At 43.7% G+C, this 59,015-nt stretch overlaps 1 protein-coding gene across 1 annotated transcript; it reads right to left on the minus strand.

Annotated features, from left to right (window-relative positions):
• Positions 1-7,122: 7,122 nt before the first annotated feature.
• On the minus strand, positions 7,123-51,930 carry METTL24 (methyltransferase like 24). The gene is made up of 5 exons (XM_056487489.1): positions 51,560-51,930; positions 32,065-32,163; positions 28,707-28,846; positions 22,768-22,996; positions 7,123-8,646 (listed from the first exon to the last, which is right to left on the minus strand). The coding sequence occupies exons 1-5, from the start codon at positions 51,857-51,859 to the stop codon at positions 8,332-8,334; spliced, it is 1,083 nt and encodes a 360-aa protein (XP_056343464.1). The 5' UTR covers positions 51,860-51,930; the 3' UTR covers positions 7,123-8,331.
• Between the last annotated feature and the right edge of the window lie 7,085 nt (positions 51,931-59,015).

The raw sequence follows: 59,015 nt of genomic DNA on the forward strand, positions 1-59,015 counted from the left end.
TGTTTGGCTGCAAGAAATTCTGGTCTTTCAAGAAGTGAGTTACACAAGTTAGTCACTTGTGAGTGAACAGGAAGCTTAAGCATTTTTAGGCCAACTCTAATGCTGAGCTAGAGAATCATTCCACTGTCAGTCCATGCTGTTGTGTAACTGCACTGAATTTACACGTTCCTGGTTACTTTCCCATCCCAGCAGCCTTGTGTGCCTGAAAAGCTCCATGCACTATTTTCACAAGCACCATCCTGGTGTTGACCAGCCTTGTTCCCATGCAAGATATAAAAAAACTGTTGAGCTTGGAGAGAGAGGAAAGAGCTAGTCCAGCATGTCCTGAGGACTGATCCTCTGTAGGGAGAGAAGAGGCTGTTCCTGCTTCTCTGCTCTTCAGGGTGTGGGTGGGAAAGAGCTGCTGCAGTCTTGCAGAGGATGAATTTCTGATGTACTTTTCACAAGGAAGGTTTGACTCCTGAGCTGGGAGTTGAGCTCTGGTGTGTTGTGTGCCAGGTGCTGCTTCAAGAGAAAGTGGGCTGGAGTAATTTGGAATGGATTTTCTCCTTCAAATTTCCCAGTGGATATGTGGCAGTGTGCCCTGACTGTTAACAGTTTATACGTAGAGTGAAATAAGGAAGAGAAGAGGAATAGAGCAAACAGAAAATCTTCCCACAGGAGCACACACAGGCTTTCACATCAGAAATGCTTTTCCCAAATGGCTTAAAACCATTTAAATCACAATACATAAAATGCTTGCCTCTGTTGTTGGTACTGCGTTTTTCCATGTGTCACCTACCAGACTGAAGTTTAGAGATATAGTTGTAAAATAGTATATGCAAAATATAAAAACAAGTGTATAAACTCTTGTAGTCATATACTGGGTGTTGTCTTTGGAGGCAAAAAAATAAGAAATGCTTCAATCAATTCTGCTGGAGTTGATGAACAGGGATTAAACGTTTTCAGCAAGCCCAGAATCAAAATTGCCCTAGAAACTTTCAGATAAAATCCTTTGTGCCTCACAGTTGGTCATCGCATTAATCTTTTGTGGAATTTCTCACATCTGCATTGAAGCCTGCAGGGGGAATGTTCACGAGGATAATTCCCTCTTGTTGCAAACTGCAAAGCTCACGTTGTCAGCTAGTTTGCTGTGCACAAGGATAGATACGTGTGTGAGTGAGGTGCTAGTCCAGACTTGTTTTTCCAGCAGCCACCTGGGAGATTTCTTTCTGGGCTAATCAACTCAAATCACATCCTTCTCTTCCCAATTTCATGTTTGACCAGAAATTGGTCTATTACAGATGTCGGTCAGAGCAAGTCTAGGCTGAGACCTCTTCGCTGAACTTGACCTGTGAGCAGACAGATCCAGGGAAAAGGCAGCATGGGGAGAAAAGGGAAGAGTGCATTTCGAGATCCCTGGTTAATTTTCCTCGGACACTAGTGGAGAATGCAGCATAGTGATTTAAGCTGAAAGGACATCTCAGGGCAGTGGGGCTGAAGGTGAGTGTGTTGCACTGCCAAGAAGGAGCACAGGCAAGCTGGACTGCAGGGCTGCCCTCACAGCATCATTATTTTGTTCCCCTTGATCGTGCATCTGTAACTTTCAGAAACGACATGCCAGTGTATTGCTGCTTTTATTGTTACTGATTGCTTTTATGGCAGAATTTTACAGGTCTGTCAACTACCTCCATCATTCTTGGAGTTCTATTTGGGAAAACTGATTATTCCTTTGACCTTTTGCCAGCTTTTTCTTGGACTTTTTTCATATGCAAGAGGGGGAAATAGCCCACATATCCTCGTGCATCTTGCTGGTAAAGGAGGCTGGCTGTCTTGAAGCAGATGGTCTTGGCATCTGTCTTGCTCAGAGTTTATAATTGTCCCCAGTAAGATGGGGCTGCTCAGTCTTTGCCCTCATTATGAAGAACAAACATCAAAATTACTGTACATCCTGAAAAGCCCAAGATTGTTTTGTAAAAATCCAATTTTTAGCAAGAGGCAGATGTTAGTGTGCTGTTTAACGCTGTAGTCTTTAACAGCTGATTTAAACAGGGAGCCTTGCAGCTCTGGCAGCCCAGTAACACAATGTACTTTCTTTCCTTCTTTCTACCAGCTGGTTATTACAAAATCCTGCTCCCTTTTGCTAGGAAGACTCCATATGACAAGCAGCCTGCAGCAGGGAGAACACGCGGAGAGCGGAGGAGGGAGGGGAAATCTGCTTGGAAGACTTTATAAACAGTATAACCTATACACCAGAAAAAATCAGTTGCCAGGGAGGTTGTTCTTCTGCAGACAAGGGACTTGTTACTGTAGGTTGACTTCACTAGCATACACTCAAAATTTTAAGCCTCATATTTGGCAGAAAAATACATCTTTTCTGCTAGGCTTGCTGATAAGCAGAACAGACACCACGGCTGTCTTGCAGCACTCAGAAAAACCTGCTTGTGCCAGGGTTATGTTTACAGAAGCTGCTTGCAGAATTTAAAGCTTTCAGAAACAAGCTGCAATAACTTTCAGTGGGCCATGGACCTGTAAATTCACCAGGCATACTGGAAGTTTATCCTCAGGCCCGTTTGTTATCTTGTATGACAGAATATTTAAAATGTGTTAAATGCACTGAGCCTTTCTGAGCCTCCTTTTGCCCTGCCAAGCTTCATGCCACTGGGGACTGCTCAAATGGAACATTGCTGTGTTGGTCAATAGAGTGAGAGGTTCTCATTAGGCCTTGGGGGTTTTTTGGTTAATCTGGAAGATGTCAAGGCTAACTGAGTCTACTTGTCTGGTTTGGGAAAGGAAGAGAGCAACACAAGTCCTCTGGGGAGACATTTCAGTAATAGGAACTTTATGGAGCTTCAAGACCACTGACAGTTACCCAGACATAGCTCTGGGAGCTGCAAATTGTTCCCATTCTCCCAGCATTATTGCCCTACAGTTGGTGCCTCGCTTCTATTCCCCAGCTAAACTTTTTAATTATGTAATAGGTCTTTCCTTGTTTTGGTGGAGTTTAACTCTTGCAAAATGATATTAAAAGAAAAAAAAAAAAAAAAAAAAAAAAAAAAAGAAAAATGCCCGGTTCTAGAAAAGTTGTAACAATTTCATCTCCCACCTTAGCTTGCTCCAGGCTGATTTCCCTAAGCACCCCCAGGCCTTTGCTCAGGGCTGTTGTTCACATTTTGCTTTGGTATCCCCATGCAGTTCTTTCAGCTCCTCCTCATGTATTCTCTCAAACAATAATCCCTTCCAATATTCCTTGGAGATAAAAAGGGAACTCAGATCCTGAAATAATTTGTCAGGCCAGACATCTACAGGAAAAGGAAAGAAGGTCCATTCCCTGGAGTTTCCAAAACCTTGCTGAGTTTTGTCAGAAGAGCTTCCCTGCAGCAAGCTCCTTTCTCTGCCCTGATGCTGATGCTTTGGGAGTACCTTGGGGCAGCAGAACAAGTGGGTTTTGTTTGCTTTTTGTCATTATTCCTCCAATATTAAATGAGTGGAATAACATTACAGAATATTTCTTCGGATCCTGGATTCTCCTGTTTCTTGGAGCAATTTTTCTTTCATAAAGAAGAAGTTGGAAGTAATTTCAGGGCCTGTCCTGCCTGGTAAGTCATTTTGAGAGGTCAGAATGGGGTGGTCTGGTAAAGTCCTAGTCCCTGTGTCTTGGTGCTCCTGGCTGACATCAGTGGAGAGACCCAGGTCCTCCTAGGGCACAGCTGCTGCTGCTGCCTCAGAGGTCTGGCACCAGTCAGGCTCCTGTCCCCACCTCCCTGCAGGGGCAGTGGCACCCTGGGCGGTGGCTCCACTCCAGATATCTGCAGGTGGATGCAAGGGTGGGATTTACATTGTTTGTGATTGATTCAGAAATGGAATTTCAAATATAGCGGGGGGAAATACCAGCTGAGACACTGAAGCACTGTCATTACTTGCAGAAGTTTTGTACTGTGTATACCACTGCACTTTCCTTCATTTGAGTCATCCCTTCTAGGCACTGCAGAGCAAGCTCCTGTTTTCCTGGTGCAAGGTGCTGCCTGTTGGGATAAGGAATGTAACATTGGCTGTCCCTGCAAAGGCCTCGTTCTGAACCAGGTAAAACTCTTTACATGAGGTCAAACTGCACCATGAGCAAGGACTTCTATTTAAGGGCAGAGATCCATTCAGTACTCCAGGTGGTTCCCTTCAAGAGCCCAGCTTGTTCTGCAGATGCTGCCCCTGAAAGCCAGTGGAGGGGGGCAGGTATAAATATGTCTCTGAATGTAGGTCAGCTCTGAACTTCCACTGCCACTAAACCAGGTCTCTACTGACTGCAATTAATTGTCACATTTGTTAACAAGCAGGAAAAAATCAAGGGTGATTTCCTACTGAATAACCCTGAGTATCCTTTCAAGGACAAGGGAGTGGCTAATGAAGCTCATGAAATCAAAGTTTTGTAATGAACCAGATGGTCTCAGCTGTTGAATTATTCACCAGAGAGAATGAGTTCCATTTTTTCAGGTGTGCTACTGGGTGATATGTCTTCTTTGCATCTGCCAAGAAAGGCCAGACATATGTTCCCTTTACACTTTCTTTGTTCTTTCACAGTTGAGAGGCGCTCGAAGAACAGCCCTTCACAAGTCACAATGGGATCAAAGCCTAGGGCCAGAAGCACATGCAATAAATGACAGGTTTTGGAGTGCAGCAGGAGGTCAGACCTTTATTTAGGCAAATTTTGGAAGCTCCAATGAAGCCAATGTGACATTCAGAAAGGTCCTGGTTTTCCTGGAGGAGTGTATTAGTGTTCTAACAAATTCCCTCTGTGCTGCCATGGGCTCGCCATGGAAAGCTCATGTTGCAGTATCAGCTGGGGTAGTTTGAGGGGATTCACACCTGTTGCTTCTCTTCATCTTCACCAGGTTATGCACAGCACCTGTAAGCTCTGATCCACAAATGTGTGTGATTTATAAATCACTGTGAGCCTGCCTGAAAGAGAAATGCCCTCACCCCCACAAAAGGACTTGTGCAAGTAGAATTGCCCCTACCCCTGGGTCATTTCTGCAAGGATCCACTTTGGACCAACCTGAAACACCTCCTGGTGAAGTTGTCCAACTGATGGCTCCACATCAGGAGCAAGACCTGTCATTATGTCTTTGTTAGGTGGGGCTGGCACTGGCTGTGGTCGCCATGAATGGCCTGAGGATTGGGCAGGAAGCTCCTGGGCTGGAGCAATGGACTGGCTGCTCTGGAGAGTGCATGTGCCTGCAGGGAGTGTGGGAGATACCCAGTGCACTGGGGACAGCAGGCCAGGAGAATGGGGGGACAGCAGAGCTGGGCAATACCTGTAAAGGTGGTGCTGAGCAGATCTGGAGCTGACTTCCTCCATGGCCATATGGTTCCCAGTCCCAAGCTGTGGCTACAAGGGCAGAATGCCCTGTCCACACTGGTTTTTTAATGGTGCTCTCTGTACCTAGCCCTTGAAGAGGGGGGAAGCTGTGGTGTTTTCTGTGCAGGTGTGGTCTGGGAAGAGTTGTGGAGTGCAACACTGGCATATGGTTCCTGCATGGAGATGGCAGTGGGGAGACACAGACCCCACACAACATCCCTCAGCAGCAGCCTGTCCACTGCAGCAGTCAGCCAGCACTGTCTTGTGTCCCTGGGCACGTACCTGGCAGCTCAGTCATTAGGAGACAGGAACTGAATTCATTTAGAGGTCTGTCCTTTAGGTAAAAGTGATCAATAAAAGAGAAGGAGTAAGGGCATAAAAGCAAGACCTCAGAAAGGATGGCTGTAACTCTGCTCTATGAGATGTGAAGTAGAAAAGCACAGAGAGTGCATTAAATAAGCACTGTTCATTTTTTCCTATAATATCACATAACTGCCTCCAGAATAAATGGCTTTTATCTACCCTGTATTAGAGATAAGGTTTTCTTTAAAATTACCATAGTTATTGGAATCTTTTTTTGCCAAAGATGTATTTGCTGTAGCCTGAAGTGTTCCTGACACTACCTGGCAATCCCAAGCAAGAGATTAGCTGAGGGTTTATTAAACTCCCTTGCTAACCAAAGAACCAGGATGGACCTTTACTCCACTTCTGTAATTTGCATATCACCATTTTTACTTCAGGGAAATAAATGATGGAAGATGTGCATCTGTTTTGAATTTTAACATCTGAAAGAGGTAATGTAATTTATTTTTTAACCTCTATCTATTGGTTTCCTAAATAAATTATAATACACTACTAGGCTACTTACTCTAAGACTAGTTAGGAGAAAAAATCTGTACAGTGCTAGAGCCCATATTTTTATACTTCATTAATAAATCAGGACTTGCAGCTGGACTTTTGCCACCCCATTATTTGAAAAATGGGAGTTAAGCCATTCTGTGGTGCAGTGAGCATGGCCATTCCAACACACCAGATATTAGTTTAGGAAACCCTGGCAGCCTCCTGCATTTTGATGAATGTCCTCATGGCTCTGCATTGTTAAACAACTTCAGTACTTAACATATGAGGGTTGTAGCAAGGCTGGCTGTCACCAAGAAGGCATTTCTTCCTCATTTTTCAGAGGCTGTGGTTCTTTTGTATTGTGCATTGCCTGGTTCAGGGATGGCAACTGGTAGCTCAGCCATAAGGAAAGTGCTTTGCCCAGCATCTTGGACATGGGGAATTCAACCTATCTGCATCAGGTCATCTTGATTTTGATGCAGAGCTGAGGACATGGTGGGAACCCACAGTGCCCTGCTCTGGGAGTCTGCAAAGCCCTGGTCCAGGTGGGATGGGAGGGAGCAGAGACAGGAGCTACTTTTATGGAATCACAGAACATCTCAAGTTGGAAGGCACCCAATAAGGATCATCAAGACCATCTTGTTGCTCCCTGAAGGACCTAAAACTAAACCAGGTTACTAAGATAGTCATGCAGAGATTCCCTGGACTCTGTCAGACTTGGTGCCATGACCACTTCCCTGGGAAGCCTGTTCCAGTGACCTGCCACCTTCTGGGTAAAGAACCTTTTCCTCATACTCCATCTGAACTTGCCCTGACAGTTTCATTCTATTTTTTCATGGTCACTGGAGAGAGGAGATCAGCATCTCCCCCTCCACCACCTCCCTTGAGGAACTGCAGACTTGTCAAAGTCAGAAACCAAAGGCAGTTAAAAAGTCCACACACCACAGACATGAAAGTGGTGACATCTTGTATTTTAATGCAAAGTTTAATGTCAAAATTCATCTAAAGATAACAAAAAATCCAACCTGCTATACATATTTATTTTAGCTCCTCCCATTCCTTAGCTCTTTGGGGAATGTCAGAGGCTCCCAGGGGCACTGCAGACAATCCACATTCCAGCCCCAGCACAGCTGCAGTCCAGGGTACTTGCCTGGGCCACCACCTCTACCAGCATCAGTGCAGATCCAGGGTCTGGCCTCCTTATGCCAGGGAGAGGCAAGGTGGTGAGGCACAGCACTGGAAAAGGCACCAGGAAATGTTCAACCAAACCCCAAAACAAACAAAAAAGACCAGGCTGCATTTTAGTATCTCACTAGATCAAAACCCACTTGCTGCAGCCACTGCATGTGTAATTTCAATCAAGCTGTCCTTTGAGCAGATGAACTAGGGAAGCCCTGTCTTCTGTGGCTGAAGGCTCTTGTGGATGAGGAAGGGGAGTGCTGGCAGCAGCTTATCCAGCAGCTGAGTGTCTCTGTCCCACCATCTCCTGTGTCAGAAGCACTGGAGTCACTTTCTGCAGCCAGACTAGCTTAAAAAACCTAAGTCAGGGCATTTGGAAGCTGCTCAAAGAAATAGGTAGGAATTCAGTTTGTTGGTGATTTCTGTCTCTGCCAAATGCAGCTGCCATTTGCCAGTGGGTTCAAGAACATACTGTTCTTGCCTAAAACTTGCTCCATAGGAAACAAGGCCAAAGTAAAAGAGGTGCAAATCAAAGATGATCACTGTACAGAGACATAACGCTTGACACTTTCTTAAAAACACACCTCATCACAAGCACCCTCCTGCCCAAGGGCAGGCTCAAGGGCTCAGCCAGCAGAGCTTCCCAGGGCAGCCCCAGAGGGATGCCCTGCTTGCTGGCACACTCAAGCATGGGCCAGCCTGGAAAAGCCATGCTCTCAGCTCCCCCAGACAGACCTTTACAGAAACCTCTGTCCTATGAGACAAAGTACCCACTGGCAAACATATTGCTATATAAATCTGCACCATGTATCTTCTCCTAGTGCCATTTCTTTTGACAACATATAAATATAAAAGACAGTTCATTTTGTTAACAGTCACTGCATGCATACTTTGCAACTTTAGCCAGTGACACCAAAATCCTCTTCAATAATGCTATGGGGCCAGATGGCTCACAATCACACATCACAAATTCCTCTCTGCTATTTCCATCTTGTATTTACCCAGCTCAGTGTGTAACAGCTACTGGCGTTGAAGGCCTCCTTTTTCAGAAACATCTGTGGTTTTGATAAGTCTTTGTAGGTATGGAAAAGCCTGAAGTCCTTCAGCTCCAGCTCTCGGAGCAGACTGTACCAGTACCGCACCACGGTGCTGTCATTGCCACTGACCTCAAACCCAGGCCAGTGGATGTGCACCTCAAAGACCAGCTGTCCTATCTGCTCAACAACATCTTCCAGGATCAGGTTCTCCAGAATTTTCCACTCGGCGCTCTCCACGTCTGCCTTGAGGACATCAATCTGCAACAAAACCACCGTTACTATGTGAAAAGGAGCAGCTTTGCAGTTATAGTAACTTCTGAGGCCAGGGCTGACCATTTGACAGTACACATAATTATTCATTTTGTATTAAAAATTAAATCAAAAAGTCTCAGAGGACTAACACAGGGAGTACTCAGTGTTTCACGTTTGACTGCTCACAGCCCTTTTCCTCCTGCCTCTGATCACAGTTGAAACGCTGCATTTTCCAAGCTCCTCCTATAACCAAAGCATGTTACTGGTTCCTTCACAATTCTTGGGTGTCATCACAGCTATGACAAAAAGAAACAGAACCAAAGCACAGACCCAAACCCACTAACAGTGATTGCCTGCACCACAGCTGAGTAGGGTGCTCGTGAGCCATATGCTACCTGCATCATACAAGTGCAAAACAAGACAAAGCAAAAATGAATGCTGTGGAGCAGCTCAGGTGATCAGCTGCCCTTGGCCAAGCTGCTGCTGAAGCTTTTGCAGGATCACTACAGATGCTGAGAGAGGATAACTATGCAGAGTCTTCAGGATTTTTAAGGGCAGCTCCTCCAAAGAAAAAGGCACAGCAGAAAAGAAGACATGGAGGTGTTTGAAGGGAATAATAGATCTAACAGAAAAGTGCTGTGTTCTAGTTTTAGACCACTACTTAATTTTGTAGTGAGATATTCAGCAACCCAACTTCTCACAGCCCAACACAACTGCAGGCTGACTTTGTTTGAAGATTAGATGAGGGAGGCAAGCTGAGCTTTAACATGAAATAAGCATTTCCTCACCATTTCACACCTGGTAGAAAACAATGACCACAGCAGTGATCACAAGCTGCAGAGCTCAGCTTTTCCAGAGCTCAGCAGGGGAAAGTCCTACACTGTGAGAATAGGGTTTGCCCGTGCCATTTCCACCTGAGCTGATGCTTCTGCCCATCTGCTCAGACTCAAGATGGGTTTGAAGTGAAAAACTGAAGACTTTATTTAATCAAGAATTCCTTTAAAATAAAAAACAAAGAAAAATCCCCCAAAACCCAAAACTCAAACCAAGAAAAATACCCCAAAACACCAAAAAAACCCAATAAAAACCAGAAATCAAAAAAACCCCCAGATTCTCTCTGGCAGTCTACCTTAACTATTTGTGGCAGTATCAAAAAAGGCGTCTGTGCAGGTGTAGGAGAGAAATTTGGGGAGGTAATGTAAACTAACTTCCAAGGCAACTGTTCTCCTAAAGCTGCCCCATCCCAGGGCACGAGGCTGGAGTCATGCATGCCATGCCCCATTTGTGGGGTTCACAGACCCCTCAGCCCTGGGCACAGGGCAGGGGTTGTGCTGTGAGCACATCTCCAGCACAACCAGAGCTGTGCTTTGCAGGGTCCATGGCCAAGAAGCCACAGGACCACAGCAAGGGGTGGCCACATCCACCTTCCCTTGTTCCATGGATGGCTGGCTGAAGATGCCAGGGGCTGAGGTGCAGAGCTCACAGCCATGTCAGCCCTCCTCAGGGGCTGTGCCCCAGCACTATGGATGGGCAGGAATCTGTAGGTGCTGGACACCTGCCCATCCTGGTCTCCATCTGTAAAACCAGCGTGTTAATCACTGAACGCCCTCTGCAGAGGGCAGGGCATGTGAAGGGCTGTGAGACTTGGGTGGAACAAGCTGGAAACAAAACACCACATTTTCAGAGAAGGACTTGAATGAGGCCCATGGTCACAGAGAGAATCATAATAAGCCAAGGCACTGCTTGTCTGCTCATTAAGGAGGCATTGTGCCTCCTTCACACTGTAGGAGGCAGGGGGCCAGTGGAAAATGACCGAGGGACTGGGGAATTAAAGCCCATATTGTGGTATGTCCACATGGGGAGCAGAAAGGAAGGTTGCACAGACAACCTTAGCTCTGGTATTTCCTAACTTGCCTCTCTAACAAAGAGCCTGTCAGTCTGTCCATCCACGGGTCAGTGGAACAGTTGAACACGGCGCTCCTTTGGGTTCAAGGGGAGGCTGAATGTAAATCATGCAGCTCATGACATTTCAGCTGAGAGCTACACCATGGGTGAGCTCACTTGTTTTCCTTCATACATTTAAATTGGTTATTTATTTTGCAAATACCAGCTCATATCTCTACCTGTAATGCAGTTTTGCAGGCAGTTGGTTCCACACGGGTGCAATTGCCACAGGACCACACTGCTGCACTTAAGAAACCACAGATTTTTATCTCAGGGAAACTTATGTAACTTTGAAAGCAGACAAATTATTCAAACCCTTTTTTTTTTTTTTTCCTTGGGGGGAAGGGGTGGATGGATAGGGGAAGAAATGTTTCTAGGCTTGTTTTCCCATGATCTTACTTTATGACACCAGTAGGACATCTTTTTCCCATGGTAATGCTTCCAGTCCTCAGGTTTGTTTATTTTTCTCTTGTGACATTAACTGCTGCTCTGGCTGCTCAGCAGGCACTCTGCATGCTCTGTGCTGTATTTGCAAAACTGATCTGAAAAGTGGCTGCTAACCAGTGTTTCAGTAGGAGAAAATGAGTTTCCACAATAACAGCTTGAACACATAATGAAATGACCAGGAAAGAAATACAAGGCTGGTGGAGATGTGCTGCATACCCAAACCAGAGGCTCTTTGCTGCTCTTAGTGCCCTGCACTGCTCAGAAACCTGGAGAGAGGAAGGCACCTGTCTCAACCCACCAACTTTTGTGACTGTCTTCCAGGCAAGGTGTCCCTCTCTGCCCAGAGTCTCCACTGCATGCCAGGGACAGTGTAAAATGAATGGCAGAACAGCTCTCTTTTGGCCTATCTGAGCAAATTGCAAGCATCCTGCTAACACCAAATGCAAGTTTTGTGGTGATTAGACAGCTCAGGAGACATTTACCATCGGTGATAAGCAGCACACTACTGATAAGAAATGCACTACCACCTTCCAGTTGCCTTGATCCAAAGTGCCAGTGAAAGGATTAGTGGACAAATCTATAAATTCAGAGCTCTAATTCACCCGGGAGCACAGCTGGAGTCTACTGCTGTGAATAAATCCTGGAGGGCAAAGATCTAGAGTGCCTGAAGGTAAAGTATGGCAGTGACTTTCAAGCACTCACAAAGGCTAGTTCCTCTTATCTTCCACAAACCCTCTTATCCTCCATGAACTAACTAGGTTATCACAGAAAAGTAAAAAATGTGGATTTTAGAATGTTTCACAGTTTACCTCCCTTGAAAAAGCACTGCAGCATTGTACCATTTACACTTGGAGAAAAAAAAAATTAAAAAGGGGGCCATGCTCATGCATAACCAAGCATATAAAACAGCTGAAAAAACTGTGTTTTACTTAATGAAGGTCAACACATACTGCATGAAGGCTCATTTCTTCTTTTTAGGGTAATGACTTGTTACAAGTGTGCATCATTTCCTAAAGCAGAGACCTGAGCTCTGTTCGCCTTGATCACATTTGAAATACCAGGGTTAACAGGGATTTCAGGCTCTGTGCTGCCCCGTGGGCACCATTTAAAGCTCCCCATGGAGAGGAGTCAATTGAGAGTGAGTAGCTGGAGGAAGCAATTTAGCTGTATTACTTCCAGCATGAGCTCAGCATGTGGAAGTGGAAGCCAGGAAAGGCAAAACCAGCAAATGCGGGTCAGGTACGGAGGATCCCTCCAGTTCTGCGGGAGCAGGTCTGCAGTGCAAGCTTGGGAGGAGGGAGAGGAGAGCTGGCTTTCCTCTTTGTAGGCTTTCCTGCAGTGTTCAGGGACAGAGCTCAGAACCACCCCAGCCTCCTGAACTGCAGAGCTGCTCGCACAGTTCAAGAAAAAAATATTTCTCTGCTCTGGCTCTCTGTGATACCAGGTTACCACTTTGACATCAGCTGTACAGCAGGAAAAAGTCTGCTGGCTTGTGCATCAGTTTTTCCCCTCTCTATACCTAAGTACTCTCAGAAAACAAAACTCTAAAAAAAGTTGTTCAATTTACATTTTGATAGCACGATAACAACAGGTTCTTGGGTGTGTTTTGACTAACTGTAACTTCCCTCTTATCCTTTTCCCACATGCAGATTTTCAGCATGATATTTTCCTCATTTTCTTTCTGCTAAAAATGCATCCACAGCCCATCCTCACCAGCAGGAGATGGCATGGATGTAAAGTCCTTTTCATTCCCTTTTATTCTGAGTGAAAGCTGTAATTGATGGCAGCCAGGATGCCACATAGCCTAATAGCAAATTAAGCTACTGAATGTCTCTTCCCATGCTCCCTGGCTCTCTCTGAGCCATCCTCTGGAGAGACCAGGACTGCTGGGGGCCTGGCCAGAGCAACACAGATGCTGAAATCAGGAGGAAAGTCAATCACCACTGATCAGTGATGTACAGCTCCAACCAGCAGCACTTCTCTTTCAAATTACTTCCCTTCCTTCCTGCCCACATTTACACCTCTCTGTGGTGGTCTCTACAGCCAGCTTCAAATTGGCTCTGGAACAAATGTGTCATTTGAGATTATTCACTCCCAGTGTGACAGATCGGGCACATCTTCAAGAATCTGCTTAAGGCATCAAAGTCACAAAGCTGATTTGTGCAGTTGGGTGCTTACAGGGTCTTTGGTCTTTTTTTTACAGTAAAGGGCAACTGTCCAGTTTAAGTTACTCACACAATATACACATCCCTGAAACAGAAAACCTGCAGTGAGTGCAGGCAAGCTTCATTCCTCTGCTCTCACCACCAACTCTCCACAGCCTCACAAGTGACAGTCTATTCTCCCAGCTCTGGTGAGGTACTTCCATGAACCCATTACACAGCAGGAGTAGGATATTAACACTATGTTTACCAGAGAAAATGTTTCAAAATCATATTTAAAAAAAAAAACTTATTTAACTTTCTCACAGCCAACTCTCAGTACAGCAAGAGCTCACCAGGTGCAGTAATGGCCCCAGACAAATGCACCATCCAAAGCCCACCCAGCTCATCAATCTCAGCTGTGTGCTCAGAAGCACTACTAGCACTTTGCCCATGCTCTCCCATGGGGGACTAATAGCACTGAGGTTCCTAGGAAGGATACATCCTGGCACCCCAAGTGTCTCCTTCCCACAGCCTCAGAGGTCTGGGGACAACCCAGTGCTTTCATTCCATAGCTCTTCCCTTGGTCTCTGATGCCCAGACATTTCCAATATACTCTCTCCATCTGGAAACAATTTCTCTCTGAGGACCTATTACAGAGTAAAAGATACATAGAGCCCCCCCAGTCCAGTTACCTGGACCAGTTAAGCAATTACTCTTATTCCAGTGGACAGGCAGAGAAGAAGAGGCCTCTTAGCTGGCAGAAAGCTCCTCTTAATGACAGTTTACCAATGGACAACATAATCTTTGGACAAACAGGTTATTTACAACATCAGCATGGCCTGAAATAATTTCTCCCTGGCTTCACTTGGTCAGGAGGTCACAGGTTTTCACCTGTAGCCTTCTTTCATCACAAACATTGTTCTTTGTCATGGGACCAGCTCTTGGCATCTTTCCTATTTTATGCTGGGCACTGGACTAGTCAGAGACAGCAGTCACTTGTTAATCATCTTCTGGTCATACAGTAATACAGGTGCCCAAGCCTGAATTGATTTTCAGACAGGTTTGATGGGTTTAGCTAGCTCTACTCGAAAATGACCTTAAAGCCAGACATCTTGTCTAGCTGGCTACCCAGCAAGACACCTGGGTCACCTGTACAGTGACCCAGAGAACAGGTTCTACAAACATTCTGTATGGAACAGGAACACACTGCACATGGACATGGCTGAAAGGACGACCTTCCCCTCACAAGAAAAACTGAGCATCACAGACCTTTGTTCTCCATTTCTTTAAACTGAGACAAGTCTCCAGGGCAGGCAACAGGAGCCTCACCACTAGCTGAAGACTCGAAGTGATGCATCCTCAGAGGAAATGGTGAAAAGTCACCGTGAGGACATAAGCCCTCAAACAGTGACCTCCTCATCTGCTCTGAGGGGCAGCAGCTCACAAGTGTGCACCTCTGCTCAGAAACACTGTGCCCCAGCTCCCATTTGCACCCTGTTACCTTTTCCAGTTTACATGGTTCTCCAGCTGTACACTAAAAGATGAAATCAATCCGGACCCCTCACCTGGTCCTTCAACCCAATGTCTAGATTGCCAAAGTAGGAAAAATCCTACAGAGTCTACAGAAACCCTGACTTTAAATTATTTAGCAGCCTGATCAGCTGCAAAAGCTCTGCTTGCCAATGCCCATGCTGCAAACAGACACTTTAAATACTGCACTGCTCCTCCAGCAGCTGAGCTGGGAGCACAGCCGCTCTGTGTGCAGCCCTGGCTGAGCACTGCTTTGCACAATACACATTCATCCATCCAGTCCTGCAGGAGATGTCCTGCTGCCCACTGCCCACAAAGGGGGAAACCCTTTCCTCTCTGCTCTTTTGATCTTCTCTGCCAGACGCTGCTGGATGCCTGTGGGAACGGATATTTACTCAAAAGAATAAATGGTGTATGCTAGACCCTCAAGCCTCTTCATTGGAGGGGAGCAAACATTTGCAGTCTGTTTGTGCTGCCCCAGCACCGAGTGTGGATGGTGGGACACAGTTCCATGCTTGCATAAAGCCATTTATCCTTGCTAAAAGTGAAAGCCAGCAGCAACAGGACAAGCACATTGCAGCAGGACAAGGGGGCTGTCAGTGCAGGAGGTTGCAATAGAAGGCAAATGGTGAAGGAAAAATTGATTCCAAAGCCCTGAGGAGCAAGGCCTGCAAGGGTGTGCATGCAATGCAAGAGACAGAGGGCTCATAGGGGCCTTCAAAATGTAAGTAATTAAATAAAGGAATCAGAGTCCCATCTTTGAAAAATGTCCACCACATCTTAAAGAACATCTCTTGCAGGATGAGAATCAAGAGCCCTGGTATATCCAAGCAGCTCCAGTTAAATCTGGTAGAGGACTTGGTTCCATTCTGTACTTGCCAGAGCAATAAAGTGCTTTGAGACTACACCCCTCCATGGGGATCTATTTGTTTCACTCCATTTCTGGTCCAAGGTGCCAACCTGCCTCCCTTCTGCTTCACTGTTTGTCCCCCCTGCCATTTGCTTGCAACCATGACAGGAAGAAAGCTGCATCTACATTCCTGAAAACATGAATGAAAACCACCATGAAATGCTTGCACAACTCAGATTTCACCTGGAACAGGCATTCAGGAGGGGCAGGAAGACCTGCTAAGCCTTTGACCTCTGGATTTCAAATTTTTGAGAATGGTACCTTAAACTACTGTCAGATGGAAATAGAGACCAGAAAGGATCCAGACACTAAGGTGAAAGTATTTAAATAAGATATGGCTGATTCCAATGACAAGAACTTGTAAACCATGATAGGAGGAGACATAAATGTGGGGAGAAAAAAAAACCAAACATTTTTTTAGAAATCTCCTAGAAGCTCTGGATAGGATATTTATCTGAAGTGCTTGTTAATGTCAACACCACTGGGAAGTTGTGAGAAGGATGGGTAGTGGAGAAAAACCAGGATGATCACAGAAAGGGGCTGCTCTCAATTCTTGCTGAACCCATGCCATGTCATGGTCAGATATTCAGTACCTGAATTAAAACGGCAAGATTCACGTTACTGTGTTTCATTACTGTGTTTAAGGCAGGGTTAGTGGCTTGAGGAGGAGCTGGGGAGTGTGCACACAGGTCTGAGCTCAGCAGGTGTCTGATACCATCTTGAGAAGCAGGGCAGGCTCCCCAGGCCCTTGCTGAGCTCCAGGTTTGGCAGGAGGAGGGAGCCAGGACTGACTGGAACAGCAGCAGCACAGCAATGCTGACTCCATGGTGCCTGCAGCAAGTGCCATGCTCCTCTGAACACAACTCTTAGGCACTGAAATAGTCAAATAGTGGGGTGGGATTGAACACAGCTTGCACAGCTCTCTAGCAAAGCTGGGGGAATGCAGATTTTTATTACTTGATTTTTTTTTAATTTTTCTGAAGGGTCTTAACAACCACAAAAAAGGCAACAACAACAAAAAAAAGGAAAATAAAACCCTGAAATAATTGTCCTTCCCTTCTAACTTTTAAAAACAATAACATGCTTTGAAAGAGCCTTTATTTCTTTTTTTGAAAGATGACCTGAATAAGTTTTGCATCAACAGCACAATACTTCAACACTTCCATTACAATTCAGGCATTGCACTAGGCCTTTTCCTAGGGGAAGAAAAGGCTATGGATTGCACCATATCCAGCCAATAGTATCATTAAAAAGATCTTTCCTTCATGCCTGACAATTGCATACTAAACACCTTCAGGTTGCTCTCTAGAAATACCAGTGTTCTTAACAATGTCTTGAGAAGTGCTCCTGCTGGAGAGAATTTAAATGAGGCAAAAGGAGATGTAAGGGACCAAGAGAAAACCCTGTAAAGGAAAGTGCATTAGACACTCTGTGCACACAACACTGAGAGCAAGAGGTGCTGAGCAGTAAATCACTAACCAAAGATCTTTGGTCCCAGAAACATGAGGTTGTCAAGCCCATTTTTAGTTGCAGCCAAACTTTTCAATCTACTTACAATTAAAATACCTTAGGCAGCAGCAGTCCCAGCTGACTAAGCAAATACAGAACTATCACCACCTTTCATTATCCCTAACATAAAAAAACACATACATGCAGGAAAGAAACACTTTGTGCCATGAACTTGTAGATTACTCAGGGGCAACTCTTACAAGCCTACAGAAGGCAGCATTTCCAACTGCAGATGGAAACATCTGCACCAACTTGACTTCTCTTTGCAGCAAGGGGAGTAAGATTTGCCAGCTCTCTGAGAGACTCCCAACAAAAGGTTCCATATGGCACCAGTTAGTGCTCAAACTGCAGCAATATCTGCCCTTGAATGAGACAAACTGCACCATAACAGTTTAGCTTGAGTCCATAAGATACAACAGCTCCTCAACAGCTATCTGAAATATAGAAATTTAAGTTAATGGAGGTGAGGTTCGTGCTCCTCCATCCTGTGGCAGGTCATTTATTTAGACTACAAGCTCTAAATGCTATGGCATTGCATCTGCCTGGTGCAAAAGGGTGCAGTACTAAAATGGGACTTCACCACACAGAGTTACTCCTTCTGCAAATAGGTCATGACCAGCCATTTACACTTTGAAAAAAATCAGTGTTCTGGGACAAAACTCTTTCTACTGTGCCATTCAGAAACTGACATAACAAAGAGACAGTCTGATGAGTCACAAAAAAGCAAATAAGATGATAAGCAGTAACTGTGCAGACATTTCCAGGGAATGACATTTCCAGGAAGAAGGCAGTCACAGCCTGAGCCTTAGCAGAGACACCATTGGGACTTCTGAATAGTACTGATTGCTGATGCTCCAGCTGCAGGAGGGGCAGCACAACACAAATAAGATGTTACAGGAAATACAGGATCTCTCATGTGGGAGAAATCTTAGAAAGGCCAGTATGATAACCCTACAAAAGCAAAGGCTGTTCTTCACTGCTATATGTGGATGGTAAATAACAGCTGCAGAAAAAGGGGCACTTGAGCTTAAAGACTACTGATTGCACAAGAAAAACTGGATGTGAAAATAATGAGGCTAAAAATCAGATTAAGGGTGGGTTTTTTCCTTCTAGAATTGAGATTTTGGAAAAGCCCCAAATAAGCATAAAAAGCAAAGAAAAAATAAGCCCTTTCAAGAATTCAGAATTCCAAACATCTGCTTTAGGATCTGTGATGCAACAATTCAAAAGACCTGGTCTCATTTGCTCTTTTTGACACTAAGCCACACGCAGTAAAGCAGATCTGAACTTGTCCCCCCCTCCAGCAAGGTGATGGGGGCTGCTCCCCTGCTGCAGCAGCACCAGAGACAAGGACTCATGTCCCTGCTTCTGAGCCCCTGGCTTCTCATCTTGAGCTCAGGATTCCACATCAGGACCAGTCTGCAGGTGCTCATCAGGTACTGAGGTCCTGCTGTGAGTTCAGATGAGCTGATTGTGCAAACACTGGTGGCACCCACACACCAAACTAGGGCACAGCAGCCCCTCAGTGAACACAGCTCACACTAAGCAACCCCCAGGCTCCCTGGGCAATACCTAAGTCCAGCCTTGAAGGGATGACCAAAGTTACATGATTTTGTCTAGGCAGGGTCAAAAATTCAAAAGTCTGTTCTGGCCCCTACAGCCCTAAGGTATGCATAGTAAAGGATAATTTCATGGATTTCATTGCTACAAAACTTGAACATGGAGTTCCCCAACCTGAAGAGTCTATTTTTTGTTTTGTTAATAAAATCACCATGCACAACTAAGCTGTTACAGATTTTCTCTGGACTTTTATTTTATATCTATTTGTGTACTACCAACAAAGTTGATTTTAAGCAACAGTGGTTAATCTTTTCCTTAATACTTGTCCTTTCTCATCAGCCTTCACAAAACTTAAAGTGCAGCATGAAATAAATTCTATAGTATCTACCTGAGGAGCAGAGCAAGTGATAAATTACTTGCCTAGGAGGAGATGATGTTATTAATCAAAATTACTTCAGAGTACAGTGTTTTGAAGTTGTGTTGAGTATTAAATAACAGGTGAAGGAAAGGAGGTTTTTCCTTTTGAAAGCCTAAATTGAAGCCTATTCAATAAAATGAAGCAAAATTACCCAAGTTGTTACAGAAAAGAAATCTTCATGAAGACAGAGTGTAAATTAAGGCCTTCAAATCTAAATCAAGATGTAAAGATTGATTTGCATTTATTTTCATAACAAATAGTTTGGTCTCTTACACAATTTGTTTGAGATCACTTGAATGGCAGGAGTTGAATGCAGCTCCGCTGTCTCCTGAAAGTTACAGCTATGAGCACTTCATGATTAAATTAAGGTTTTACTCTGCATTCTCACATTCTCCTTTCCAGATTAATTTGTTTTACAAGAAACAATTTCATCCACTGGTGAGCCATACTGCCAAGGAATGCAAACTCATAGCACTTACTGAGGGCATGACAAGAGACTTGTCCTGCAGAGCTCCAGAGGGAAGAGAACTACTACTGAAACAAGAATTTGCATGTGTGAGCACACATGCCCATTTGGGACAGAATGAACTCTGGCTTTTTTTCTGCTGCTCAGGGCCTTTCTGTTGAAGGTTTTTCATTGTGCTTCACAGAACAATCTTTGGAATACAGAACACACTTAATAGCTTTGAGTAGGTTTGAATTTCTGGTGAAGGGTTAGCAGTGCATAGAAGTAGGACAAGAGCCAACAGGCATGAATGGAAATCAGGGATGTTCAGACTGGATATAATAAGAAGCGTTTTCATGAAGAGAACAGTCCAGCGGGACAACAGTTGACCCAGAGAAGCTGGGCAGTCTCTGTTCTGGAAAAAACTCAGTGTTTTTCAAGACCAGAGTAGATAAAGCCTTGAACAACCTGATCTGACTTCACAGCTGGCCTTGCCTTGAGCAGAGGACTGAACCACAAACCATTCAAGTTCCCTTCTGACTTAAATTATCCAACAACTCCCTAGGAAGGAACCTGTCCATGAATCTATCACTAATCCATGGGAAACAGCAGCACTGCAGCATCCTCACCCTGTAGGTAGCTACAGAATAGCAAAGTGAAAGCTTTCATAAAGGTGCCATAAGAACCATGGGTCCTCAGAGCCTTTCTCCCTTTTTCCCCACTGCTCATTGAGAATGCATGTTCAGCAAAAAAGTTGAGGGCAGAAGGGGAGGAGAAGGGAAGATGAGCAAGATCAATTTTTACATCTTTATGCTTTTCTGTGGCTGATGAAATATGGCTCTTCTCAGAAGATACACCAGTAAATTTTCAGTTTAGATCTGTATATCAGGAAGTAAGGCTCCCATGACATCTTTTGGAGATTATTCCAAGGCTTAAGAGATTTCACACTCTAAGAGTTCCCAAAATTACTCTGACTACATGTTTCTTTTGTGAGCCACATCCTAATACAGTACTAGATAAGTCCTCTGCCTCCAGGCTATTTACACTCCTCAGAGAACTGAGGACTGTTTTGCCACATAGGCAGGTAGAAAGATCAAGTTCTTCTAATCTTTTCTCACATCCACTCTGACTCCAAAAAAGCATTTGCATTTCTTGCCAAAATATCAGGATGGGTTTCCCTGGTATGGATGAGGTCCCACTATAGCCTGCAGAACAGCAGAATCTGAATCAGAGTGCAAATGAGCCCATCCAGGTTCTTTGATTCTCTTGCATACAAAACCCCCAAACTGGAAGTTTTCTTTCAAGACTACAACATCAAGAACTCCAGGAGATCTTGTCTGTGCAGTCTTCATCAGGCTGATTTTCTAACATCAGTGGAAATAGTTTCAGTCACTTGTAGGCTCTTGGATCAAGTCCCAAATCTTAGAGAATAAAAGCATGGATAAAATGAGGCATTAACTTCAAATGCAGCTGCCTGGAATTCCTGCCTTGAAGTGGGAACGGAACAACATTGAGGGTAGGCGGAAGGGTTTTTTAAATTAAAAATGGGATGAAGAGCATGTTTTAATTTGCTAATTGAAAAAAAATGTTTCGGAAAATATTCTGTGAAACTGTTTTGAATTAACTTATTTATTCAGTTGAGGGAACATTCCACTCACATTCACCACAAGAATGGTGTCTCTACGTAATATACAACTTCCCAGACTGCCTTCCTTCTAACTGAAAGAAAACCTAAACAGAAAAATATGAGGACAGTCAGCCCATTCAGGTACTTCACAAGTATAAAACACCAGCAAGTCTCAGAGTGTATAACAACTTTATCCCCACTGGGAGAAAGTCAGCCCCCAACTTCACTAAGCCATAGCTTCGCACAGAGGAGCTCCTCAAACACTACCAGAGCAAGAGGCTTTATACACTGTTCATAATGCACCAAAACACTTACCAAATCCTGTGTCATACATACACAGATAGAGGAAAGCCTGGTTGCATGTGTTATGTGTGCATTATGTTCCTTGGCTGTCATCCAGCCCGCTGTTTTCAGAAAGTTACACACATAGAATTCACCCCTACATCCTTCTTATTCAGGAGTTGTTACAACCACTCTGTTCTACCATGAAAACCTGTCACTGACCTCAGCAGGTCTGGTGTATCACAAAAGACTCGTACACTTTTTCTGGATTAGGTCAATGATTTTTGCTGTGTGACTAATTCTTCTAAAATCAAAACAATGCAAGGCACACATCAAAGAAAAGCCATCTCTCAGTCTCCCCAGATGTTTCACTAATGCACAGCCTAGTAAAGTTACAGTATGACTAGAAAGAAGGAAAAGGCTCCTTGCTTCTGCTCTTATCTTCAAAATGTTCCAATCAGTAGAGCTGAACCAAAAGAAAACATTTTAAAAAAGTAAAAAGTGAACTGAAAGAACATCTTGCATTTTTAAATAACAAACCAAATATTGCACTGCTTGTTTTGTAAATCTTACAGAAGAGCTCCTCCTTAGCCCAGGCTGCCTGTTTCTTAAAAAACAAAGACAAGCACTACTAACTGCAGGCTATGAAGTATATTAGCATTTGAATTCATATTTGTATATACCCTGAAGGAAAAACTCTCTTAAAAGCAACCTAAGAACTTCCTGAAATATATTATGGCAACATTTATTTGAGATTTGAAGATTCCTGATGTCTCTATAGTTCCTTAAAAACAAACTGGGAAATGCTAAAAAAATACCCCACAGATTGCTGCCAATTTCAAAACAGGATGTTTTTGTTTTTGAGGACTGTAATTAGGAACAGTGACCTTGAAAATGTAAGCAAACCATCCATTACCTCTTCTCTTCTAATTACTGCTGCAAATATTGTTTTCTCTTTATAAACTTGTCTGTGTGAGTAGTTTAGTTTTCGTGCTCAGGCAAAGAGCAGAACTTCCACAGGACTAAATGTGCTAGCACCCAATGTCAACAGATAGTTCAAGGGAAAAGGAAGTGAGAAGGAAAAAGAAAGTATTTGGTATATGGCATTGTGGCTGTTTTCAGCACTTAGAGGAAGCAAGATAGAAAGACACCCCTACAAGAAATGCCTTACAAGTACTGCTGAGGAAAAGCCCATTATCAGGAGAGGACCTTGGAAAGCGCAGGGTTCCCTCAGGCAGCAAGAAGGGAGCTCTGGAGCTTTCCAACACCTAACCCCGCATTCAGAAACCTGACACCCAAGTCCTTCCTTACCTTCTGGTGCCCAAATTCGTTCAGCACCGTGCCCAGCTTCTTGGTGGTGCCGTGCAGCCTGCGGGCGGCGATGGCGGGGTTGGGGTCCCTCCAGTCGATGGAGAGGCGGTGGTACCACAGGCGCGGCCCCTCCTGCACGTGCGCGGCGCGGGCGCTGGGGTCGAAGCGATGCACCTCGCACCCGCTCATGGCCATGCCCAGCTCAAACTGCCTGTCGTCGTTGCCCAGCCTGTGGAAAAAAAATAAAAAAAATTAACTATTACTGCAGCAAAAAGAACTACTAGTGAGTAGCATGTTCTGAGGGTGAGCTAACTTAACATGAAGAAAATTCAAGCTCAATGCAATATTAGAATTAATGGCTCCTCTCTAGGCAAGAACTAAACCACTTTAAGCCATGCTGATAACTTACCCAAAGAGCTTTTCCTTAATTCAGAAATTGAAAAAATTTATATGAAAGTAAATAAAACATTGGAATCTTTCTGCTGTCATTATTCATATTCTTTGTTTACATATATTTCACTACTTTCAATTTGCTTTTCTCTTTTACAGTTTACACTACTTTCCTTATTCTCTGTTTCACAAACTTCCAATGACCAAGCCATAAGCAGAAGAGAAAATACATTTTAAATTTATGCAATACTACTTTGTAAAGTAGTAGATGTAAAGTAGTAAATGTGGCACACTTCACACCACATCTGTCACCTGTTACAAACATGGCCCAAATTGCCCACCAGTACGGGTAAGACACAAGTGCAAAATGCCTCTCTTTCTCTGTGAACAGGAAGACACAGATTAAAAAAAGCATATTCAAAAATAAGCACTTTACAACAATAGCAGGGTTGTTGTATAAACTTGAGAGAAAGATTGCTGCTAATTTGGTGAAGGCCCCAAAGAAGAAGAAAAATTAATAGCCCCATTGTACAGCAGTATTGTCTCAGTGCCTGCCTCTGTGAGAAGATGTGTTTTAAGAGGCTGTGCACTGTTCCCACCTCCTACAGCCCAGTGGTTCACACAGGTGCACTAAAACAAAAAAATCTGGTATTTACCATTGCAATCACACATCTGAGCCACAGGCCTTTCCTACTCCATAAAACAGGATGTTCTCTTCATTCCTACTCCTCCAAGCTTATTCCAAATGTGATTCAAATCATGCACTTAACATTAAACTTAAACAAAATTAAGCTGTTTGCTACACACACGTGTAGCGCTGAGAAAAGAATTAAGATTTTTTTAAATCAGTTTACTGTAAAGTGTACAACTGAGATTATTCACTGTGTACTAACAGCACAGCTTTTATCTGGTGTGCACAGACCACAACAGGGCAGTACTCTTAGATGTACTAACAGAGCACCTGCTACACCACACCACAGTTATCCTAAGCAATGGTGTGGGTCTGAAATAATTTTGGCTATTTGCATCAATATGTGAAACGTGACACATTTTAAATCATGTCACACACTATGGTACAACCTTAGGCCAGCACTAAATGTTCTACATAGATGACACACAGGTAAGATAAAATGAATTCAACTCATGAACAATGTGTGGAAGAGCATTTGTTTTGGAAGTTACAGTATGGAATGCTGTAATAGTGGCTAAGCCCACTGTAACAATACCCTAGGAAGTTGTCTTCTCCTCAACCACCCTCCCTTTCCCTGGGAAAACAGGAGGAGATGGGGTGTGCAAAAATAGCCTAGTGTGCTTTTAAGAACAACCCTAATTCACAGGATTCCAACCCATACAGCTGTGTGGGAGGAAAAGAGAGGAGTTTTCTTTTAATACATTCAACACACATTAGGAAAAAAGTTCAGAAGTTAACCAAGTGAATCGACATGTTTGTTTGCATGTGGATTTCTACAGAAGGGACAGTGATGGACAAAGACCAGTGTAATCCCTCAGGAATGGGAGGCTGGGTAAAAATGAACAGCATGGGAATTGTTGGGGACAGTCACAGCATTAGTGATGAGCCCACCAGTGACCGACAGCCACATCTGTCCTGACACACTTCTGACCACTCCAGCTGCTACAATCCAGATGCTTCTGGGGCAGACAAACCTCAGCCTGCCTCCAAACAGACTGCTGCTCATGTGGACTGCAAAGGGAGCTTCACAGTGGTGGAGAACAGGAAATAAAATACAGATGAGGGTAAAGACAGGCATGATGTGTCTTCTGGCACTCTAGTTAACAGCTCAGATTTATGCCTGAGGAGAGATCCAGCCAACAACAAATATACAGGAGAGAAAAGGAGGTCTTCTCCAAAGGAACTGCTTTGAAAAATGCCTGGCCCACATGTGATCATGCAAAGGGATAATGCAGCATGAAAAAGATCAAAAAATTAGGTCTCCTAATAAAGATTTAGTTAATTAAAGAAAGGTGTGTTACTTAAAAAAGGATCATGATTTTAAAAGGAAGGTCATGAAAGACTGGCGAGGCCTTTCCTGACCATCAGGAGAGAGCAGCTGCTGCCTCCATCAACAGCAAAATAGAACATGCTGAAGAAGCTGACCTGTTTTTCCCGTGGGGGAGAAGGAAGCTTGGTGACAGAGTGTCCTGCAGTGGGGACAGAGCAGGGCACTGCCAGCAGCACATACAGAACAGACTGTCCCTGGCTGGGGAAGGGAAGGGAAGGGAAGGGAAGGGAAGGGAAGGGAAGGGAAGGGAAGGGAAGGGAAGGGAAGGGAAGGGAAGGGAAGGGAAGGGAAGGGAAGGGAAGGGAAGGGAAGGGAAGGGAAGGGAAGGGAAGGGAAGGGAAGGGAAGGGAAGGGAAGGGAAGGGAAGGGAAGGGAAGGGAAGGGAAGGGAAGGGAAGGGAAGGGAAGGGAAGGGAAGGGAAGGGAAGGGAAGGGAAGGGAAGGGAAGGGAAGGGAAGGGAAGGGAAGGGAAGGGAAGGGAAGGGAAGGGCTGGCACGGCTCCCTGCAGGCAGCAGGGCACTGATGCTGACCCGGGACACGGCACAGCACAGCAGGCAGCAGTGTCCCTTGGCTGTTCCCTGCTCCCAGGGTTCACAGAAGGTCACGGTGCACAGAGCCTTGTGCTCAGAATAGACACTGGGCTTTGGCTTGCACTGGATGAAGCATCATGCCCTGTATCACCCGGGAGCACAGGGAGTGCGAGTGGCACAAAAGCTGCTTTGTCTGCTCCAGCACAGCTCCAGTGGCCACCTGTAGCTGACCCAGCCTGAAAACTGCAGGTACTCCAGCTCCCACAGCAACCACAGCACAGAGATGTAAACACATGCAAGGTCCAGCTTTCCCTTTCTCTGCTCCCCCTCCTCCCCCTCTTTTTCAAAGGAAGATAACTGAGCTCAGCAGCTCAGGAAAAAACGAACGACCCCCCTGCCCGAATCCTAAAGGTCCTACATACACTTTAGGATGCACCTGAAATGAAATTTATACTGTATTGCAGCAAGACTCTTTAAACCTCTGCTGGTAAGTTTCTGAAATCCTATTCATTTATGTTATCCCAGCTTGAGTGCCTGCCTGTGGTGTTTGTAACTGACTTAGTTTAATCTAAGCAGATTTAGCACTAATAACTAGAGCTCACTAATGCATATTGCAATTATGTATCACACTGGGAAATCCTGTCCCCCAAGCAAAAACATTGCTGCCTCCCAGTAGTGGGAGCAACTAATACTAATCTAAAAAGATCCCCAGATGTTCCAGGCGCTGCTCGCTCCCATTCACAAGTAACCTCTTCTACAGCATTCAAGCAGGCAAAGCCTAAGCAGCATGTTTTATTCCACTTTTAATGATAGATGGATTTAATTCAGGATTCCCAGTAACACTCCCACTGAACTTTCACATTTGTCCTCCATCCATCCTCTCTGCAGAGAATGCTCTTCATTGGAAGCAGCTGCTCCCCATTTGCTCTTTATGAAACATATGAGATAACAAGAATGTTTAAAGAGGATTTTTGCCTCAGAACAAAATTATTTTTCTGTCTGTCATAAACTAAAGGAAGTGAGTCTGAGGGGAAGAATTATGCAGTAACGAGCTCCAAAGGTTGCAGAAGTAAACTGGTGGATTTAAGAGCGCTTCTTCATAACCTCAAGTATTTCCCTTTTATTTTTCAGCTGTTTCATGTGATGCATCCTGGTTGGTTACTTACTGCTTGTGTGTATCTGATGATTGATGGGAGAGCCGACATCAATTTCAATCTCTGCTAAGCCCTAGTGTTCCATCACTGCAGAAAATCTGGCACTCATGCTCCCTGGACCATACACAGAGCAGTAGCACATATAAAGTGATGGTATACACACATTAGCTCAGTTTTGCTCAAAACCATCAGCAAAATACCTCAGTGTTGGTCAACCTTCATGTTTAATTTGCACTTTCTAGCACAGATTAAATCAACTGTGCTGTGCCTACTGGACAATTCAACAAAAATACCATTCTCAACCCACACTTGATCCTTAACAACCGGGAAAAAGGACATCAACACAGGAGCTCAGGTCTAATATTAATGATCATGCAGCTTGAAGGGCAAGGTCTAGGTTAATTCCACTGAACTTTGAGTACTTTGCCAAGGCATCTAAAAATCAGCAGCCACCTTGTCCCAGACTTCCACTATAATCAAAGGAAAGCTATACCTACCTCCAGAATGCTATTTAGCTTAGCTGATTTTCCACCTGAATGTGCTTGTCTCTCCCTACTGGCTACTAGAATGGCCCTCAGGCAATAACCCAGTACTACAGTCAGACAGTAAAGTCTGCAACTGAGCAGACTAACTTCTACAGGAATATGAAAAGCTGAGAAGAAAAAAATTCATGTAAGCCTCTAATTTGCATTAATGTCAGGTAAGCATAATTTGAAATGTGCAAAGAACACTCAGGAAATAAGAAGCAACAGTGCCCAAGAGAAATCTCTCTGCATATGTGATTTGTCTCTAAGGGGCATGTTCTTGTTCTGCCACAGAACAGCATTGCTGAACAAAACCTGAGAGCACCTCCCTTTTAGAGGATCTGGGTCTTTACAGCTCAAATTAACTCAATCAAAATATAAACCCACCCAAAGTTACCAAAACCATCCCTTTGACTAGAGGGCACCCTGCCTCCCTGCCATGCTCACTGCAGGTGTTACCTGCCATGTCCTAATGGCTGAGGAATGCCACCCCAGCACGGTTCCCTGCTGCCCACCCTCTGTAAACCCACAGCAGCAAAATCACAGGAATGAACTGCGCTGGTTCAAGCAAGATGAAGCCTTTCAATGCCCCTCTAACCTAAAGCTGCCTCCCAGGACAGCAAGTATAGTTTTATTAGGCAGCTCTATGTGGTGATCTGTGTGAAACGAGCTCCAGATCTCAGCAACTGTTCTCCTGTGTGCTGATGGCCTGATGCACTCTGAGGACTGAGCTCCCTCATCCTCCTGGGAAACAGAATGTTTTATTAGCAGGCTGCATGTGTGGTTTTGCTACCTGTGAAAGCACTTGTTCTGTGAAGAATGAAAACTTCACTCTCAAGTGCTGTAAACATCATAAACACTGCAAATATTTCAAACTAAAGGCACAGCTGCCTTGATCACCATTACTTTGGCACATGTTACCCCTGAAGGTGTTCACCAGAGGTAGTTAATGAAGTTTTATAAGTAATGCTGCTGAAATCCCTGGCAGTTATGCAAGTCATTTCTGCTCAAGGAAGATGCTGTAGGTTTCTCAGCTAATCTTTTTGATTCCCTCTTCATCTACATGAACTACCACTCACAACTCACCATCAAGCAATTTGTTTTCATATCAATATTAGAAAGACAAAAAAAGACCCTCATGGAGAAAGGTTTTTTTCCCTAAAAATATAAGTTTATAGATGTTTATCATCAACACATGATAAACACACCTGAACAAAGTTTATATGTTAGAAGATAACCTTGCTGTGGCCTGTGTTGTATTTATAGGGCTTTTTGAAGCTACTTGCCATGAAACAATTATCTTTTGAAAAGAGCACTTACCCAAGTGAATAGAGTCTGCATTGCTTGCTTCTGATTCGATGGATGAGGCTAAACCTCTCATCAAGACAGACTGACCAGGGCTTTTTTGTGGTTTTGGAGTACCCTTTCAAGCTGTTCAGGTTCATGTGTTCACAGGAAATCTGTTGAAATCAAAGGATATTTCATTGTTAAGACAGGACCTTTAATTTGCTTTTAATTTGCCTTCTGGGGGAGAAGTGGAAAAAAGAAAAATGTTCATTGGTTTCATTTAAGTCTTATTGTCAATCTGATACACGGCTACAAAGATTTGATGATTTTTTTTCCTTGTTTGTCTGTTCCGCTTGGTGAAATTTAAGGCTTACATAATTCCCCAGAGAGCAAAGCAGTTTGAAAAGCAAATAATTAAGCATTAGTACTATACCAAATTTCTTTTTTTTTTTTTTCTACAAGGAAAAAATGTTTCAGCATTCACTTAAATTTTTTTTTCTTTTCAAACCTTGGGGTGGACTCTGCATCTGAATAATGTTAAAATCAAGACTGTAATTAAAAAGTTGCAGTGTCTCTGCAATATGTACCTTACTCAGAGTGTCCTGGATCTCAGCTCCAGAAGGGATTTAATCATTACCCAAACACATGCCCTCTCCAACAACAAAGCTATAGCTACTTCTGCCCAGGAAAGGCTGCACTGCCCTGCATCAGCACCAGCATCAGCATCCACGGTTTGCTCTTGAAGGGCTTCTCAAACCGTGCAGCCCAGACATCAAAGTCGGGGGTTGCAGGGCACAGGTTGCTACCATGCAGGTAAGAAAGGAAAGACTGAGAAGACCTGCAGGAACCCAGCTGAGCCATCATGATGAAAAGTTGTTCTTTGGGCCCAGTACCAGCCCCAGCTGCAGGAATGGGAGCTGACACTGTCAGAAAGGCAACAAATGAAATGGTGGAAAGGACAAAGCCAGGTTAAATATCAGTCCTGAAAAGACTGTTCTCATCTTGCTCCTTTCCTTCCTCTACAGCAGATTGCAGATGCTCAGTTCTCAGTCTTAAACTAAAAAGCACAGCTCTGGTCCACCTGGAACCACAGAAATGAAACCATTTTACACAGAGGTGAGAGTAAAACCTGGAACCCAGCCTTTAATGTGGCAGGCACACTCCACCATGTACCTCATAATAAGTAAATACAACTCTCATTCTCTAAGATGTGTATGCTCTGAAAGATCATTACCTGGAGCTTTACATTCAAAGAGCTGCACACTGCATGACCACCTCCCTGCTCCTGCTTGACTCATAATTCCCATGGAAAATTCTTAAAAGCAAATACAGCATCTCTTCATACTGTTTCCAGGATTCACTGAGTTTTAAGCAATGATTTTCACTGCACCCCACTACCCATTTCCCCTCAGTCACATAACAATCAAGGAATAAATGGCACTGCAATAATAAGCACTAATTTAAGACACAGAAGAATAATGTACTCTCTACAGAAAACTGAGATTCTGCAGTGCTGCCACTTAATTGAGTCATGGCATTATGAGCAATTACAACAGTCAGAGTTTGAAGCAATTTTAACAGCTCTTCTACTGAATAGCTCTTGCTATTAAAAAAACAAAAAAAAAAACACACACAAAAATTTCCCCAAACAACAACAACAACTGAAAATAATTTTAAAAAAACAAACGAAAGTCAAGCCCTGAACCTGCCTTTAGCACCATCATCAGTCTGTTGCATGGCTTACTGATGCACTGAACTCACATCTTGTTCTGGCCCACTCCTATCACACGAACAACAGAACAGTAAAGATGCTTCTCCTGATCGTGAAATACCAGCACTGAAAATGCTTTTTCTGGCCACACCTTGACCCTGCTGACATGGCTCCTTCCTGCTCCAGCAGTGTGAGCCTTCCTACACTCATGGCATGGGGCTGAACTTATACACAGTAATTAGTAGACACTTGCTCAGCAAACAATGAAAATTACATCCCATGCTTATCTACATAAGCAAGATGCCATTTTTGGAAGTGCTCATACCAGTCATGGTGTTATCCCATCAGATACTCATCTTGTAACATCTGCCAGGTCAGGAACAGGGATTCCTCTCATTTTTTGTTTTCACTTATGCTTATTCCTCAAACCAGGGTCAGTTACTCCGAGAATAAAACTTCTCGCTGAGTGTGTCAAATGCAATAAACTCTCTGTTAATTGATGTCCTTGTAGGCTTTGACCCAACTAGTGGAGTTTAGCAGCATCTGCCACTGTTTATTAAGTCACTGAGATGAAGGATGTTTTCAAACTTAATACGTCTGCCACAGTCTAAACTTCTGTACAACAAAACAACCAGCTCTACACACATCTCTTGCTGTCCCCACACACATCATCTTGCCTCCTGCCCTCTCAGTGCTGGCATGAGTAGCAGCAGAGATGTCATTTTGTTGAGAATTTATCCAGGGGTACCCACAAGCCAGAGGATACATGAACACCCTGCTATGCTCTTTTTTAGAGGTGTTTCAAATTAATCTCAGCCTTGAAAGCACTGCATTAACAAAGAATTTCATACGTGAATGACATTTCAGTGATGTTGGCACCTGGGGCTTTTTGCTGTTCCTCAGTGCAAGTAATGATGCTGTGATCTCTGTATTCAAGGGTCAATTGCTGACAGACATGGGAACCAAAAGCAGCTGCCCTGTTGGAATTGTGAGCATCCAGCACCTTCTCCATTTTTCATTACAGGAAATGCGCACGCAAATGCTGTTGAGCATAAGGGAAGCTCTGTTAAGACATGATGGCCCAGTTTCACCGTATGCTGAATGCTGGAAGTATCCATCAACACAATGTGGATTTGGAAATGCCATATTTTAAAAAGCACATAAACCCACTAATTTCCATGTCCATCATTTTTGTCCTGAAAATATTGAAATTCTGTTGGTATCATTGAAACAACTTGTCCAAGTTAGGGTCTGATGCCTTGTTCTTGTTTTACTGGGAACCTCAACTGCCTCCTTTTGAAGTAAAATGAGCCTGGTTATCATATTATTATTGAGAGGTGGAGTGGTTGAATACACTCTCTTAATACAAAGTGCTCTGTATTTTTCCATCTGAGAGGGAGAGAGGGCAGAGAGAGAGAAACCCGCATCTAGAATTTCAGTCATACCATACTCCTGTCAGGACACAAACCCATTTAGAAATAAATAACATAGAAATAATACAGTCTTTCTAACCTGTATTTTGACCTTTACATTCATGGTGACTATCAGTACTAGGTTAAGCAACTTTAGAAATAAATCAGTTTCAAAAAAGTTTGGTGTGAGGTTAATTCCTTAGATACGATGGAACAATCTGTGCCAGGCAAAGTGTTTTTTAAATGGAGACTGAAATGAAAAACCTACCTGAGAAGTGCTAATATACTTTAGGAACCTTGAGGCCTCATAGTTGAGGGAAGGGGTTGGACTTGCCCATGGCTGTAGTTCAATGTGCCATCTTACAGTCTGTAAAATAAAGCAAAACAAAAAATACCTTAAAGGCAGTGCAAGCACAAATTACAAGGGCTAATAAACTAAAGAGATTTAATTTCAAACTAAAAGAGTTTCCTGGGGGCTTGTCTACACATGAAAAACATTTCAGAATGAATCAGGGTTTCAACTACAGTGAAAAAGCATCTAACTATGATTTATAATGATCAGCTTTGAAAGCAGATGCAGGCAATTCAGAAATAAAGTGCTCCTCATCCAGGATAACCTATTATTTATTATTATATTTATTATTATATGTTATCCAGGTTAAGCCAACGTGTTAACCCATTTATTCTAGGACACCCAAGTAAGCTGTGAGAAATGCATGAAGAAAACCAAGATCTATATAACCAAATTCTACAGCAAAACATCTGAAAACAGTGAAATAATTTTAATTTCATGTCTATCAGGTGTCTCTGCTTGAACGTCCACTGAAACAAGAACTTGGATCACAAACACTATCACCAAAGGAAACCCCTGCAAGTAACCTGTTTCCTTTTTTAAGTTCTAGATATTATTTTAAAACAAGCTTCTTGTGGGCTTTGACAAAAATCCTCTTCCTCTCCCACACTTGCCTCACAGATATACCAGAATATTTGTTTCCCTGAAAAAATATAAGTGTGGCTGCCTGTAGCCCTACCACTTCTCATTTACATAGCCCCAAGGAAGTAGCTCTGGTGGGTGCTTTCTGTGCTCCCTCAGCTCTGAACCTCGGGGATCCTGCCAGCTTTTCCAGAAACACTTCCCACATAGAGTGGGACAGAAAAGGTCTTTCAGACACGTGCTTGCAGAGCAACAGGGCTCTGCTCTCCCGTCTGCGCCACCTTCTCCAATTCTGCCCGTCATCCCAGCAAGTTTAGACTTGTCATCTCTTGCCCTCAAGTAGATAAAAATACAAGCAGGGTGTTAAGCTGCACTAAATCAAGATTTATTCCTCGTGGCTTTTCATCTTCAGGTGCCATAACTCACTTCTACAGCTGGGCAGGTAGTATCAAGCTTCCCTTTAATCATCCTCAATTAACTGAGCTTCCATAATGGACAGGATGGGATTTCTCCCTCAAAGGCTCACGCTGGCATTCAGTAAAATACAATCAGAAACCCCACTTGGGATTCCCACAGGACTGTATTTCAGACAAAGCCCTGGAAAACATGTAGGAGATAGCAGGAGGCAGACAAGTGAGGTGAGGCACCGAGCCCCCAGACAGACTGGTCTGTGGCACCAGGAGAAGAGCCAGAACAGTGACAGCAAGGATCCTTGATGCCAGAGAGGAATGCAGGAAAGAGAAGGTAAAATAAGAAAAGGAAGACTATTAAAGAGGACCACCAGACCAGATGGCGTTTGCTTCAAGCTGGTATCATGAATTGATATTTTTGCAGCCTAAGTAAACATAGTCTACAGTGAATGTGAGCCAGAAGGTCTGTATGAGATTTATTGTTCCTTTAGGGGTTATTTTTCAGATTTGTTGTGGGTTTTGGGTTGGGGTTTTTTGGTTGGTTGGTTGTTTTTTATTGTTTTGTTGTTTTTTTTTAAAGAGATGCTGAAAAGGATATTGAGATTTTTTTTTTCTCCCCCAGAAACAGACAAAAGTAGCATTTCTCACCCTGAAACTTCCTGCCTGCAGTGAACTTGGACTCCTATACTGTGCACAGCATGAGTCTGGAAGCAAGCTAGCAAGCAGCTCTGCAGCAGCATGTCCCCCTGACCCCTGCTTGCAGCAGGCAGCCTGCAAACAGGGAACAGCAGGAGCATAGGTGCACACGGGGAGGGAAATGCGTGTAATCTTTCAGAATGAGTCACAGTTCACACGGCTGAATAACGTTTGCAATGACAGGAATGCCGCTGTTTCAACAGGCTTGAAAGCCGAAATGAAAATGAAGACTGACAACCGTTTTCAGGGGAAAAAAAAAAAAAAAAAGAAAAAAGAAAAAACCCCAAACAACAAAAAACCAACCGAACAAAAAAAACCCCAACCCAAACCAAAAAAAAACACCAACCACCCAGATATCTACACATCTCTGTTCAGTTATTCTGAAATCTATTTGTGTGAGAAGTAGCTCATTAAGTAGAGGAATTGCAGGGTGGCCATTGTGGACTATTCAGCAGGAATTCCTTCTGCACAGAGTTGACAGGGAAGAAAAGAAATCTCTATAATGAACCACATGAATGAGGTTCTTCTCCAGCAGAGTGCAATGTCCAAGAGCCACTGCAGCTTACACTCGGGTTCTTAAAATCTTAAAGATGATATACTGCCTGCCCACTGACTCCAAACTATTGATAAACACATGAAAATGAAATAAAAACCCCAGTGACTTACTAAAGCAGTTTCACTAAAAAATAGGGGGGGAAAAAGGAAAAAACAGAAAGAGATCAAGCTTTTGTATAGTTCTTTAAATTGAGGAGCACTACATAACTGCTATTTTTGTGACAGAGATCAGACCCAAGGCTCCTGTTTGAGGCAATGCTTTTGAACAGCTTCTCAAACCTCACACTTGGTCCCTGGCTCCTCAGGAAGCAGCAGCCTATTTCCATTCACTAAAGAACACACCACAGAATCCTGTTCCTAACACCTCCTAACACCCCTACAGGGTGTCTCAGGAGCTGCCTTACAACAAGATTCACAGACAATGGATGGGGGTGAAAATCCAACACATCTCTCAGACAGGTTGCACCCTCCCAAAGGGTAACTCACAAATGCTGGTGATGTATTTATATAATACAAAACACCCTCCTGAAGGAGCTGTTCCATAGGCACATTGGTAGCCTTGGTTTATAGTTTTCCAGGTAATTTTCAGCCTAGTTCAGAGTGTTTCCAGGTAAGCCTTCTCAAATAAACTCTACAGATGCTTTGTTTATCCCTGATAAAAAACAATCCTTATTTGGGGAGCTTTCCCCTCTCTTGACCTTGCAGTTTTATTCCCTGAGAGCAAACCTGACTGTGGCATCATGATTTGGATTTTCTCACCTGGATGATGGAAATCTCTAGAATGACCGAGAGCAGGTCCCTGTGGCTGCTGAACAAACAGGATGAGGAGCAGCTCCTTTCACAGAGGGCTTTACAGCAAGAGACCAGAGGAGCTATTACAGCCCAGGTTATACAGCTCTGGGTATGAAATTCAGACAGACCTCCCAAGGCTGCCCAGGAAGAGCCAGAAAATCAGTTCAGACAATCTGCATTTCTGCCTATCACCATGGGTGTGCTCTGTCCCTAGGGTAAGGACTCATCCAACCAGACACCATGGCTGTGCTTCCCAAACATCAACATATCCATATTTCACAATATAAAGAGATGTCAGTACCTGGAAAGTTACAATGCCACTTAAAAAATATCATACTTGATTTTTTTGAAGTATCCCTCTGTATAGATACATTAACTGAAATTAGCATTGTAAGAAAAATCAGTCTTCAGCAAGACTATCAGAAGCACTGGTGAGACACTGATTTCAGCCACTCCTGAAGGGTAATGGATATCCAGAAATAATGGAAAACGGATAATATCCAGAAAATGGATATTCAGAGTGCTGTCTAAATTTTCACCACATGAGATAACCACAGAGAAAAGAAAACCCTAAAGCAATACCACTGCTGTGTTAGGAAAACTAGGATGCATTTGAAGGTCTGATTTTTCTTCCAGGTGCTTCACACTTAAGGATAAGGACTGATGTTTCCTTCAGACCAAATTGATAGCAATTTGCAGAGACTTCTCTCTGGAGACCACTTTTTCCTAGATTTTTTTTTCCCCCTCATAGCCATCTGTGATAGTCATTTGATAATCCCTTAATAATACTGTAGTATATATGTGATATACTTTTAAAGGACTGTCATTTAAAATCTGTCCTAAAAATCTAAAATCATAAGATAAAATTTAAATCAAAATGTGCAAAGGGTTCACAAACCAGCAGTTCTCAAATTGTAGATCTGCCAAATGCTTGGCTTTTTCAGCCTAAACTTACACACAAATCATTAAATTCTTTCCAGACCAATCCTAGTTTTAGTGCACTAATTCAAAAAGCCCAGCCCCTTCCTTCCCTCCTGCTTACATTTGAAAGGGAATTAGTAAGTTTTTCATATTTCCATCTTTTTAAACTCAGTAGCTGTTTTCTCCCTCTTTTAATCTCCTTCCTTTTTATCAGCCAATTAAAATTCAGAAACACATTAGCCATTTGTGTAAACAAAAATTCAGGAATCCCATTGCCCTGCCAAGCAGTCTGTTGCATCCAAAGAAGAGACAAAAGACTTGTCAATATATACACAGATGTCTTAAGCAAATCCTCCGATTATATTGTGCAGCAATTTAATTTTTTTACATCCGAGGCAGGACCAAATGTGAGTGGAAATCATTTGTGGCAATAAATTCCATCAAGAACCATAAATATTTGCTAGCCATAGAAACAAATAACATACACATCTTCATCTCCAATTATTCTGTCTGTACCCTGTGTACAACCACACTCAGCAGAACAGAGCCTGCTCATGGGTGAAATTTTGCAGGGGTTTTATCAGTTTGAAAGGCAGAGCATGGCATTTAGATTCAGATTGCAAAACTTCAGATATCTACATGGCAAATTTATTAGATTGCATTCCTGAAGGCTTGCCCTGTGCAAACAGATTGTCCCCAGATACCATTTACGGAGCTTGGATGTAAATTTGTGGTCCCTCTCAAGCAGGTGTGACCTTAAGCACATTAGTTTGTTGTGGTCTTACTGTTTGGGGCTGTTCCCTCAATTCAAAAGTGCCCTAAAGAGTGGAAGCAGTGTGCTGCAGCCCACACAAGCCCCGGCTTTGCAGGACACGCCAACGCCTGGCGCGGGACACGCGAGCAGCGCGGAACCTGCCGAGGGAGTGGGAGGGCTGCTGAGGATGGAGGCAGCCAAACTGGCACACTGCTCCTCTTGCTGACAGCACAGAGCAGCTCCAGCAGCAAAGACTCCCTCGTGAACGCCCACGGTTCGTTTCAGAGGCAATAGCTGGGTGACTCCCAGGGACAGCCGTGCGTGCAGGCAGCCATCAAGGAAGCTCCCACAGTGGGCTGGGGAGCTGAGCTATTTGACAGGACAGATGAGGCAGGCAGGATCTTCAAGGGAATGATTCATCTCACTAGAGAGTAGACATATAAAATATGTAAGGTGAGTCAAGCACTGGAAAAGTCCATGTCTCTCCACGACCTGCAAAGGAGGCCTGAAGGATGGGCTCAGGAACACCTACACCACAGACCCTCAACAGCACAGAACACCTTCAACACCAGACCAGACACTCACACACCCCATGCTGCAGAGAAACATGCCTTTTAGAGAGCTGAGCCTATCCTTTAGCTGTGAGCCTAAAGCAACACTTAGCTGCACTTCATTCTTCAGCAGGGTTGAGTAATTCCAAATGTTTTATGTTTGGAGCAGCAGTATGTGGCACAAGTAAAACAAACTCCACCTCAAAGTGGAGGTACCAGTAGGAAAGAACAAGAATGCCTTCAGCCTTGGCACAGACCTTCTTGAGAAAGGTCAATTCATAGAGTTTAGTTAAATGTAACCAGCACCACCAGGGCTCACAACCTGTAAAAACCAGCTCCCTTAAATCGTTAATTTAGGAGTAGCAGGGACACACACAGGCTCAGTAAGCTGTAATTTAAATCACAGGCTTACAAAGTGACTGACTCATATTTAAAGCTTTGACTGAATTAATTTACAACACAACTGGCTTTATGGATATTCCATCCTTACATGTCTGAACTGTTTCTTTCTTTTCCTCTTTCATATTACTATTATTTTCTTTTTTCCTTTGCTGTTTGGCTTTCTCAAACATATGAGGTTTTCTCTTAAGAAACCATAGTGCAACCTTGCTAATACATTCCTCCTCTGTGTGTGCCTGTATCAAGAGAAAAGCAGTGGGTTCCCTCTGAGGCATCAGGCATTGAGGGAATCACAGGGAAAAGCAGCTGACACCTGGTCCTGCAGCCACCTAAACTGAGAATTTCCACTCCAACAGTGAAGCTTCCACACATTGCACAAAGTCCACGATGAACTGGGGGGGAAAAAAACCTTTTTTAAATCAGGAAATCTTTCTATTTGTCCACTTTTCCACTTTTCTGAGTATATCTAAGACAGAGACATCTCTGACACACATGCACACAGCTTTCCTTCTCCATACCTTGCTGCTCTGCCCTCTGCATGCACCCTGAAGGGAGTCCTCCCACAGGCAAACTCCAGAGCTAAAAAATCTGCAGTGTTACAGAATCACAGAATGGTCTGGGTTGGGAAGGACCTTTAAATATCACCAGGTATAACCCACTTCCATGGGGCACACATTCCACTAGGTCAGGTTGCCCAATCTAAACTGTATCACCCCCAGTACAGATCCTTGATGGACACCACTCGTTACTGCTTTGTCATTTAGACACTGAGCCACTGACCATAACCAGCTCCTTATCCATCTATCAGTCCATCCATCAAATCAGTATCTTCTCAATTCAGAGCCAGCCATGCTGGCTGTGCCTAAACAACTCCCTGTCCTCAGCACGTTGTAATGTGTCTTCCAGGAGGATCCACTCCATGATCTTATCCAAAGATTTGATGTTGGAAAAACAGGCTGAGGAGCAATAGCTTTGTGCCAAGATCAACAAGCAACATGTCACACATACAGTCTGGCTTCCCCACGCAGGAAGGCTGCTCAGGGAAGTAAATCCTGCCTATGGAAACCAGTCCCGTGATAAAAGTGCTTTCTGCACTAATGAGTGTGTGTCTTAAATTTAAATGGGTTTCCAACATGATCTGTATATGGAGAATGCTATGTCTGGACATGTGTATTTTATTTTATGGAAGAGGGAATGTCTAGGATGCACTTAAGCCTGCCCTAGCTCCTCACTCTCTGTGCATCATCTTTTCCAAGTCTCTGCAGTGCAGCACACATTTGTCTGTCTGGGAGCAGGATGTGAGTGCTGCAAGAGTCAACTTAGGAAGCTCCAAACATCACCCAGAGGGCTCCATGTAAAAGCAGTTTATCAGCACTTGCTTCACAAGGCTGCAGTTTGCATCAGTAAGTAAAACTCCTATACTTAGCAGGGAAACAGAAAAAAAAAGGCAAAGTTTTACATTGAAATGAAGAAAACTATTTTCTGACTTCAATTCTCATTAAAAAAGCTTTGAGTCACTGCATGGTAATTGAAACCAAGAGTCTTTACTCATGAAGAGCAAATCAGTCTGAACATGAATACATAACAACCCCTGAAAAGGCAGCAATCACCAAGCATTTCACCTCTGCTTTCCTTCTCTTAATACTGATGTTTATTTTCTGCTCCTTTTGCTTCTCATTCCCCATCTGATGGTGTGAAATCGAGCCACACGCATACAAATTACTGCTCTGGGGGAACTGCTGCCCTTACCTGCAGGCAACCTGCTGCACCAGCCATGCAAAACATCAACTTTGATGCTCTGGGAGATTCTGTTTCCCACACAAAACCCACACTCAAGCTCTCTCCAACTCTACTTTCAGGTTTGTGTCTTTTCCCCTAAGTAAGTGTCTTATAAGACAAACATGCACAGAAGAAAAGGATGCCTGCTGCTTACTTCAAGTGACAGAATTTACATCACTTTTAGAATCAAGAAATTGGTTTGGTGAAATAAAGAGGAGCTTCCAAAATTAACATGAAGATGCCAGATCTGTAGAGGAATTTAGATGACTAATGCTCCAATGAATTCAAATAGTAACCCTGAATTCCCCAGGGAAAGGTATTGGGAACTCACTTGCCAGATTTACATCAGCCACTGTGGACACCCCTGTAAATTCACCATCACCCTGAGTGCAGGTTTGGGATTTACAGGAAGCAGGGTTTCAGAAGACTTGCCAAAATATTAATTTGTGGGTACTCAGGAATTCAGAAAGCATTGCATCTAATTTATAATTTACAAGCATAACTACCACTCCTCACCACCTCTGAGGAATAAATCCACTGCAGCCACAGGATCTGGGGGCTGCAGGGGTAGGAAAGGGCAGTGCTGCACTGGGGAACCTCTCCTCAGACATTCAAAGGTCACCAGAGACTAACAGCTCTGCCACTGGGAATCCCAGCAACATATGGGAGACATATTTATTAAAAGAGAAATTGATTTTACTCTAAGAGACATTCAGCTTTGAGAATAGCCAATGAGATTTCTTTGCTATGGTTCTAAAAAAAAAATAAATAAATTGGGCAGCAGCGTTCCAGCACTATCCAGAGGCTGACAGCATGATAATATATCTAATGGAGATAAAACCAGGAGCCAGAACAGATTGAAATTTATGGAAGTAAATTCTCAAAACTGCTTAAGCAGCTCAATCAGCTGAATTCCTTCCAGTGCCCATATGCCTTTGCCAACACTTAAGGATAACAGCCAGAAACAGATACAGCAACCACTGGTCACTGCTTGTCAAATTCAGTTTCTGCTAAGCAGAAGAGGCAAGACTGTGGTTTCAGCCTGTATTCATAACTGCTTTAGTTGAAGTGCTCTGGCTGAGAAATAGGGAAATGTCATAATCCATACAATATGGGAAAAAAGCTATTTTCCTCTAGGTTGACTTCACTGCAATATTTAAACCATAGAATACAACAAACAGAATTCATCAGTAAATAGTCAGCTAGCCAGATAAGCTGAGTTTATTTTGTGCAAGTTCCAGCACACTGTGATTTACATATAGGGTTGCCTCTGGCAGCCTATCCACTGACTTCAGAGCCTCTGCCTGAGGCTAAGAACTGGGGAAAAAGAAGGTGTTTTAGAGCAAAACCAATGCTTTCACACAAATAAGAGCATTTCACACTTGTGCAGCCTTCTCTCTTATCCAAGTGGAATGCAAATGTCTAAACAGAAATAGTCCACCACAACTTCTAGAACTAAAGGGAGATACAAAGCATTAGAAAACCCCTTCCTCTTCATCTTCCCCTCCCGGTAAGTACCAGGACAAACCTCTGTGCCCAGGGAGCAGGAAAGGGCAGGATTTGTCACTATACGTCTATAATCTCATAAAGTTAGTAAATATCAACCCTTACCCATGGGTAAAGCAAAAAGCTGAGTAACTTCTACAGGTATTTGGATTTCAGAGGGTAAAACCCTAAGGTAAAACAGACAGTACTTACAATAGGTACCAAGGGTACTTCAACTCACCATCAGTTCACTTGCTCAAATTGGGTTTTACTGGATAGCCAGGGAAGAGTCAAAAAGCCAAACTTCTCTTTTTTTTTTTCTTCAATTCCTTATTTCATAAAAGCATTAGATAATGGAGTTTCACAGAATGACATGTATTCTAGCTTTAAACACATTCCCTTAATTTTTTTAAATATGGTTATGGATTAGTGCCCTTAGTCTAGAGCTATGTAAAAGTCTTCCAAATAAAATAAAACAGCGTGTTGGGCAAGTAGTTCCCTCTGTCTAGAAAGGGAACAACAGCTGGCTTACAAATTGTTAGGATTTTAAGTAAAAAATTGTACATTTATTTTCCAATCTATAGAGAGGAAAATCAAGCTCATTTCAAAGCACACAAATTTGAAATATCTTTTGTTCAAGACAAGTGTAGAACCAAGCATCATAATCCCATGGAGGATGGGCTTGGGCAAATATGTACCATCATCTTTAATTAAGGATATTTTCCAATGTGTTATCACTAATTCTGAGCATTATACAGATAAAGTACTGAAAAACTACATGGTTTGACCCTGAACTCATGATGCACCCAGAATTCCCACAGATTTCATAATGAATAATAATTGCAAGATCAAACCATTAATCAAGACATCTAACGAAGAAGAAACACAGCAGCTCAGCAACATATAATTGCTTCTTGTTTAATTTTCTCAAAAGAGGGAAGGAAAAGGAACATAATGTTGTTGCTTCCCCCTATTAAGGATGAAACAGAGTTCACTTCTTTGAAAGTTTCAGTGCCCCAGAACAACCATGTGGAAAGCCCAAAAAGAGAGAGGGCACCAGTACTAAAAATTTTGGGTTTTTTTTCAGATAGCTCCTACCCTGCGGTGCTTCTCTATTGGAAAAATCTCACTCCTCCACTGCTGCCATCCACTCTGCAGGGAGCAGGAAATATCTGGAACTGATCCCTATTATTTTTAGGCTTCTAAGTGGCAGATATTTTCTAACATTACATGCCATATCAATAGACATTACCATCTCTTCCCCCTAGCATTTCAAACAGTGTGTCTTTGTAAAATATGAGAGAGGATGCTAAAAAAAGGGCACTGACTTTGAAGCTCCCAGTTGATTATTTGACTTAGCTAGCTGCTAGGAGAGGAATGAGGAAGAGGGCTGGGGATGGATGAGGCCAAAAGGGGAAGGACAAAACAACAACAGCAAATCTGTGATGTTAATGTCTGCTGATTCTAACATCATTATCAACTGCACACTTTTCCCAACCAGGTCCAGCCCCTGGCACATCACTGATACTTGCTTCTCTGCTATAATTTTGTCTTGGCTAATTTTCCCCAGCAGACCAACAAGACACACTCACACTCAAGAAGTGACCCTACCTCATCAACACTAATAGCAAGAATGTATTTTTAGCAATATCCCTAAGACAGACAAGTTGCCTATCAGGGTTTTGTAGGCATTTCCTTACTAAGCTCTCAAGGCCCACAAATTTGTCTTCTACATGCCAAGAAGGGCAGAGGTTTCAATTCCTTCCGTTTGCAGAAGCCACGAGGTCAGTCCTGGAAAGAACCCAGAATTGTGACTCTTCCAGAAGAACTCACAACACTGCACCTGAAGTAGCATCTGAAATCTATCAGAAAGTGGAACCCAAAGTACACTCAGTGGGTCACTTGTTAAATGAGCTGTTGGTTAGATCTTTCTTCCACAAGCATTGAAACCCAGACGTTCTCCATGTAAAATCTGAAGCAGTTGGCTTGCTCCTACAGTGCCAAGAGACTTCAAAAGCCAATGTCCCACTGCAGAGTCCTCCTGGTCCTACATTGCCAGAGACAAGAGAAACCCCCATTGCATGATAGGGAGAGGTGGCAGCAGGAACAATACTTCTCACAAGTACCCCAGATTTGGGATTTGCAGAGTCACAACAATTCTGTTCTGACTTTAGAAGAACTCTGCAAAGCCATTTTGTTCCAGTCTGCAAAGCAAATGGAGAAGACTTTGGTGAGAAACAAAATTTCTGTCTTCTAACAGCTTCTGGAACCACTACATTTACTATTACACAAAGACACAACAAGAGGTTTATTTATTTTATTTATATATGTGTCAGGATGGACACAAATTACAGCAATAATTTTTAAATGTTGCAAAAAATCAAAAAGAGAGAAAAATAATCACCAAGGGGTTCCCTAGGACTTGTGCTTTTCTAGGGATCAGCAAGGACCCCATCCACCCATTCTCTGACAGTGCAGTTCATGAGCATTTGCAGCCAGAGCCTTTCCTGAGGGCACCTGAGCTTGGTGGCACATTCAAAGTCAAGACTACTGAAGATGGAAGAGAAGATCACATGGGGAAACAACATGTCATTGAAAATCCAAGCCCTTCCACTTAGCATAAACAGCTGGGAACATTTCCTCCATCTCCTGCTGAAATTGACCCAGTTGTTGCCACGAGAGTGAGTTAAAAATCATGGCTTTCATCTGTTACCCTAGGCATCCATCCATTTGTGCACGTGGTTTCTGCTACCCTGAGAGACTGGCTGACTCAAAATAGGGTAGCACATCACCCTGTCACTTTTGTAGGCAAAAACACTAAAAAAAACAGCATTAGGGTGAGTGCATGCACACAGATTGAGTGATACATGTGCTATACACCACAACTGAAAGAAAAATTGAATCACACCTTTTTTCCCTCTTTTAGTTGTTCCACTGAACTGCAGGTCACTTGATCTTAGTCTTACAAACACGGAATGGATCTGGACAACGTTTCATCATGCTCAGAAGTATCTTGGTGCATATCTTCTGGCTACAAAAACACTCAAGTTGATTAAATGGCTCACATCCACTGTACACAGCTCTGGAGCACTGAGCAGCCATCCAAGACAAACTCAGCTCAAAGTTAATTTTAGACTGAGCGATAAGAGGGGGCTGTGTTGCGGATGCCATCCAAGATTAGTGGTGGTTCACACAAACCTTCTCACTTACGTGTCAAATCTTTTATCTAATCTGTGCCATGAGTGGCAGCCATCACTGCCAGGCTGCAGAGCAGCCTGATCTACCACAACCAAACCAGACTGCTTGAGCAAAGGCTGGAGGTCCCTCCCAAATGCTACCTAGATTTCCAAATTCTACATCTGTTCTGTAAGAAGTGATGATGCTCTCATCACACTGTCTGCACGAGTCTGTAAGGCAGCTGTGAGAAGGTTTTGTTCTTCACCACAGGATTTCAGTACTGCACCCCTTGTCAGGGGCTGCTGGAGTTTTGCTCTAGACCCACCCCAAAGATCCCCCAGCTGCACCTTGGTCTGAACTGTGACCACAACTCAGTGAAAGTGGCATGAGAGAGATCTCTGGCAGGCTGGCACCTACTGTGCAGCCCCCGAGCACACACAGCTCTGTTAACTGCCTGCCTGGCTGAGTAAATGTTGATGTGAACTGACTGAACCAACTGGGGTGAAAACCTTACTAGTGATGAAGTTAAACACTTGTCTCATAAGAAGGCAGATAAGGCTGGAGATGAAAAGCAAAAACCTTAGGGCTATCCAGGAGAATTTTTACCTGTCCAAATCTTTCTTTCTTCTCTCTCCACAGAAGGAAATTTTAGAAAATAATGTAGAAAGATTGGCCACTTTAAGAGCTGCTTGAGCAAGGAAAGCTGTGTGTTCTCAAAACAGTCCTCACTTCTTATTTCAAAACATGAAATGTGACAAAAGATCATTTTTGGCACTAACTGTGCCACTGCTACTGGGCAGTTCAGGTGACTTGGCCCCCAGAGCAGTCCCATGAAACAGTTTGAGCTGAAGACAGCAAACAGAAATACTTTTTTTTCTCATCTGCTACAGCAGTCATAAAGGATTCACATTTTGTACAAGGCCTGTGAACTGTCTCTCTGGGTTCAATGGAATGGCCACCACAGAGCAAGGCATCTGCAGAATAAATTGCCACCTCGATTCTTGTATCCTTTAGACACCTAGATTTATTTTCTTCTGTGCCACAGCTACTTAGGAAAACTTCCCTGGTCTTTATCTGCTGAAAGCAAGCCTTAAGCAGGTATTTGAAAGATTTTAAAAGAAATCTATGCTATTGGATATAAAGTCTCCTAACACTGTAATGACTTTCTGAAGAATAATATTCCCCACCTGCTTCTCAAAAATTCATGAAGTAAGAACTATTTCAGGTAATAAAAAGTGTGTAAGAATCAAGGTTATTCTTAGTAATCATTTAGCTCACAAGCTTACAAGTGACATCATTGTCAGAAAAAATATTACCATTTCCTCTTTATGGTATACTATAAACACATTTCATCTGCAGTTATAATATAATAAAAGCCCACTATTGCCATTGCTTGACTACTTGGAGAAGGATTCCTGTGTCTGGGTACCTTCTGGGACCTCAGCTGCCCCTGTTTACAGGCAGAGCTGGCTGATGCTTCCCAGATTTGGTTATCAGCTGATGAAAACTGCTTTCAATAAAAGTTTATTCTTTTCTTCCAAAGACAATAACCTTGCTCAGTCTGTGCTATTAGCCTGAATATTTGAGCAAAAACAGACCAAGGCTGTTCCCCAGGTACTAACAGATTGAAGTCACAAGCTCCTATTTTGTGCTTATCTTACCAGATACGCAACTTCGGGTTGGTTTATATTGGCTAAGAGACCTCCAAGTGCTGGAGGGAAAAAATTGTCAACTAGTGTCCCCTCCTCCTGGGTCCATTAAGTCATCATACAGAACAAATTATGGTGGGGTCTGGTCTCTCTAGTGAGGTATTAAGCTAGGGCAAAGATTGCTTATTACAGTCTTAAAAGACCCCATTAGCTCCTTTTATTCCATTGATGTCAGATCATTGTTCAGGCTAAATTCCAGTTTGGCTAATCACACTGTATCTGCCAGATTGCTTCTCTAATTGCAGAGCAGGTAAATGTAGCCAGAGGGACCTCAGGAGGTTGCCCTGAAGCACAATGAAAAACATTCCTAGACCTTCCCTGTGTGGATACCCACCGTTCACATTATTCTAAGGAGTCTTTCCATTCCTTACCAACTGCAGAGTTAAAAGATTTTCCTAATATCTTGCCTGAAAATGAAGCCAGTTACTTCTTGTCCTATTTCCAGTGGACCTAGGGAACAATCAGTCATTATGCCCTCCAAAAAAACTTTTTTTTTTTTTTTTACGTTTGAAGAGTCTTGGCACATTCCCTCAAAACCTACTTTTCCCTATACAAAACAAGTACCAGTACTTCCCTGCAAGCTTGCCTTCCTGCAACCATCTTCCTTCTTAACACCTTTTTCCTCTGAATGAATCTCTTTTCAGTTTGTCTACCTGTTATTAAAGAAGGTGCCCAAAAGTAGCACATTCCAAGGAATAACCAATGTCCATCCCTTCAGCTTTGCACTCCTCTGCAGCAGCATCCCACATGCCACTCACATCCATCAAAGCCAGGATGTTATTCCCCCCTCAACACAGCACTTAGGGAACAGCACTGCAGGCTGTTAAGCTCATCACACTGGGAGACAGGTGGAGAGGCTGGAATAATCTTTGGAGATCCAAGAGGCCACTTTGACCCATGTGGCTCCTTTGGTTTGGCTCAGCCAGGGCAAATCCACTCCTGCAAACACAGCCTATGGGACTCCCTGCAGCTCTCAAAGCCCTGTCGTGTCAAACTCTGGTGTAGTGTTAAATCATTGCTCCAGGCACACAGAATTAATAAACTTATAAAAGTTAAATCCCAATCGAAAACAGACAAGCTATTACATCATGGGATATGGAAAGACAGATGGATAAACTTAATTTCAGAAAGACAGACGGATCAATTTAACTTCAGAATAATCAAGTTTTCTCCAAGAATTTTGGCTCTTCCTCATGAAGAGTCAGAGGAACTTCCTATAAAAGTAAAACTTACTGTAGTTTTCAAGATGTGAAGCCAGCTTGAAAACACTATGCATGCAACTAGGCAATGAAAACATCTGATACATTTTTTAAATCAAATTTCTAGAAGAATTAAAAAGGACTCTTAGCATAAGCCCTACATATCACTGAAACAAATGTAAATGGCATTGTCATTCTAAAGTTAAAACCCAAATGTAAATTTAAGTAAAATCCTAGCAATAGTGTAATGCTAAATCAAATGAGGTTATTATGAGTTATTAGGTGCCAAATATGTTTTACTCCAGATAATGTCAAAGATATCACTCCAAAACAATTTGCAGACAATTAAAGATGAGACTCTTATCAGTCCTCACTGCAGAGAAGCAGTAACTTCTTGGAAATAGTTCCTATTTAATGAAAACCACAATCTTCAATCCAACAAGAAATGGCAAAAGACAATTAGTCTGAATTTATAATGAACCAAAAGACAAAAGACACTTGCAGACAAGTGAAAGTAACACCTAAAAATATAATCTCAAAAGAGTTTTTGGTTTTAGGCAATACTACATCATATTTCAAAATACATTGTAATTCCAGGCAAAGGACACATGGGCCCAGCAGCAAAATCTCATTCTTTGCTTTTAATCACTGAAGGTAAATACTTCCATATTCCTAGATATGACATGAAAGAGCATCCAAAATAACATCAGGTTAAGTTTAGCAGAGTAGCATACTCCCCATGGAAATAAATCTGCCCAGAAGGCAAAGAATTCCAGCTTTTCTCAACCAGACTCTCGAAGAGGGCTCCTCCCAAATTCAGTGCACAAGAGCCAACATAACCTTGTTACTGCAATTATTGTGACAGGAATTTGCTGTTGCTTCAAATGCCAAATGCAATATTTTTTTTTTTCCTTTTGCCATGGCACCCTGGAATGACCTTTTAAAATATACCTCACATGTCTGCAGCGCTCTGTGGGTGCACACCGTGCTAATACCTATTGCAGGAGCAGGTACACCTGGCAGAATCTGTGTTTCCACATAGCTGGAGTTTTTATCTGCTGCTTATGTTACCAGGTCAGTGCTGAACACAACCAGAGCTCAGAGTCATAGTTTAAAAACATAATTTTATTAGCAACAAGGCAGCTGTAAGTGGGATTTTGAAATTCCACCAAAAATAAGTGGGATCATGAACTTCCATTTGCTTTACTCTTGCAGGACAAAAAAAATCTTTCTGATTCTTCAGATGACCATCACATGCTGTCAATTCCAATTCTTGCTTGTTATTTGTCACCAAGAGCAGCAACATCTGCTCTTTGGTAGGCTCAGCTGGGAGCAGCACAGCTCCTTAGAGCACCATAACAGGCAGCTCCAGCAGCTCCCAGAGATGTCACATAGCTAAATTACTTCACTGCCAATTTCAGTTAACATTTTTTATGTATGCATCTTAAGGTACAAAGAGATGCTTGGAACCTTGGTGGTCAAACTTTCCCATCTGCTGCACAGTCATGGTCTCTGCTGACAGAGCCTCACCAGTGGTCAGGAAAAGCACAGGCAGTTTCCTGCAGACTTAGGGACCATTATGGACAAGTCTTCATCTTTCCCATCCTGAGTCTTTTTTATTTCCCCTTCTGGTGGTGTTGATGTTGGTAGATGACTGCAGTTGTGCTTGAGAAATAAATAACACAACTTTGCTTCAGGAAACTTTAAAGCCATTCAAAGCAGGCACCAAATAATTTCCTTATGTGTTTTAGCATTTTTTTTTTTATACAGCCACAAAGTAGGATATTCAACTTCATATATGGAAACACTCTGTTCATCAGTGTTCTGCATTAATTCAGTGATGTAAGTGTGAGCACAGTTATAACCTAGAGGCACTTGGAAAATGGAGCTAAGTCTGGCCTTGCTGATTTTTCCTTGCTGCTGTCCTGCTGGCTCACACATCCCAACATAGTCCAACACCATCTCCATAAACAGCAGGAAAGAAAAAACTCCCATACCCGAAAACCTCTGCAGGCTTCAGAAATGAACTGACAATAATTTATGGACAGACAGAAGACACTGAAAACACATAAAAGCCACAGCAGAAAGCAATCCCAACCCAACAGAGCCCAGATCTGTGCAAGGAGCCTGTCCCTCTCCTCCAGGCAGCATCTACACTCAGCACACTGGCAGCTGTTGCACCCCGATGTCTTTCTCCAGAGCTGCTAGTAGAAGCTATGGACCACCAATTTAAGCAGTCTTTTTTGGTACATGCCCCCATCTTGTCATAAAATAGTCTGATGTGAAATACCATGTTTCCTGATTAAAAAAAAAAAAAAATTAAAAAATTACAGATCACCCATTAATTTTTTTTTTTAGCTATTGTGATTCTTCTCATGAAAAAATAGCAGACCTCAGACCACTTTCACTTTATTTTACCATTATTTTTCCCCTATATTTTTATTTAACAGCTCTATTTCAAAGTTCAGTCCTGCTATCCTCAAAGCCATATCTTTAAGTAGATTTTTCTTAGCCTGAAGCAACATGTTCAAGTCAAATTGAACACAGAAGTACTTGATGGTCTCAAACCCAACCTGGCAACAACTCCACCCTCTATTATATATACTAATATTTTTCCCTTGACTTAACTATAGGGATTCAAATGAGACCTCAGCAGCAACATGCCCAACAACCACAAACCACAGCAGTGATGTTTATTTCATACACTTCACCTGGAGATGCACCAAAACACACTTGGGCTTTCCAGAGCCTCAAGCTCTCCAACACCTCAAGGTGCTGCCAGTAAAATGAACAGCCTTTCCTCTACTTCCCCTACTTTTGAGAATTTCCTCAAAAATTATTACCTAAATTAGGATGTGTTTTACTTTTGCCTCTTGTTTTTTGATGCTATTCTTAGCATATTTTCAAGAAACTCTTTGAATCAACAGGATTACAGGTTTTTTTCTCCAATAATGCTGAAATTCTTCCATAATTAGAATAACTTAAAAGCTGTGCTTTAGAATAATGCCATCAGCAACATTAGAATAATGCATCAGCAACAAAAGTCACAAAAACTGACACCGCAAGACCCAAGTACCTCAAAGTGGTATCAACACCACAGCACAAAAGAACACCACATAGTTATTATCCAAATATGTGGCAATGTTGTCCTCATCACTGCAAGTGGTGAAGGAAACATGGTGAAGGACTATCTAATTTCTTCTAAATCTTTCAGGAAACCACAGGCAGAAAGTAGCAGTTTATTTTTTGAATCACAGTTTCCCACAGAAGATGAGCTGAACCTAGAAGTCAATCTACATATGAGTGCATTGTCCATCTTCTTGTGAAGTAAAAAAATTAATTACTGGGGTGGAACAGGCAAAGAAAAGAAAGCAGATTTGAAGTTGAGATCACATGCATGACCTGTGAGAGATCACGGACATGTGGTCAGATGGTGGTTTGGATTTTTCATCAAGGCAGTAAGGACAAGCTTTAGCAATTCCACAGAAAACTGTTTTTTATTCTTGTTGGGGCAAAGATTAGAAATAGTTATTTACTTTGACCACAAAGGTGGTCTTATCTCTTGTAAAATCCCATGTGCTCCTCCTCATGGTCACTCCAGCTCCCATCTCTGCATGGACCATCACTTCTGCACCCTGACAGCAGAACCCCAAAGTACACGACAAACTACTCCTTCACTGCCCTCAAAGCTGGCTTCTCTCTCCCTGAAATGCTGCAAAGAAAACCCCACAAAATAACTATCTGAATCTCTGAGCAGTTCCTGAGAGCGAGGCATCTGCCAAAACCAAGGACGACAGGGAGATCGCTGAAGAAGGCAACATCCCGCTGCTGGCCACACACGCAGCTGACTGGAGGTGGGGGTAACACCGGCACCCCTCACTCCTGCTGAACTCCAGATCCTAATCCTTACTCTCCCAAAAACGCTTTACAGTCATTGCCGCTGAGGAACGTAGTTACAGTTCATTTACCAGCTCGTTCACTAACTCTCCCATTCTCAGGCAGACCAGGTCTTAGAACCACTCCTCGACGGCCGTGCGCGAATGCAATGGCACGCGATGCCAAGAACGCCAAGAGCGATGGTCTCAGCCAAGTTTGATCCTGCTGGGGACGGCTCAGCCTGCGGACCCTGACCCGGGGTCGCTGTCCCCTCCTCAGCTGTCACCTCGTCCGGCCCCGCTCCAGCACACTCCCGCTGCCCCGCGGCTGAGCACCGCTGCTCAAAAAGTCGCTTGACCCCCTCCCAAGAAGTCCACATCGCACCACCTCGCTTCACCACCGGCCTCCCGGCCGCCTCTCCTCAGGTACTAGCCCCATCTCCGCCCCGGGCACCCGCTCAGCCCCTCGCAGGGAGCCGGGGTCGCCTGTCGCGACACGGCGGCCGCTGTCCCCGAGCCCGCCCTACCTTCCTGCGGCTGCCCGGGGGCTGCGGGGCGCAGCAGGCGGGGGCTGCGCTGCCCCTCCGCCCGCTCCGCACGTAGGTGACCCTGCGACGGCCACCGCCGGCCGCCGCCGCCGCCGCCGCGCCCGGGCGCTGCTCCGCGCCGCGGGACGGGGCGGGAGCCCGCACCGCCGCCGCGCCCCGGGGCTTCTCCTCCGGACACCAGGAGCGCCTGATGCCCAGCTGCAGGCACAGGAAGAGCGCGGCCGAGAGCAGGCAGAGGCGGAAAGCGGCGCCCCGCCAGAGCGGCCGCTCCTTGGGCATGGCGTCGGGGGCTGCCCCGGCCGGCGCTGCCGCCCCCCCGCCCCGCCGCAGGGCTCATGCCGCCGGCGGGCCCGGCCGAAGCTCGGGAGTCCCCGCCCCGAGCGGGGCCGGCCGGGGAGGGGCCGGGGTGCCCTGTACCGGCCCGGCGGGGGCTGCGGGACGCAGCGGTGCTCGCCCGGCGGCCCGAGGGATGGATGCTCCGCGCCGCTGTGCAGCCACAGGTGCGTGTCAGCGGGGACACAGCCCCCGCCCTAACTCTATCAGCCCGTCTGTACGGCATGGAAGTGTGCTAGCTTGCTAAGGTACGTGTTAGTTCACATTATACACCGTGATGTCACGAGGTAGTGACATTTTACTAGAGACTTAGTGATTGCTTATGCTGAAGGCAAACAAAAGGAGAGCCCAGCCCTGAAGTAAGGACTTTGCTTCTTGTCAGGTTAGAGCTGCTTGTGAAGGATAAAGGATTTTGGACAGCCGAGGTAACACCAAAATCCTATTTCCTCTGACACACCTTTGAAACCTGCCCTTCTCCCCTCCGTATCGTCTGGCAGTACAGATAACTAACTCTAGGAAGGTTGACTCCAGGGACATCTGGATCAATAAACAAGCAGCAAGAATGCTGCAAAAATCGACCTGCTTTGGAAAGTTTTACTATGATTAGTAACCAGTGGTGAGGCTGTTAGTGACCAGTTAAATCATATTGGTCCTGAACTTCTGAAGGGTGTGAGAAGTCTTTGTGAAACATCAGTTGTGGTGCCCTCATTTGGCTGCAACACCTCATGCTTATAAGTAACTCTTTTAAGTTTATACTTTGCCTCCTGGCCTCTCTCCTGGGTAGTCACATCATCCTGCTGATTTTCATGACATATCCTTGGTTTCACGTGTGAAGGAATGGATCGACATGAGCTGAGAGGCAGTGCAGGGGACAAGTGTCCTGCTCATCTCAGTGGGAGCACAGCAGGCTCTGCATCTGTTTTGCAATGGAGAACTATAAAGAACCACGAAGTGTTCAGGAGGGCTTTGGTCCTAAGGCACAACACTATCCCATGGCTAAGGCATGAGCAGGGAGCAGTGGTTGGTGGAATTTTCTGAAGCAGGAGCACAGGTGGGGAGCAGGGTCAATGAGAGGCAAGCTCTGCAGGAACAGGGACCAGGCGATGGCAACCAATTTGCAGCTCAGTGAGTAATAAATATATTCCCAGATGGGGTATGCAGGACTTGGATACGTGACTACTCCCTGTTTCTTTGCCAATCAGTTAAGAGGGGCTGTGACTCTTGTCTCCTGTGAGCAGTACTGTGCCTCCAGTGTCCCTGCCTTGTCTGTGGCAAGGGAGAGTCTTCCTGCACCAAGCTCCTTCTGGTGTCCTCTCCTGGGGAGCAGGCTGCTCTACTCCTCTCTGACCTCCCCTGTCTCTTCACAGCCTGGAGCAGAGCCAGAGCTGGCTGCTGCTGGGGCAGCAGGTCAGAGAGGAGCACTGGCAGAAGTGCCAGCAGCCAAGCAACCCGACCTGCTGGCAGCAAGATGGGAGAGCTGCATGAAGGAAGATAAGAGAGGGATCAATGATCTGTCTGGAGAAGTGGGATTTCAGTGCAGCTCCAAGCACAGATGCACTGGCAGGTGAGGTGCATGATTCCTGCCATTTAAACATTGCTGTTCTCTATTTTTTAGGTAAACTGTCCTTCTGAATTAGGTTAAAGCAATTCCATGGTTGTTTTAAAACACTGTAAATGCAGGCCCCTCTTGGAAGGGTGTAAGTGTCAGTCCTACCTGCCTTTCCTGTAGTGCGGGGGTGGCTCCTTTGCCATAAAGTCAAAACAGGGCCTGACACAGATGACAACTAACTCAAAAAGAGCCTGTCTGGAGCAGTTTCCTAATAGATCTGAACACATTTGTTGATATCATCTATCTTTTGATCAGCTTACAGCCAACATGGGACAGCTTCAGGTGTTTTTCACAGGGAAGCAAGTTGGCTCTGGAAGTGTGTCTTTTCCTGTTTCCCCCCCACTTAAGTGGCTAACAAATAGATCAGACAAGTCCTGGTGCTTGTGTAAGGAAGGAACACATTTATGAGGGCAAAGGGAGAGTGTAATTGCATTAATCATGACTGACATCAGCTTAAGAGACATGTACCTGGCTCCATTTGCAGGCATCACCTGGGGTTCACCAGCAGAAGGTCACTTGGGCTGTCACAGGGCTGCCTGTGCATCACTTTGCTCCTCTGTGAAATGGCAACATTCATATGGAGGACAAAAGTAATGTTGCTGCTCAGGGAAGAGAGATTTTAGACATACCTCAAGAATATTAAATGCAGGGGTATTATTTCACTAAATTCTTAGCACAAATATTGTTTCAAGCTATCAGCACCTAGTCAATAAATACTGGTATGTGAAGGTCCTATTAAAAGATAAGTTTGTGTGTGTATGGTAATGGAGGAAATCTTGAAGGCAGGTTGACTCCAGAAGTATAAAGTGCAGAAATACATTTTAAAACTCTCTCTTGAAGTTTAATCCTTGAGAAATCAAAGCTTTCCTAAAAGCTTGAACAATGCATTCTCAGACAAAAGAGGTCTACCTGAGCAGAATAGAAACTCCAAGGTCTTTCTTGGTTTTAGCATCAGAGTTTCATTTGTTGTTCTCTCATTCTCTAGTTTCAGCAAAAACCTCAAATACTTGAATCCAGCCACTCTTCTTGTCATCATTGAGCTGTACCTGTAAGTTCTGACCTTGTACAAAATATTCCCTTTCTTTTCCTAGAAAGCTGATAAGCCCCAGTTTCTGGGCACAATAGGAGTGGTCTTGATAAAGAGCAGTTCACTAATTTAAATCAGTGTTTTCATTTTCCTTTTGTGTTTTAACAAACAATTTAATTTCTTGTGCTTCCTCCCTACCTCCCTGCCCTGCAATTCCTTATGAATGTAAAAAACACAATGGAGGGTTTCTAAAGATAGAGAATAAAAGAAGAATGGTAGAAAGCGATCTCAGGAAATCTCTGGGACAATGAGAAATCTTATCAGTCTTAGCACAAGAATCAGTAAGAATTAAGATAGTCCCTTTAAACAGTCTCACTTCTTAATTTTAACAAGTGTATTATAAATCAATTCCTCCCCCAGGAACCGGCTGCAAAGATATGTGTGTGAGCAAAGCCTGTTGAGAAGAAGAGCAAATTAAAATTTTAGCATAATGCATGAAGCTCCATTCCAGCAGGAGGATGAACCTTTTCAAGGTGATTGCTGGGAAATACAGCTTCTGCAAAGTTTCATTTCTTTCTCAAAACATGCTCTCTCTTTGAGTCAGGCTGCAAATAACCTCCCCTCCTTGCTCTCCTAAAGGAAGATGGATGGTGTTAGAGGAACATTCATCAAGCTGCATCCAGCTGAGCACAAACTGCTGCCATGAAACGCAAGGAGTAACTGGAACAGCAACTCTGAATGGGAGCATGCAATTTCTGCTGAGAGCAGTGAGCTTCGTGCCCTGATAACCAAAATCAGACATTGGTTTTACAGTCTCTACTTTTTATATAGGTACCACAGAGCTACAGCTCCTTCAGTTTCTCCAGGAAAAGTCTTTAAAACTGTTAAAATTCCTCTCTTATTTACAAATTTCTAGATTTACAAATTTTTAGCACTGTGCTTTTGTAGTAAGAGCACAGTGCTAAAGCTCTGGAATGAAAAAGTTTAACACAAATGAAATTTCATTGTTTCAGTGCTATCTTTGCTGCTTACAGATTACCTCTTGCCTGGGATATTGTTGGTAGTGAAATCTCTCCTTTGCAGCAGTTATTTAATGTTTCTCTCTCTTATGGCAATGAAAATGGAACTGAAAAGTTCAAACACCTTGCCTACCCCATTCAACTTCTGCCTCCACCCACTGTCAGGGCTTCTGTTTATCTTCTGGTTAGTTAAAACGTCTGCCCCAGACCCTGTGCAAAATTAAACTCCAGGCAGGAAAAACACCACTAGGATTCCCTATGATTCTCCAAGGGCTGCTAATACAAGTCAAACATTCCTCCTATAAAATTAGTAGATGAATAGAAACACTCTTTTTGATTCTGTGCTCTGGACTTGATATGAGCTACTTGCCAAAATCTACAGGACAGAGCAAAGGAAGAGTTTTTTCCCTCTCCTTCCTCCTACACTCCTGACTAATGCTTCAAAAATCGGAGTGACACTGTTCCGTGCACTTGAGAACAGAGATGTTCTGTGTAGAATTTCACGGGCATGGCGTGTCCTTCCCACAGAAGATGTGTGTGCCTCAGATCCTGAGTCTGCAGCAGTCAGAGCTTTGGTCCAGACCCTGTTTATTGCCTTGCACTTTTATGTGCAAAAGCTCTGCCATAGCCCTGAGGAACATGTAATTAAAAGTCTGGGTGACTTCTTGGTGATGGCTTTTGTGCAAGCCTGGTTTCAGTTCTGTTCCTTAAAAGCTTCCTAAAAAAGCTCAAAATCCTGGAAGTATTTCTTTATGCACCGAGTGACAGACCTCTGTGGAGCCTGCACACAGCTCTGCCAGGTAGCTACAGCCCTAACTCCTTCCCATGCCTTAAACCCCACTGAAAACTGAGAAAGAATCTCTTTGTGTTATCTTCTAAATGTTAGCAACAGAGAAGTAAATTGGCCGTATTGGTCTATTACCCACTTACCGCTGCTGAGAAATATATGTCTGAACAGCTGTCAAGGCAAAAGCTCAGCTGTGTGAATCATTAAAACTGCTTCTCAGCTCGCCACTGGTAAGTTTGGACCACAATGAAAAAATATATGTTCATGCAGCCTCCCATTAGCTCTCCTCAAGCTCGTGGGCCATTTAGGCAGCTTTACACGAGATTGATCTTGCTGTTGAGCAGCACAGCACGAGGCACAGGCAGGAGCTGTCTTTCCCTCCAGCTACAGGGGGAATCGAACAGCATTGCCGTGCTCCAAATTTGACAAGAGAGATGGTTGATAATTATTGGTCTGGAGAGAGGACTATAGCTCCAGGTTTTCATGTGAGTCACACCCTTGTGCATTTGCACTCATACACACCTCTACCTGTGCACACATTTTCGCTGCAGGAAGGAGAAGATGAATGAGATGGCCCTTTGGGAAAAGATGCTCTGCAGCTCTCTGCTACTCCTGGACCTCAACTTCATTTATTTAACCCCAATCCTTGGGTTTAGCTGTATTTCAGTCCTGGAGCAAAAAAACAGTGCTTTTACAGTCTGCCTTTTACTAAATTGTCCAATCATTCTGAACAAGCAAAATTCTGCTTGCTTTTTAAAATAAGGGCTGGAAATTTTATTGAAGAGATATTAGTATAAAAATTGAAAATGTGTTGCCATTGTAAAAAGAAAGACATTCCAGTTTACAGGAATTAAGTAGTGATGGCTCACATGGAGTTCACATACTGTTGCAAAAAGATTTTTGTGATATCAGCTCATCATCTGATTTCCTCTGTATCTATACTGTAATCCCAGGCAGATGTCCATCTTTGCTTAGAAACTGCCCTGTGTTTCTACTAAAAATCCTATTTTCTGTATGTTTTAAAGATTACCTTAGTTTTATTCTAGCTTCATCTCTCTGCCTCTTTTTGGACGCAATAAATTTGACTTATATTTTTACACGTCTAAGCACGAGGATGAATATCTTTCATTAAAAAGTGTAATTTGGCATAGGGATTAATCTATACTTGTCAAAATTTGAAAAAACACCACAGCTGGAGTAGTAATGATGGCTTTAAGAAATTATATAAGCCTTTTTATTACATGTTTTTAATGGGCTTACATAGAACAGTACAAATGCCAAAGTATTTATGTAGGGGATGGCAACAGTGCTGGAACAATCGAGCAGACATCACAGAGAGAGACTTTCCTTCATCTGCAATCACTCAGGGAAAAGGGAACTCCAAGAGGGGATGATGTGCAAGCCAAAGCACTGGGCCTGACAGGGAGAAGAACAGTAGCAAAATGTTTCAGGTAGAAGATTCACAAACAAATTAAGACCCATAATTAATGTGCTATGCTCTTTTTCTATGGTCTGTCTATCAATGTTGTTTGATACACTGGTGTGTCTACGATTTATGCATCATTAAAGGCGATAGGAAACAATAAAAGCTGGGAGTGGCTGGCAGCATCCTTGAAACCTGATGGGTGAGAAGCAGCTTTCCTAGAATGGGAGGCTTTCCAAAATACTCTGGACCAGTATGCAGACTAATTTAATAATATGGATCCACCTTTAATAAAGGTTTCATCCATGTTCTGGAAAGCATCTCATTTTTTTCAGGACGCTAAATTCAGTCTTTATCTGTAACAAGAAGATTGTTTTTCTGAACTATTACCATGTGGTCAGCCAGTCCTCTCCCCCATCTGGTTGCATTTTGAAGTCTTAGATACAATCCTAACAAGGAGGAGAGAAATGGTCTGCCCTCAGCAGAAAAGATACCAGAGCTCCCCTGCAGCTGAGCAGCCTGTCTAGGAGCAGACGGTGAGGATAAAACTCAGTGTTCTTCCCGCAGGCTCCTTCCCAAGCAGTTTGCCCTCAAAGTCATGTGGAGCAGCATCAGTGATGCAGAGACACTGGTATTGATCTGAAGTGGAATAATGTCCTCAGCCAAGAGTTTGTATGTAGGTTAGGTGCTACCACAGGGCTCATCCTTTTGGCATGTGCCTCCCTGCAGTATGTCTGCCTCCATCCTCAGCTGTGGATGTGGGAAGCAGAGGCCAGTCGGATGTTTCAAGGTGTGTTGGGAAGGACAGAGTGGGTTTGTGACCATGCAGGTGCCTCTGCCAGCATCACTCCTGGTGAGGAACACTCAGCTGGGCTAATGCTGAGTGCCCCAGCTCCTGGCTTGCTCACAGGCTCCTTGTTAGGAGGAGGTCCCTTCGCCAGAATGTATTGAATTTCCTCAGGAACAAGGTAATTTCTCTGTACTCTATCAGGAGATGAAGTGCATGTTTCTGAAAGCATAAAGGCTTTTTTGCAGGGCTTGCTTATTGCCTGTTGCTCTCCTGTTGGCAAGGCTGGAGGCAGAGCTACAGCTACAGAGGAAAGCCTGCTCTGCCATCTCCCCATGGCCCAGTTAGCACAGAGTGCAGACAAGTGTCTCACAGGACACTTACCTCCCCTGCACGGCAAAGGTGAAGCTGTGGCTTCTCCTGAACTGTAGCTGGGCCAATGCCAGAAGC

This window comes from Oenanthe melanoleuca, chromosome 3 (genome assembly GCF_029582105.1).
Source record: "Oenanthe melanoleuca isolate GR-GAL-2019-014 chromosome 3, OMel1.0, whole genome shotgun sequence".
Classification (NCBI taxonomy): domain Eukaryota; kingdom Metazoa; phylum Chordata; class Aves; order Passeriformes; family Muscicapidae; genus Oenanthe; species Oenanthe melanoleuca.

Bases quoted from the DNA above. Each gene is read 5' to 3' on its own strand.
- METTL24 (XM_056487489.1), bottom strand. From the start codon at position 51,859: ATGCCCAAGGAGCGGCCGCTCTGGCGGGGCGCCGCTTTCCGCCTCTGC. The intron at 32,164-51,559 runs GTAGGGCGGGCT...TTTATTTTACAG, and splicing joins CCCCGGGCAGCCGCAGGAAG to ACTGTAAGATGGCACATTGA. The intron at 22,997-28,706 runs GTAAGTGCTCTT...TTTTTTCCACAG, and splicing joins TGCAGACTCTATTCACTTGG to GCTGGGCAACGACGACAGGC.